The sequence below is a fragment of the Cavia porcellus genome, unplaced genomic scaffold (genome assembly GCF_034190915.1).
Source record: "Cavia porcellus strain 051 isolate PalLab524CR breed Dunkin Hartley unplaced genomic scaffold, mCavPor4.1 scaffold_5, whole genome shotgun sequence".
In the NCBI taxonomy this organism is placed as follows: Eukaryota; Metazoa; Chordata; class Mammalia; order Rodentia; family Caviidae; genus Cavia; species Cavia porcellus.
Window position 1 is genome coordinate 17,540,399 of NW_026947488.1, and position 70,817 is coordinate 17,611,215.

A 70,817-nucleotide genomic window follows, 5' to 3' on the forward strand; every position below is an offset into this window, starting at 1 on the left:
TAGTAACCCACTTTGATTTCCTATTAACTTGATTTGAAACCCTGTATTGCTCTCACCATCTTGTTTTGGCTGATTTTCCTCTTCTGTTATGCTTGATAGTACCGAGTTTGAAATTATAGGCAACAACTATGAAGTCAATAAGATTTATTATGATTTATTAGTCTGGTTGACTATTATCTTCTTTTGAAGTCCTCTAATGTCTCCAATGTTTTGGTTTTATTGGTCTCATTCTTTACTGTTTTGTTCAATTTTATTATAACTGATGATATAGGCAATTCTTTTTAAGACAACAAGAGGCATTATGGTAACCATTGTTGATCATCTTGTATTTTGTTTTTATATTATGTATTATGTCCATCCTTTTGATTTGACTGACTCTGTCCTGTTAAGTCACATTTGATTTTACTTTCTTCAAAAAAAAAAAAAGTAATAAGAACCGTGAGAGTAATAAAACCCAAAATGTGTAATTGTCATTGTACAAAAGAAAGAAAAAGAAAGTGCTCTAAAGGTTATAACTGCGTATATATTTAAGTGTATAAGGTAGACAACCATATTACCGAGTTTTGTTGGATCATTGAACAGAACTGTTTCCAGTCTCACTGTTTGAAAGTCCCCTCTATATGCTTTAATTTTGTAACTTGAACTATTTCTAAGATGACAATATGTAATTAATGATTTCCTACTGTTTATTTTTTCTGAAATTGTGTATAACTTATACATTTTTTCTGTTTTTTTTCCTTTTTTCTCCTTAAATAAAAAAAAAAAAAAACAAAAACAAAAAAAACAAAACCTAAAATGTAACGGCAGAGCCAGGCATGGTAGCCCATGCCTATCAGGCCAGCACTCTGGGAGGCTAAGTCAAAAGGACTGCAAGTTCCAGCTGGGGATGTAGCTCAGTGTGGACCACTGGACAGCTCTCCCTGAATACAGAACAGTCACCCCCACTTTGGCTAACCCTGGCCCTTTCTCCGTGTACTGTTATGTACAGAGCTGGCTAAACCATTTCGTTCTCTAAGCGGTATAAATAGGGCTGGCTGAGGTGCTGATGTGTAATCTCTGAAGCCAAACGACAATCACTGTTTTCCTGCTTCAGTGTTTCCCTAAATGGTTGAGCACAGCGGATACAGAGCCAACACTCTAAGCTGTCAGCTGGGTTCGATCCTCCTCGAGATAAGAGGCTATGACTCCCCAGGGCAGAAGAGGTTTGCACATCAGAAATGGAAGCACCAGCCTCCTTAACATTAAATGCTACCTCGACTGTGTAATGCAGATTGGTCTTTCTGCACATCCTCTGCATGTTGCAGAGCTGCCTTCTGGCCTCCTAGCTGGCCCAGCTCTCAGTACGTATGTAATCCCCACCATCCTCACAGCCTCTCATCCTGTAGCCGCTCCCTTCTTCATGAACTAATAAAATCCGGGTTACGACCTGGGTTGAGGCCTTTGTCCCAATAAACCTTCAACCAGGTAGGTCAGATCCAGGAATATATATATATATATATAATGCCCATAATTATAAATACGTCTTGGTGTTTTTATTCTCGCCATGGGTTGCATTGGAATGGTAGATTGGAATTAACTCGAAATTCTAATAACGTTTCCATGAGATTACAAACATAAGCTGCCTGAACTATAAACTCAGCGTGAAGGCTTTGGATTCAAACACACACACACACACACACACACACACACACACACACACACACACACAGAATATGAAAGCATTTTTTACAATGTAAAGATAGGATTATCTTTATTACTAACACCTAGAAAAAAGACACTCATACAAAGGCTTAGAAAACATATGCACCATTTATTTTATTGTAGTATGAACTTTTGTTTTTTGTTAAAACACATGAGTATGAAATATTTTTGCTTCTTTGCCGCATTGGGCAGCAGTGATGGGAGTTGGGGGGTCAGTGTGGGACCTAATGACATCTCTGTTCTCACAGGAAGATGCAGGTCATGAGAGGATGCAGTCCATTTCTAGGGTTGCTCGATGTGAATTTCACAATTTATCCTACGATGGATCACAGAAAAATCTGGCAAAGGCAACAATAGGCTTGGCCTTTGTAAGAAATTGAGGAGCATCCAGCTGCAGCCCTCTCCTCTGCTGAGAGCTACCTGGATTCTGATGTTCCTGAGAACTTCTTGAAGAGTAGTCCCGGTGAAGGAATTACTATAATTTCCACACTTGCCTTTCACCAACCCCATTTAGTACATCGGATGTAATGTTTTAGGATCACAATGTGGGTTAAAAAAAAAATTCCAGTGTAGTATCCTCAGCTTAGAACCACGAAAGTAAACTGTTCTTTATTTTGTGTTTCTTGCATTGGAATAAAGTTATTGATGTAAAATGGATTTCTCCTCCAGAAAAGGTGGACTAGGGGCAGAGAAATGACCTGCTGCCCCAGAAGATTGCTACTGTTAAAGGCCACCATTACCCCACTCCATGGGCAGTTCTCTCAACTTTGCTCCCAGAGAGGCCTGAGTGACATTAGTGGCAGGGGGACTGGATGAAGAGCCAGAATGACCAGAATGATTCCAGCTTCTCTGCTTCATGCAGACTGGACTGAGCCATTTGGCTGGGAATTCTGGAGCACTGGGGTGAGGGTGGCTGGGGGAAGCTTGAGAGCTCTGAGCAGGTTGTGGTTGTTCCTACAATCTGAGAGTTGGCTTGCTGGAGTGGGGAGGCCAGTCTTGACAGCTTCAGAATACAGATCCCTCTGAAATATGGCCCCAGTAAGTCTCCATACCTGTCTTGCCACAAGAAACAATCACCAATGGTGGAATATCTGGCTCCTGGGTACAGCTCCCCATCTGCTCAGAAGGGTCAACCTTGGGCAGAGCGTAGGTAACCAGTCTAACAGCTCACTCTCCTACCTAATCACAGCTATAGTCTTAGGACACATTCCTTTTAGTCCCACTGGTCAGTAGCATTTTTCAGAATCCCCCCCAAAGCCATCAAGTTCTACAGGGATCAGGATATAGCTCAGCAGCATGGTGCCTGCCTGGTAAGCACAAGGTCTTGAATTCAATGGCTGGTACCAAAACAAAAAAAAGATTCTTAGAGGGATGATTGGCTGGTTGCCCTATCCTGGGGTTTAATGTTTCCAGAATGTACTTTGAGTGATGCTCGCTAGAGCAAGCCTCAAAGTCAGACTTTATAATCCTCCCCTGCCCTTCATCCATCTATAGACTGACAGACCAGATTGGTTTGTCTCCCAGGAACAAGATCCTTATTGCCCCTCTGCCAGAGTTTAAGAGTGAAAAGCAGTCAAGAATCATGAATTTGCCTTCATATTTATCAGCAAACAGGACTCTGAACCTTCAGTGGACCTGAGTGTTGGCAGGTCTTCTAAAAAGATGAGCCTCTGGGTTCTGAGGCTGGTGAAGGACCAGAGAGTCCCTCAATGGGATCACAGTGAAAACAGGGGTTCATACTGTGATCTGGGGAGACCTGGGTTCATGACCTGTCTCAGTCACTCACTATCTGTACGAGCTTTAGACTTAAAAATCCCTTAACTTCTTAGAACTCAGCTGTACCTTCAGAAATAGTCTCTAGGTAATAGAGAGGGTTCCATGAGACACTGGATGTCTGATGCTTAACGCAGAGTCTGGACAGGAGGATGCGCTTGAGACAGGCCTAGGAATAATCAACTTCAGTCTCATCTGCAGATCATCCACCCCCTGCTTGACTCTCAAACCTCTCATTTTCATTACATCTTGAGCCCCATCCGACTTGCTGCTCCCTCCCAATCTTGCACCCTTTGAAGGATGCTGTATTAATCTTCTGACAGCCTGGGCCCTCCCTCAACACCACTCCTGGCCTCAGGATGGCATTCAAGGCCCCATGCTCCCACACTCTCCCAAGTCCCATTGCAGCTGTTAACCTTGGATTGTTTGCTTATTGTTCGAAGCCCACAGGGACCATCACTCCAAGAGCTCACCCCAGTGCTTGAAGAAGGGAAGCGAGGCAGGGCCAGAGGAGGAGGGATGGTGTCATGCTGCCGGCAGTCTCCTGCCTTGATGAGCCCCAGTCAGCGCTTATAGAGTGTTCCAAGATGCCTGGGGAATGGCTTAAAAGTCCTCCTCGGCCTCCAGAGAGAGGAAAGCTGGCCAAGGAAGGTGACAGCAGAAGGCAGAGAGGGAATTTGAGGTGAAGGCCAGTAGAAGAGGGAGCAGTAAGGTGCCACGACCTGACCCAACCTCACAGGGCTGTGACTGGACACCATAACCAGGAGGAGAGAGCAGGGTCCCAGCTGCGGGGAGAGGGAGCTGTGGCTAAGCAAGGCCCCATGCCGCTCCAGTCAGCTGTCCTTAGTGGGTGAAGAAGCTGGGCTTTGGATGAAGGTGGAGGTGGTGGCTTCAACACGAGGCAAGTTGTCCCAGGCAGCAGAGGGCTTTCCAGCTGGTGTCTCCCCCAGTCAAAGCCCTATCGTCCGGAGCACGGGCTCAAGGGTGGCAATAGGATATGGCCCTCGGCCCATGTTCCTGGGCTCTTTCCCCTTTCCATTCCTGCTCTGGAACTGGCCCTCTTGTCACGCCTCCTGTGGCTGTGACCAAGCAGTCACTGGGCATTCTGTGAGGGGGCTGGGGTGAGCTGGCAGAGCCCCGGCCCCAGGCAGCTAGCTAGATGACTTCCTGCTTGGTGATGGTCGTCTGGGGTATGGCAGAAGGGGGCTTGACGATCGTGGCAATGGCTCCTGGCAGGAGTTTGTAGGGCTCGGACCCTGAGCCACCAGGCGGTGAGGGTTGTGGAGTCTCAGGCGTGGCTGAAGGGACAAAGAAACAGAAGCTGCTTAAAATTCCAGGCTCTGAGGAAGTAAATGAAGAGCTCTAGGAAAGTTCTTCCTTTTCTGTGAGACTTAATTTCCTCTTTCATAAAATGAAGTAATTAAACTAGATAATCTCGAAGGTCTCTAATGGCTTGATCATTCTACAAATTCCAAGTCATAAAATTTAAGTTCTGTGAGGCCTGGTAGGTCCGACCACCCATCTCCTCCATCCTTTTGTATGGACACTTAGGTGACTTCTCCCAAAACCAGAGTCCAGGTTGGACTGTCCTGTGACATCCCCAGTGATACATTTAATAGGGATGGTCTTTCTTGGGACAAGGAGTAGCAGTTGGTGGAATCTGGGGTTAACTGGCATCAAAAGTACCATTTCTTTGATATTTAGGAAATGAATAACAGAACCAATTGGTTCCATTCCCTCCAGTGCATGGCTAACTCCATTCAATGGACAGTTTTCCCAAAGAACAACTTTGATGAAATACCATTTCATCTGAGTGAACCACTGCACCCCAGGGATAATCTTATTCTCTGGAGATCTGTGTCCAATGAGAGATTTCACCTCGGAGGTCTAGTCCAGTGGACATCCCTACCTAAATGACAGTCTCCTCCAATGGTTTAACAGACAGCCTCACCCAGTTGGGCAGCCTTCCTTCAGTGAACACTTTGACCTAACAGATAATGTCCCCTAATGGACTTCTCACCCAATGGTAACTATCCAGCGGATTGGCTCATCCCAAGTACAGTTACATTTAGTAGAGGTTGTCAGTCACCCTACTGAAGACACATCCTCACCGAATGAACAGCTCTGACAAACCTCACCCCCATTCCCTACCCCAGAACACAGAGAACAGTTGTACCCCATTTTCACCTCTAGACTCAACCTCCTCCCCTGCCCCTCCCATCCGCACCCCGGTAGGGGAGAACCCATGTTGCCCACCTGCCTGCCCCCTGGGTTGGGGCCACTCACACATCTGTCCGTTGCTGAGGTGAGTGGGCATTGTGTTGGCAACAATGACATTGGTGCCCATGTGCTCCTGCATCAGGTGAGGGTGCAGCGGGTGGTGAGCATGAGGTGCATCACTGGAGGACCCTGCAGATGGAGGAGAGGTTGATCAAGAAAGAGAATCAAGGATAAGGACCAGGGGCCTGGAGTCACCATCTTCCTCAGGCACGACTAGGCTGCCTCAGCCCTGCCAGAGCCTACGTGACTCTTGGTCCTGCATTAGTAAACCAGAGCTACCATTCAAGTCCATAGGTTTCCTGGGGATACTGAGAGGATGCAAGAGACCCAGAGAACAAGTGTGATTTCAAAGAAACTAGGAGCACAAGAGGAGCTCTAACTATAATAATTAGTGTGTTGGCCGCACAGTGATACAATGGATTTAATCAGTGTTTCTCAAAGTCCTTTCCAGGTGAGTCCTCTGACCTCAGGTCCTCTCTCTGCTTCACCCTTCACATCTCTGCTTCGGCCAAGCTGCCCACCTGGCGCATCTACTTTTCCTAGTATTTTCTGATCTTTGTGTCTTCATTCACATTGCTTCATCCACCAGAGATGCCTTCTCTGTCCTCTGCCAGGTCTGTAGACCCAAATCCCACTCAGATATTTCATCATTTTGGAAATCACTTTTATTCTATTTCTTCTCCTTCACCAGAATTCCCATTGTAATTTATCTGAAATGCACCTTTTGGAAACAAACACTTCTGTCTATGATTTTTACAATTATAGCCACATTTTACTTTTCTTTGAGGGCCTAGAAAGTGCCTGGAGTACGGTAAACGATTCAACAGGATTCAGGGAGTGATAGAAACAGACAGTGTGTGTAATAGGCTGTGGTCATTAATATGCTATTGATGGAACTTTAAGCCTTGTAACAAATAGTCTTCTATCCTTTGTTTTAAGGTTAACTAACAATTATTGAGTATCTAACATATGCCAGGTACTAGTTTATAGCTCTTCTCATGTTTTATACAATTAATCCTTGAGGGTGGATACCATTATTATCTCATTAGATAAGATAATGTATCTAGAGAGATTAATTTACCCAAATTTATATGGCAACAGATCACAAGATACTAATGCCAATCCCAATGAAACCTGATTCATAACAACCCCATATTCACAGAGTCAATATGAAAGTGAAATAAACTGCTGGCTGGGCCTGGTGGTACATGATTGAAATCTGAGCTCTCTGGGAGGCTGAGGTAGGAGGACTGCAAGTTTGAGCCCCACTCTGGGCAACTTAGGGATTTAGCAAGATTCTGTCTCAAAATAAAAACTAAGAATAAAGAAGGCTGAGAATGTAGTTCAGTGCAAAGGCCTTGGGTTCAATCCCTTGCACTGAAGGATTAAAAAATGCCACTGGTGGTTGACAGCAGTTGGAGATAATTGGGGATAATTTTGAACCCCTTGGGAGACATGTGACAATATCTGTGGACATTTCTGGCTGTCATCACAACAGAAGTGCTACAGATGTCTCACAGGCAGAGGTTAGCGATGTAGCTAAACAATGCACAAAAAGTCTCTCAGCAAAGAAGCATCAGTCGTGCTCACAGACCCTTCCTTAGCACCACGTACTTCTCCTCCGAAGCCTTCACTGCAATCCTCCACACTTGGTTTCTCCTCCCGTCCTTCCAGCTCACTCCGTCCAGGACCATCCCTGAGAAAGGCCTTCAGGCCTACTGAGGTGATCCTTTGCCCACTCCCACTTCTCACCATCTATCTCCCCATCTTTATGTTTCATTTAATTTAAATGGGCAGCAGCAGCCAGGACTCCAGGGCCCGTCATTGTGATTCCCCCCTTGAGGTCATCCTTGGCTCCCTCACAGGACATTTTCAGAGGATTGTCTGCTAAGACTCCACTTGTCTCCTTCCCCACTGACTCGCTCTGTAACACCCCCGTCTGGCTTGTATTCTCATAATCCTCTAACACTGCTCTCAACACAGGTGCTGAGAGCCGCCATGTTGCCATCCAATGGACACCTGCTTCCCTCTCCCTGTCTGTCTCCTATCTCAGTTGAATTCAACACCATTAATGTTCTTTCTTCCTGAAAATACACCTTCTCTTGTGTTCTGGAATTTTCTGGTTTTCTCCCACCTCTCTGGCTAAACAGCTTTCCATGGCCTCCTTCTTCCTTGTGACTCCTAAATGCTGGAAAGCCACAGTGCTGCTTTCACTTCAAGTTTGAGCTTGAGACTTGGACATTTAGCTGCCACCTTGATGGCTCAGCATGGAGTCCTAATAGTCCCTTCAGGTTCCACTTAAATCCACTTAATGGATCTCCTGGGGACACGCTGGCCGCCATCCCCAACCCCAACCCCAAGCTGGTTTACTCAGTGTTCCATAGCTCAGGAAATTACTGCATCATCATTTCTGCCACCGAAAGCAAAAATGTAGACTTCGCCCTTGACTCTCCTCTCCCCGTCACTCCCCACCTGTGATCCGTCAGCACATTCTGGGAGTTTTCCTTGGAATATTGTAGATGGCCAAGTTTGTCTCCACAACTCTGCTTCCATGATCCAAGCCTCCCCTGCGCTTCCCATGAGTGGAGATAGTACCATTCCCAGGCCTCTCTGGCCTCTCCCTTCTGCCCCCAAAATTTACTCCCTACCCAACAGTCAGAGTGGTTTGTTTGAAACATTTGTCTGATTGTTTTTACAATAGGTGCCATGCGAATAAAATCTGAATTTTTGACCATGGCCTATGAAGTCATACGTTCGCAATTTTGTTTTTCCCTAATCTGTTTTCATCTCATACAACTCTACCACTTCACAACTTTGCCCTTCCTTCTCAGACACACAACCTTTTCCTGCTGCAGGGCCTGGAACTAATTACTTCTGCTTGGAATGCTCCTCTCTTGGCCTTTAAAGCTTCCATTTCCTTTTGGCCATCAGGTCACAGCACAAAAGTCACCCCTTTCGTGAGGTCTCCTTTGGCCAACTCATCTAATGACTTTTCTTGCTTAAACTCTATACACTACGTGTTTATTTAAAAATCTAGAGTTACCTTCTTTATTGTGTACTTGTTATCATCTGTTCCTGATAAACCTTTTGCACGCACACGCGCACACACACACACACCTGTACACACACTCTGAAGGAAGGCGGAGATCTTGTTCTCCGCTGGGCCTCCAGCACTTTCAACAGTGATGGCATATTCTAGATTCTCAGCCTAAACTAATGGACTTCTGTCCTTGTTCCTATTCTTTTGATGAGGAAACCGAAAGCCAGGCAGATTAAGCAACGTGCCCAGAGCCACACAGTGAAGCGGTAACAGAGGTAAGCTCAGGTTTGCACAAGGACTTTCCTGGACAGGGGCCCCCAGCACTGCTCCGGGGCCATACGGACCTCCCAGCAGCATCTCCTGCAGCAGGTTGTCGATCTTGGCCATGCCAAAGAGCTTGATGAACTGGATCTGCTCAATCATCTGCCAGGTGATACTCTGCAGCGTGGGAAGCAGCAGCAGCAGCTCGCCAAAGCGGCCGCGTGAGTCATACTGGCGGTCATTGATGTAGTCCTCCAAGCTCACCTGGACCTGGGAGCGCAGCCGCTTGATCTTGCCTGGGTCGCTCAGCCCCTTGGCATCTGCAGCGGGAGGGAATGGCAGGGAGATAAGTGGGACCCAGATGTCCCCCACGTGTGGGGTCCAGGTTGGAGAGTGGAGTGACCCAATGCTGCATGGAGAGTCCACAACAGTGCTGAAACAAAGATTTGGGGTGTTCAACAACTACAGCACCCTAGCGCAGATGGTGCCTCCCCAGATCTGGGTAAACATATATATATATATTTCCTCCTAAGACACCAAGTGCAGGAGTGACAGAGAGATGGGGTACAGAAGGTGTGATCTCAGGAAGAGGCTCAGTAGGGCACACTCATTATACACATAGGCACACTGAGGCATGGGACAAGGAAAGGACTTGCCTCAGGTCACACAGCCAGGTGTTGGCAAAGCCACGAGGTTGACTCTGGGTTCCTGACCCACAGCTGAAGTCCCATGAGCCAGACCCCAGCACACGCTGCCTCTGCTGCACTGAGCCCTTCCCCACCTGCTGTTCCTGCCGTCTGTGACTCAGCGGAGGCTTCACCGGCTCCAGGGAGTCCTCTCCACCCTACCCTCCTAGGTCCCGTTACACATCCGTCAGGCCCCTAAGTTTCCTCCTCACTGTTCACCGCACGGGCTGGAATCATGTCGTGGTTAGGCCACGAGCAGTGCATGAGTAGGCACGGGTCCTTTATTGCCATTTTAAACTGAGTATCACACCACACACTACTTCATAGTTAGTACTTACAGACAGATAACTGGAGGAAGGAGAGAGGAAGAAACGATGATGTAAAAAAAAATGAGTAAATTCTATATCCTTAATTCAATACATTATTTTTTGTACTTTAATCTCATCTTCCATGAAAATAATTATGAGCAAAGGAAGCAGCAATAAAAGAGTTTGCCCTGGTTTTTAGTGGGCTTTCTTCACTGCATATTCAGTCAACAAACTTTCCTTGAGCACCTCCTACACACCGGGCCTGCATGACGTCCCCTGCCTTCCCAAGCAGGCTGTGGTCTCTGTCTCGGCACCATAATCCCACGCTAGCCCCACATGTGTTACTGAGCGCTTTCTTCCTTCCCAGCTTTGTGTCAAGCACTGCACAACATAGAGCCTAGGCCAGACTCTCGGCAAAACCAGAACCAGAAATCTCGCCCTCCAGACACTGGGGAATAGTGTGTAGAAGGTAAGAACATGGGCTTGAGAGATAGCTAGGTGTAGACTGATGAGCATTTGCTGTTACTACCAGAAGTGATCTGTATGCTGACAGTGCCTGGCACACAGTAGGTCCTCTCTGACATGTTAGAGGGGAGGGAGGCGTATGCGCCTCTGGCACTGTGGCACCACGACACTGGGGAGAGAAAGCAGGCTTGGCACAAAGATGTGACTATAAAGATGTTTTGTTTAAAAAAAAAAAAAGGTAAGTATAAGAGTCAATAGGTGGAATGGAGACGGGAGAGCAGAGCAAAGGCTGGTGAAGTATCTTCTCTTGCTGTGTTCAAGGTTAGGAGACACTGTCCCCAGGTGACAGGACCAGAAATAAAGTGTGACAACGTAACTGAGAGCCGCAGAGGTGACCAGGCGGGCATGAACAGTAATAAAATTCCATGGGGAGTATGGGGGGGAGATGGGAATAGTGGTGGGTGAGAGTGAACCCCATAGCCAGAACAGGTGGAAATGCATGACCTAAAATGGATAAACCAAGCACCATGGGGCTGGGGTTGCAGCTCAGTGGCCGAGGGCTTGCTAGCATGTGCTATCCCTCGCTCCACAAATACAAAACAAAACAAAATGAGAAATACAATGCTTAGCAGTTTTTCAAACTGTGAAAATAACAGCAAAAGAAATAGTTGAAAGACTCAGATATGTATCCTGGAGCATAGGCTTTAGGCTGGAAAAGTCAGGTGTGTTGAAGAGAACGACTTGCACTGTCAGTTTGTAGAGACTATCTTGATGAAGTTTTTTGAGGAAAAGAAACAAGGGTTAAATAAAAGGAAGATAGAGTTCAGGAGAAAGGGGAAAAGGGGGAGGAGGGAAAAAACTGTCTAGGCCTTTGGAGTCAGGGCCTTGACAAGTTCCATCACCTCTTTGAACCTCGATTTGCCTCATCTATACAATGGGGCTGATGAAACAACCGATCCTGATGTCATGACAATAAGATAGGCTGTGAATCCAGCAGAAGTCTAACAGAAGGTCTAGGGCATCAGGGATGGGTTAGGACAGTGGTGGCGAACCTACGGCGTGCATGCCACAGTGGGCTGCTTGCATCGCTGATAGCTCTGAAAGTTTTGCCATCACTGGGACAGGAGGTGAGAATAGTACCTGGGTCAAAGAAGATGATGGCTTTGAGGCAGGCATACTCATTGTCATCGATCTGCAGCTCCTGGAAGGGTAGCACCAGCTCGTCCAGGATGCGAACGGACACTCGGCTCATCTCGGCCAGCTCTGGGCAGTGCCGGGGGACAATGTAGTCATTGCCTGGGTGGGGTTGGGAGGGAGAGAGAATGGGCAGTCACATTGGGCTGGGGATTGCAGATGGTAATGAGCTGATACCATGGAAGGAGGATCATCACACCCACTGACAAATCAGAGACTCAGATAACAAAGGTGCTTAGAATTGGGTTATAATTCAAACTTAAGTTTTTTTTAGGGCTCCTTTCATGTCAGCCAGGCTTCTTTTACCAATCTGACTCAACACTGGGACATTTGAGAGGACACTTGAGAGGGAGAAAAACACCAAATTTAAGGGGCCAGATTCTGGAGCTGGAAACTATTTGTTTAGTACTTGGATTTATCTCAGGACCTTTGCACATCTCCAGCCCTTTCTTTATTTTTTATTTAGGACAGGGTCTCATTAAGTATTTAAGTTGCTCAGGCTGAGCTGGAATTTGCAGCCCTCCTGCCTCAGCCTCCCAGAGCACTGGGATTGTAGGTGTGCACCACCACAGTAGCACTGTTGTATTAAAAGAATACAGCATAGCTTCTGGCATACAGGGTGTGTCCCCAGCCTCCCCTTGGTCCTACTCCAAAGAGAATGGTAAGCACAGATGATTCCAGGAATAACTGTCTATGCTCTAACTTGAAGGCTGGGGAAATTTCATTCCTCGTATCCTTGATTCCTGGTTGAGGAGTTGAGAACCAAGTCCTGGCAGGCTCTGTTGGTAAGCCTGAGCGAGGACAGGGCCACCCTCGATCTGTTCCCGCCACCCTGTGTGCCACCACAGAGGCAGCCTTTGCTCGAGTGTGCTCCACACAGGGCATCCCTCCATGGAGACCCATCTGGGACCGGCAGCCTCCTCACCCAGGAGCAGCACGTCCTTGAACACCATGGATCGCTTGGTGGCTCCCAGCAGAAGGTGCTCACCGGCGTGGGCTCTGAGCAGGGCCACCTGGAAGACAGAAGGGATAGAGTCTGGCCTCTGCACCCCTGGGGAAGGCAGCTTAATGCTCCCTGCTGCTCCTATTGACTGAACTATGAAATGAACATCATAAAACTGCTGTCTTCCTCCCATGACTGATAAAATTAGGGACCCGGAAAGCAATGAGCAGAACAGAGGCCTCAGAGCTGGGATGGCTCTCGTTGACTCTGCCCTTGAACTCCTGTGACCTTGGGCCTCATCTGTGTGTCTGGAGCATCTATGCACTCTGAGAACTCTTTTGAGCAGCTCTGATTCTCAAAATACCCTGTTAACCTAAGCATCCTAAAACTGTGGATCCCAGATTCCTACCCCTGGACCAGCCACAGAGACTCCAGAAAGATACTTTATGGAAACAGATTTTTAGACCCAACTACCAGAGATTCTGCTTCTGGATGTGTCAGGAGAACCCAGGAATTGGCATTCAACAAGCTCCTCAGTTGACTTGGGGGAAATCACTGGTCCAGAAAATCTCCAGGGCATTTGTCTGCTTGGCATTGCAGGATTCTAGTATTCTGAGAGAACATTACAGAAATTTGGATGTGGATATAGGTTCTCAGAACTGGCTTGTCCTAAGGCACAGGTTCAGCAGAGACAGCAGCCAGCCCTCTTCCCCACGGGGAGGAGCAGTAGCCCACGGAGACTGAAGCCTGAGGCTGGGGCCCGGCAGGCACAGGAGACACTGCCCTGCCTGTGAAGCCATCTGCCCAGCACTTGGGTGGGGACCACCGCTGGGCTAGACTAGAGGATTTAGTCTGCGAGGTGGGGCTGGGAGTTTGGAGGTTCTTTGGCAACCCCAAGGAGTAAGGTTAAAATTCTGCTTTTCTGTCCTTGATTTGATAAATGTTACACATCTATAAGTGCCAGACACTTCTAGACAATGGGGCACAAAGGTGAAAACAGAGGGACAAGGACTCTAACCTTACAGAACTCATGTAGGATGGGTGACAGTATGTGAAGTAGGAAAGAAGGGACTAGGACAGGGGCGACAGTGCTTTGAGGAGGAGGGAGGGGAGAAAGGAAGCAGGAGAGGAAGAAGGGAGGAAAGGAGGGAGGGAGGAGGAGGGGAAGGCTGTGTGGCAGAGAGCAAAGGGGCAGGGGTAGCTGCGTGACGTGGCAGGTCAGGGAGGGCCTTTCTACGAAGGCAAAGAAGTTGTAAGGCCTGCAATAACCCTGGCATATACTAAGTTTCGGTATGTATTTGTTGGATGGATGGATGGATGAGTGGATGGACAGAAGGGAGGGAGGAAAGAAAAGGAATGGATGCCTGAGTCAACATCTTGTCTTCCTTTCCAGGTCTATTCCCGCCTGGCCAGTCCCATGTCTTCGCCCCTCCCGTCACCCCATTGCCAGAATCTTATGAGCAAGACTTAAAAAGAAAAAATGGGAATACTTGGAGATGCAGACCTAATTTCCATGAGCAGCACACAGGGAAGCAAGGGTGATAATGACCAAGCACCTCAAATCATTCAGGGGCTTGTGCAGAGTTCCAGCCAAACCAGTGGCTCCCAAACTGTAAGACGAAGGGCCCATATTCAATCCCAGCTCTGAGGCCATCTTGCTCTGTGTTTTGAGCTGTCACTTTGTCTCCCTGGTCTCAGTCCCTTCCAGCTGTACCCAGCCTTCTAGGTCTCAGTGAGCTTATGTCCACAAACCAAGATGCACACAAACTTGGAAGCCTGTTTCTGTGACAACATTGATTTAAGAATGATGTCCTTTGGAGGACGGTGTCCCCCAGATCTCCAAGGCTGGGAAAGATGGCCTCCTTATGCAGCTATGAATGAGTTTCCAGGTCCACCCTGACATGGCAGCTGTGCTGGGGAGTGGGCAGGCAGGGGGTGGTGGCGTTAATGATTGTCCTGTGTTACTGGCTACCCATCACTGCCCTCTGAGAATGCTCTGAGCCCCAGCCAGGGAGGTTTGGGTGGGAAATCGAGGTTAACAATTGCTCAGCTTGGGGGTATCTTGTCCTGCTAAGCCCCTGGGAAGGAACAGAGGGGATTAAACATTAATGCAGACTCTCCAGCAGAGGGACTGGGGCCAGAGCACAAGTGGCTGGGAAGAAGGCAGGGGCAGTTTAGACAAGATCCTTGGCACATCAATTTTCCTAACACAACGAGGAATCCAGGGAAGAGGTCTCTGGTCCAGCTACTAAGGAGCAGCCAAGCCAGGATTCTCCTAGGGCAACCACTGGCCAACCTCACAGTGGCCCAAAAGGCTCCAGCCAAAGGAATTGGGGAAACACTGGTTTCACGGAGAGGCAGCTGCCTGGCTGCAAGTCTTCTGGAAGCTTTCAGAGGCAGGCATGCATTGTCAGTGTCCCATGCTTCCTTCAAAGCTGGACAGGTACTCCAGTGTAGCTGTCCTTTCTCAGGTAAGGACATTTTCAAAGAGGCCACGGGCTGCTCTGGCCAGAGCTGTCACATATAATATCTCAGAGGTTCCCCTGTCCTCAGACACAGTATCCTTCTCCAGCCCTTTCCCCAGAGACATTTACAGTACTCCAGAGAACGCATGTTAGGAAAGGAAATGCTGGGTTAAGTCATCTTTGTGGATATAAGGGAGAAACCAGCACAGGGGAGGCCAGCTGTGGTCAACTACGTGTGCTCCATGATCCTGTGCTTTTCAAACAGACTCACTACGCTTCCCCTGCAGAAGGAGTTGTCACTTTTCATCTGTAAATGAAATGCCCTTCTTCCAAAGAGTCTACAGATTTCCACCCCCAAATTTGCTATGCATACACCCAGCTTCAGACTACGATACTCCTCTCTTTTTGAGGGCCTGTGCTCTATTTCTTTTGGTTTACTTTTAAAGTTTTGCCTTAAGAAAAAGAAATCTTTTTATGCTTCTTCAAAAAAGAAGTAAAAGAAAAGATACCAAGTCCATCCTCAGTCCTCCCGATAGCACTTTGGGGTGAATAATTCCCACTTGGCAGATAAGAGGACAGAGATTCAGAGAGAGGGAGTGACTTGGTCGAGGATGACCCAGGAAACGCAGAGCTTCAGGCCGATCCCCACGTCCCTGGGCCTGAGTCCCTGTCACTACCTCCCCACCCCCACCTCCCGGCCAGGAGAGCTATGCAGCGCTGGGGTGAGGAGCCCGAACTTTGCACTTTGGAGCTTCCCTGGCTAAGTTCTAATCCCAGCTGTGCTGGATACCAGTTATATGACCTTGAGCAAGTTACTTAACCTCTCTCTGTCCTTGTTTCCTCACCTCTAAGATGGGAAGAAGAGAAGCATCTATCCATAGACACCCGGAGGATTCTGTGAGCTAATATTTACAACTCAAATGTGAGTGCTATGTGTGTTTTGTTGAATAAGCCAAATCCATCCATTTCCATGTTACATCCCAGGAGGGCCAGCAGGACCCTGGCAGCCCAGTGCCCAGCGTTGTCCACCGAGCCTTTCTGCCCTCACCTGGTCGTCCAGCGGGAGCTCACAGAAAGCCGGGATGTACTTGGCCCACTCCACCAGTACCAGCAGCTGCTCCTTCATGGACTCACACACGTCTGCAATGTTGGCAATCTTCTTGGCCCGAATGTCACCATTGATTCCGGAGACAGGGGAAGTGATCTGCAGGAGACAAGAAGTGCTGTGGCTGGCAGCTCCCCATCTCCTGTCTCTTGCATGAGGCCTGCTCCCCAGAAAGTTTCCCTGTGTGTACTTCTAGCTCTGGAAGGAAGCTCATTGGAAACAAGGGAGGACCCCAAGATGAGGGAAGGGGTTCCCTATGGACTGTTGCTGCCCCTGCCTTCTCCTCCAGCCCCTAAGAACCCAGGAGCCCTTGTCCCTAGTGAGGCAAAAATCACCACCCCCATCTTGTAGATGAGACACTGTCACCAGAGAGGTGCCATGACTTGCCTAAGGTCATGCAGCGAAGGATGGGGGCAGATCCCCTTTTGGTAACCGGATCCAGTGATCCTGTTTCCCTGGAGCTCATCTCAGGTTCTCATAGCCCCGCTTGGTCTGTGAGCGAGCTGCCAGATGAACTGTCCAGTGCTGAGAACCCCAGACCTAGGGTGAGTTCTGTCTTGGCTACTGAACTAACTATGGCATTGGACTCAGTTTCCCTGTGCTCCAGGGCCTGGCTAGGAAGGACAGAGATAGAGGAAGTGAGACTCTGCAGTGTGGGATGTGGATGGGAGCGTGGCCCATACCTGCTGGGACAGGACCTCTGCCTGCAGGAGCGCGTTGATGGAGGGCAGGCTGCTGTCCTCATAGCTGGACCTCCGTGTGCTGATGCGGTCCCGCTCGTTCTGGACAGCTAGGAGGGGCAAAGAGAGAACTGAGGGGGGAAGCAAATGGGTAGGGGAGGTGTGGGGGAGAGAGCTCTATCCAGGGGGTGCCAGGTAAGGGGGACACTAGTGGGGATGGCAGGGCAAGGGGACACCCACAGCAGGGAACCCAGCTTAGTATGCAGGAGATGCAGAGATGCAATCTAACTCAGCTCACAGGAGAACTTTCCAGACACCAGAGCAGCCCCCCTCATGGTGGGGAGTTCCTGCGGGATTTACTGGCCCATGCCCAGGGGCATAGAATATAGCAAAAGGCTGAGGCAGGGTCTGGAGCACTGATGGGGGCTCTCTTTTTTTTTTTTTTTTTTTTTTTTTTTTTTTTTGGTCTTTTTCATTTTTATCAGTACCAGGGATCAAACTCACGACTGCCTGCTTGCAAGGCAGGCGCTTATGCTGCTGAGCTAAATCCCCAGCCTCTAAGTGGGGGGGCTCTCTTGAGATCACAGATCTTCAGGCTCTATTTAGGAGACTGTATCTCTCTAAGTGAAAGTATATAGGAGAAAAGCAAAAGAAATTGCTCCATACGACACAGCTGACCCAGGGATTCCTGAACACCAGGCAGAAGCTGTGGACAGGACACTTGGAGACCCCACCTGCCTGGCAGCCTGTCCTCCATGCCCAGTCTACAAGATGAGACCACCTCCCTCTTGCCCCATGCTGACCACTCTTTTAGAACACAGGAACCAGGACATCTGTCCCCACAGTCCCCAGGCCCACCATCCGCCCCAATCTGAGTCCAGGCTCAAGATACCAGATGGCCTTTCCACCATCTGGGCCACCCCTTGGCATCCACAGTGCCTCACTGGGGAACCAGGATTTGCTGAGGGGAAGCAGGGCAGAGGAGGATGTGGAAGGCTTGAGCTCCTGCCAACGATTTGCCTCTTGCTCTGTGCTCCTGGGAATAGCATCTTCTTGGAGCCTCAGTTTCCCTGCCCAAAGCTTTCCTTCTCCTCAGCCTCTTCTATCTCTTCCCTCTCATCTCAGGACCTGTAAGTGGACTCTCCCAGTCCCCCTGGCCAACCTTGTCAGGCACCTTCTTCTCCCCTAAACTGCCAGAACAGCCCCTTTTTCAGACTATACCCCTTTATTCTAGTTTTTTTTCAAGGTACCTATGACAGAGCGACTTATTAATTTCTTTATTGTTTTTATCCCCCACCACGCAGGAAATTCCAGAAAATCATAATTCTCTGGCTTGCTGCTGCCACCTCTGGACCCCAGGGTAGGGCGTGCGCAGCAGGCACTGGATGAGATGCGGCTCACTCTCACCAGCACCCTGTTTCTCCCTGGAATGCTGACACCCAGCTGTTCAACTTCCTGTTGACTCTATACATTGTTAAAAGCCAAGTATAAAAGTCAACGGGGTACAGTAGAGATGCCAGGTAGGGAAGCTCCCCTCGCCGCTCCCCTGCCCAGCCCACCACACCCCTCCCTGGCAGCAGCCGCACCCAGCAGGGCGCCGGGGGAGGCAGGGAATGAAAGGGCCACAGTCAGCAGCTGCGGATAGGGCTCCTCAAGGTTAGCTGGCCTTATCAGTGCCCAGCTCGAGCTCAGTCACGGAATGATGTTTTCCAAGTGTTTGCTCAGTATTAGCAGGGTCGGGGACCTAATGTAACTTCCATTGAATATTAACCGACGTGGCCAGAGGCAGAGAGGAGATGGGCTCATCTTTCTAGAGGACCCCAGTGGGGTCTGGGGTGCTCAGCCAGGTTTCTGAGGAAGGGCTCATTAGATGGTCCTGGCCTGGCACCATCCCCTGAGCTTCTGATGCCACAATCTGGATATTCGTCATGAGCTTAACAGCAAGACCAGGCAAGTGTCCATCTCTCTGGTCTCAATTATAGGACACAGTTTTCCACCAGTTGTAGCTTTCTAGCCTCTCAAGTTCTCTCTCAGGAATCTTTGCTCCTCCAGGGAAGGCCCTTCCAGCCACAGAGGGATATCCTCTGACTAGGACAGACTGGCCACTGGGATTTGAAGCCCTCACAGAAGTACAGAGGAAGCTTCAGAATCCTGACCAGAATATGCCTGCCACAGGGATCACTCCAAGTTTCATTCCAGTGAGCTTGATATCTGCTCACCTCTGAGGGGTCCGAGTTCTAGACCTGACTCCACTCCACTCCTACCTGTGAAGTGGGGCGGGGGTTAGACCTGATGACTGCTAGATCCCGCTAGTCTAGAGACACTACATTTCCAGCTCACCCTTTCTGATCTCTGACAACCACTGTTAGGTTTCGGTCCTCAAATCTTCTGGTGGGATTTGCCATTAAGGAAAATCAGTGAAAATATTGTTTCAACTCGCCTAGACTGTGAGGCTTCTACTGACCTCACTTGGCTTTGGGAACTTCCCTTCAGGCTGAGGAGGGATGTTGGAGACTGGCAGACTTCACTAGTAAAGTTAGCAAAAGCCAACTTTCCAGGGATTGGCTGCAGGGCTGTGGAACACTGTGCTACTATGACCCGGTTTCCAAGCTATCTTGTACTATGGTCTTCTGTTAACCCAGGCATGCAAATAAGCACCAGCGTGTACTAGCCCACTCTACTTGCCACAGCAAATCTGCTATTCTCCTGGCATTATGCCCATTTTCCTGGCTTTAGAGACAGGAGGCTGTTTTTCAAGGTTGAGCTAGGGCTGAATGGACTAGGGCTCCCCACCACTGCACCCTAGGAGCTGGGACCTAGGGTCTGTGGACCTGTGAATCATTATATACCTCCCTCACTTTGTAGATGGGAAAACTGGAGCACAGAAGGTATGGACACTACCCTCTGGATATTTAACAAAGACTGACCACATATAGGACAAGGCCACAGGTAGCCTAGGAGTTAGCCACCCACTGCTAACTCCCTTCCACATGCTGGTATTTCTACATAGAAGATTGATTCTGTCAAACAGTGCCTCTTAACACCCTTTCTGGACAGTCATAGCCCCTAAAGTCTTAGGTTACTGGGATAATAGAATCATGGACATTAGAACCTCAGACTGTAGTTCTCAGTCTGGTCTCCAGTATTCACAAAAGTGCACCACATTCTCACAGCACTTCTTAGGCCACAAAGTGGTCCTCAGCTTGGAGGTGAGAGAGGGTGAGGGAATCTCATTCCCATGGAAACTTGGATAAGGGGAGGGGGAATTGCAAAAGCCCTCCTTCATTGGAAAACCACTGAGGTCTGTTTAGAGCAAAGTCTTCAGGTACTGAATTTCCAGCAAAACTCTCCAGCTCAACCTAAGGCCTGCAGGGATGAGACACAGAGGTTTCTGAGAGAGGGAATGTAGAATTCTTGGGCTCAGGGACAGGGACGGGTGATAGGGAGGCTGCTGGGGTCGAGTTCCCCCTCCTCAGGTGGCCTGGGTGGGGCTGAGCTTCCATTGGGCTGGAGTATTTGTGTGTCTGTGTTCTGTGTGTCTGTGCTCAGCACTAGAGCGAGGGCTTGGCTTGTAAGGCATAACCGTGATTTGGAAGTAAAGGTTGGATGTTATCCCAGAGCTGGAGGAGAGTTAAGAAAATAAAGAGATTGACAAATGAACTCAGATAACTTTGAAAAGCATGTAAAAGAGTTTTGCTTTCTGAGCTTGGGCTGAAAACAATTTCTAAACTTTCTCAGGGTCCGGAGGGCACAAGATCTGCAGTGTTGAAACCTCAGCTCTTGCACTAATAGAACGTGAGGCCTTCAGCAAGGTGTTTACTTCTGTGGGCCTCATTTGCTCACACATGGAAGGCAGAGACCCAGTCAAGGTTCCAGCCTCACAGGGTGGTCATGAGACCCAAAGGTGGGAAGAGTCCAACCCAGTGACTGGTATCTGCTGGCAGTAAGAGTCCTTAATGGACAATGTGCTCTGCCATCCCTGTCCCCTGCATCCAGGGTAAGTCTCTGGTCTTGTTCCCACTGTCTACACTGGGGAAACCCTGGAGGGCACCCAGTACCCAAGGAGAGCTAAGTGGCCAAGGCGCTTGTCTCTGGACAAGAAACTCGGGACAGAGCCCTCCCTGTGGGCCACTGTGAAGTCTGGGTGTCATGTTTTCCATTTTCCCTGATGTTAGCAACACTAGATTAAGGGGAAGCACACACCTTGGCTGCCCTGGGTGGCACCAGCAGGCCGGGTGGCAGTTGCTGGGAGCCTGAGTGGCTCAGTGGGAGCTTATCTCTGCATCTTTCTCAAGACCAAGCCCAGCCGCTCCCTGTGGTCAGATCCCCAGGCCCTCCCTCCTTTCAGCCATTAGCCAGTCGCCCTGGGGCCTGTCACCCAGCCATAAAGTGTGGCTACAGTTGTAAATGACGGTAGATCTCCCAGTTGGCGCAGGTGGGGCAGCGGGGTTCCAGGGGAGGGCCGAGCTCACCTTCCTTCTTCATGCCAGCCCGGAAGCACTTCTTGAGCCTGCAGTAGCGGCACTGGTTCCTCTTGTCTTTGTCCACCACGCACTGCCGGCTGAATCTGGGGAGGGCTTTAGATGGTTGGGTGGAGAAGACACAGCCTTCTCTCTTAAGACAAATGAGGTCAATCCCTAGCCTCCTTGCTCCATCTCTGCACCCCACGAATTCCCATGCAAACTGGTCAGGAGCTGCAGGATCCTAGGGACTCTCTGAGAGTCTGGTCTACCCTGCCAAACATAGGGAAAGCGACATACAGCCCTGGGTCACTCAGTCGGTTGGCAGCAGAGCTGAGTCGGGAATTTCAGTCTTCTAAGTGCCAGAGGTGTTCTGTCATATCCCATGAGAGTGCAGGGACCACAACCACCCCTGGGCCTGGCTTCAAGTCAGTCCTTGGTCCACAGAGACTCCAGGGCAGGGGTAGGGTTCGAGGTAGAGATGGTGATGCAGGGTGATCTTGGAAGAGCTTGGAAAACACCTTAGCCCTCCAACAACAACTTTCTCATCTATTAATTAGGAATGATAGTAGTGATCAACCCTCAGGGGTACTGGCAGGTGACAATGAGATAATGCACAGGTGAGACGTGGCATGGAATCTGTATACCCCGAGTGCTCACAGCTGACAGCTGCTAAGATCTTATCACTGTTCTTATCCCAAAATGGCAGATGCTTTTGAAAGAGGGATCTCCAAGCCTTAGAAAGCCTTTGGGGTAGGAAGAAAGGCCAGCGCCCAGGTCTCTATTTGTCTAGGAACAAGTGCCCGGTTGGAAGACAGTTCCACGGCTCTTTAGAGTCAGAAAATAGGGCTGCCTGAGCAGATGTTCACAAGGCCTAAGAAACCAGAAGAATCTGGAAGACTGTGAAGGGCAGATGCCTCCAGGACCCACCCAGGGAGAAGAGAGCCCAAGTGCACCCATTTTCCAGCTGAAGAAATCAAGGCTCGAGTGCGGCTCCTCACCTGCAGGAGTACATGTGGTTCTTCCTCACGCTCCTCCGGAAGAAGCCTTTGCAGCCGTCACAGCTCGAGGCACCATAGTGCTTGCCTGTGGCTCGGTCCCCACAGATGGCACAGAGGGCACTGACACCCAGGCCGTTGGGCGCATTAAGGTTGGCACCCTCCGATGGAGATGCATCTGTGCCAGAAGGGAAAGGGGTTAGGACCCGAGAAAGGTGGGAAGTCAGAAACCAGCTTGAGCCTATGGGGATCAGCAGGGGACCAGGGGACTATTTCTGCCCCGTGACCTTGGGAAAGTCACTTGGCCTTTTGGAACCTCAGTTTCACATTTATAAAGGGCCTGCTCCTCCCTCAGGAGGATGTTTGCTCTGCCCTGACTCTCTCAGAGAAACAAACCCCTGGCCATTTCTAGGTGCATTCGGCTGTTCTAGACTCCTAGTTGGGCAGAGGGCGTGGTGGGATAATAAATGCTCGCCAGTGTCCCCCAAACCAGGAGCCATCCTTCTTCCTCACTGAGTGACAGAACTGGGAGAGCCTCAGCTTGTGCCTGTGCCCTGCTGACAGGGCTTGGGGAAGACATGCTCTGAACGTTCACTCCTTTCTTCCAGCACAGAGGGGCATGGCAAGGGCCTGGGCACCTCTCCAATGCCTCCCAGCCCAGGGAAGAGTGACCACACCTTGGTAAATGTGAAGAGGGGAGATTGGTGGCCACCTGCAAAGGAGAGCTTGGCTTGGGTGCCAGGAGTCTTGGGTTCTTGTGCTGATGCTGTCACTAAGCCACCTGTGACCTTGGACAAGTTCCCTTTCCTTACTTCCTTTTTGCCTAAGTCAATTGATCAGTTTGCAGATTAAAAAAAAAAAAAATCAGCAGCTGAGTCCCCTTTTCTGTAAGCAAACTGTCCACCAAGGATAGATTCTTCCCCCCTGCTGAAAAGTAGATATGTGTGCACACCAGAGACCACGCACTTGTGTTTCCATAGAAACTTTGCATCCGGCCTTGGACTCCTAAGGGGATGTCCAGTTAAGAAAGAGATTGTAGCACTGTTATTAAGAGCACATTCTGAAGCTCTTTAGGTCAGGATCAAACCCTAGCTGGCCCCACTTGGTCACATGACATTGGTCAGATTAGTTTATTTCTCATGCCTTTGTGTCCCTGACTGTAAACAGGGTGCATCGGAATCTCTTAGGGAGTTCTGAGGACTCAGTGAATCAATGGTGTGTGTAGTGCTTGGCACAGAGTAAGCTCTAGACCCACATTCAGGGAAGGGACACATCTCTGCAGAAGAAAACTCTCGAAGCAGGAGACTGGCAGCCACACCTCGCTCCTGTTGCCCAGCTGAACATCTCCTAGGCCTCCCGAGTGTGCCCAGGACTGCAGCCCCTCTGCCTGGTGAATTATTCCTGGAGGCAGAGATAATTGTTAAGCTGCCTCAGTGCCCTTTCTCCCCAAGCCTCTCCTCCCCCACCCTCGGGGAAGAGCTGACCCTACACCTTCCTGCCACTCAATGAGAGGCTGGGGAAGGACAGGCTGGGTACTGGGGCCAGATCATCTTCCCCCTGAGGTCAGTCAGCCACCCTCAATCTCCGGGTGAGGACAGTGAGGCTCAGCGAGGGCAATGAATGACCTGTCCAGCATTGCCACACTGCTGCTAAGTAGAGGGCTTGGGTTGCTCGCGGGGGACTGCTCCTGCCACACGGCCCAGGCAGGCTGAAGAAGCTGGGACTTGGGGCTGGAGGTTTAGCTCAGCGGCATAAGCACCTGCCTTGCAAGCAGGCGGTCGTGAGTTCGATCCCCGGTACCGATAAAAATGAAAAAGACAAAAAAAAAAAAAAAAAAAAAAAAGAAAAAAGAAGCTGGGACTTGCCGCTGTATCCCCAGCACCCCAATCACTGTGAATTCCAGTGGAGGACACAGACCCTGCTTAGAGTCCTTGAGGCAACCCAAGTGGGGCTGGGCCAGTCCCCTGGATGCAGCACTAAGGAATCTTATCTTATTTGTCCTCTGGTTAGCCCTGGGAGCCAGATGCTACTACTTATCCCCACTTTATAGATAAGGAAACTGAGGCTCGGGGAGGAAAGTGGCTTGCCAGATTCACACAGACAAGAAAGATCCTTCTGGCTTTAGAGTCCGGGGGCATCTAGCCAAGGGGTCTGGCTTTTGCCCCAGGAAGCCATGATTCCTGGGCTCTTGAGTGGCTGTGCAGTGGCCAGGAGTGTGACAGTACATACTGTCCCTGTGGGGTCACAGGACTCCCTGCCAGTGCAGCAGAAACTTGTCTGTCATTTCCAGTGTGTTTTCCCTTGAGCCGCTCACATGATCCTAGATCTTCTAAAAGCCGATTGGCCAACAGCTCCAGCAGAGCTGTTTTTTTTTTTTAGAAGATACAGAGGCCAAGAGAGGAGGTGATAGGCCAAGGTCACATGGTACATGGATGGTAGGCACAGGTGAGCACCTGGTGAGACTGACAGAGGCAGTGCCCAGCTGACCATTAGCTTTCCAGACCTCAGCCAGGCCACAGCCTGAGGTCACTGAGCCACAGAGCCACAGCAGGAAAGCAGGTGGCCAGCTGGCCTGGAATGCATTAGTCCCTTTTCTAGGATATCCCTGGCTCCCAGGCCTCTTCCTTTCCTCTGCTTCCTTGCAGAGGAAATTTATAGAAATCCATCTGCCACAGAGATGCCCTTGATGTTGGAGTGACTGTATGAATGGGGAGATCCACAAAGTAACAAAGTCTGTTCAGAGACAGATATGTTCCTGACTTGAATCTCGATTGGCAAATGGCAATACCAAAGCTTCCCACTCCGAGTGCACACAAGACATGCACGCTGGCCTGACAATGGGCACACACATCATTCGACAGAGGACATACACATAGAAAGCAAAGGGTACACAAATGTGTCCACATCCACCATCATTTCTGGTCAGCGGCCCACCTAAGTAGCTCACATGTACAAATATCCACTGACACACTGTACATCACCTGCAGACACAAGCTGAACAAACACAGACAGCCCTGGAGACACAAGCACAGGCCTGTTCCATGGAGAAGTACAAATGGGAATGGACACAGAACACAAATATACAAGTACTGTTCCCCAGGTACATGTCTGCCCATGCAGTGTACCACCCCATTCACACACAACACAAACTCAGGATCACACACCCAGCCTCACACACATCTCCTCCATTAGCAAATCTGCCCTGAGAAGTCCATTTTCCTCAACCTCCAGTTCCCCATGAGAGTCCCAGCGACACTCTGAGATGCAGTTATGCCTGTAGCACTGTCGTCACCAGGGACAGGATGTACCTTCCCAGCTCTCTGACCCACACCCAAGAGGGGACCATGTTGGGTTGAGTCACTGGAGCCTGGTGCCCAGAGGGTGCTCCCCATCATGTCTCTGTTGCCAGTGACACATCGAGCGGACAGCTGTGAGGTTACAGGGACCTCAGGGAGACATAGGATCTACTTTTGCTGGAAACTTGTCCCTGGAGGCTCCCCCTCACCCAGCATGCCGCTGGCGGCTGTCTCTGGCCACATTTGCTTCACCTGGCAACACCTGTACTCGCCTACAGAACCAAACTACCATTTTCGGTCATTCTCCTCCCGCCCCAAAGTCAAGGGCCAAAGATCTGCTCCAACACCTGGGCACACCTGTTCCCACTGGCACACCTGCCCCCACCTACCATTGCCCATCGCCAACACCTGCACGTTCTCGAACTCCAGGGTGGTGTAGGCCGGGTCCAGAGCAGCACTGTAGTCAGCCATGTCCATGTCGACCAGGGTTTTGGAGAGGCGCATTCTCCCCGGCCTGCACTCCTCAGGCCCCCACCTTGTACTCGAAGCCCACCCTGATTCCTCTGGGCCGAGCCCCAGCCCCCGCCCTCCGCCCTCCCCCTACCTCCTCCTGGGTCCCTTCTCTGCCTCCCTTCCTTTCAAAGTGTCTTCTGGGAGCCTCTGCACAGGGGTGGAGGCTCTGCAGGGAGGGTGGGGGTTAATGGTTAATCGTCCCGCCACTGGGTAGGCTGGGCGCGGCTGCAGGGATCTGGCTGTTGGTCAGCTCTGACTGACACCCGGGGTGCTAATTACAACTGGGGGGGCCCTAACTCACTAATATTCACTTAGCAATCTTACAAGGTGGGCAGTGAGTCGCCAGCATTCATTTGATCCCTGATTCGGCCACTCCAAGCCATTTCTGTCCCTCACTCTGACACCTACCCGACATGCTGGGCACTGATGTCCACCTCCACGCGCCCTAATTCAGTCACTTCCTAAATCATTGACTTCCACTCTCAGCGCTGTTATAATGATAAAGTTGCCCTGCGGTCCATGAATGGGAAACCTAATCTCAAGCTCAGATACTGCTCGGGTGGATCCTTGAACAGGAGACCTCTCTTCTAGTCTCCCACTGGGCAGGCAGCAGCGCCTCTGGGAGGGCCCCCACTCACCTCGAGCTCCCATCCTGGCTCCCTGCGACCTGCCAGCAGCCTCTGTTGTTCCCAGCTGCTCTGGCTGGGCCAAAGCTCCTCGCCAACTCTGTCCCTTCCTCTTGCTTCGCTAGGCTCCTGTCCCCTCCCCAAACAGCTGAGACAAGGTCTGAAGCCCCACGGGCCTGGGTTTGCATTCTGGCGCCTACCACCTGTGACTCTGGGTCAATGATTTGTCTCCCTGAGCCTCAGTTTGCTTCTCTGTAAAATGTACAATCGCTTTCAAAGGGTGGTTTGAGCATTCAGAAGAAAAACACCTCGCCATGCCTGCCCCCTCCCCTCCTCACTCTCCCCCCTTGCTGCCGGTGTCTGTCCCTGCCATGGGGTGGGATGCATGGATGTGTCCCTGTGCCATCTTGAGGCGTCTCATGCTCAGAATGTCCCCAGGTGTACCTTACTGATCTGCTGCTGCTCTTGACTTCCTCAACAGTGTAGGGAACAAGGGACCTTGCAGTTTGCTTTCAGATGAGGCTTAGAAACTGCACGGCTGTCCCCGCCCCCCCCCATCTTTGGCCTTTGGGTCATGGCTCCTCCTGTTCTCAAGCCCTCCAGCCCCTGCTCTACGGATGCTGCTGAAAGCTCCTGATCCAGCAGAGGAGGAGGTAGGAGAGGAGGATGAAGGTGGAGGCTCGGGAGCCTGGACACCTGTCACATTCTGCTAGTTGCAAGGGCAGGTCAGAGAATGTGGTAACAACAAGCGTGACGGTGAGAGAATGAGAGTCCACTCACCGAGAGGGTGGTGGGTGAACTGGTGAGCCAGTGCTTTGGAGACAAGGAGAATTAATGTGTGAGGTGAGTGAACCCTATTAGCCAGTGGGTGGATTAGTGAGTGAGCGAATGGGTGGGTGAATTGTAAGCAGACTAGAGGGGCTGTGGGTTGAGTGGTGGAAGAAGGCATCCTTACCATCTTCCTCCAACCACTGGATGCCCTTTCCTGGCCTGCTCGGCTTTCCTCTCTTCTCCCCTCCTCCTAGGGCCCAGATGCTGGAGGGAGGAGAGCCATGAAGAGAAAAGCAGCTGGATTTGGTGCCAGGAATCCTAGGTTTAGAAACCGGCTCCCTCACTATTTAGATAGCTTTGTTTAAATTGCATCTCTTCTCAGGGCCTCTGTGTCTCCATCTGTAAAGTGGGGAGATGATCCTGGCACAGATATTTCTTGGCTAGGATAAGATTCTAAGGAAGGGAAGAAGGAAAGCCTCCCCATCAACACCTCAAGATGAATTATTGAAATGAGATCCTGAAGGGAACTTAGATGCTGGTGGGTTCTTCCCATGCTCCGCCCTGGCAACGTTTGGTCATGGCTCCAGCACCCATGGTGGGGATGCAGGGCTGGATGGAAAGGAAAGACTCAACCAAAGAGTGAACACCAAAGTGGCGAGGAGTTCTGGCCAGGCCCTGGCACCTTCGAGGAGCCATGAACAGCTGTTCCCTGCACAACCCAACAATGTTCATCCTACGTATTTGGCAATTCATCAAATGTAAGCGACACACTTCCACATTTTTGCAAGTGGACTGTGATCGCTGGCAAGGCAGCGTTTAATTAGGTCATAAAAACAACAATGCATCTTTCTATAAATGACAGCTTCAATTCGATTCAATCAGGTCTGATCTGCAGGGTCCCCAGGCCATGTGTGAGATACGCAAGGACTACCAGGTGGCAGCTGTCTCCCTGCGATGAGCCGCTGACTGCACAGACTACGACATACATGACTTGCCAAAGGCTCCACGTGCATGACTGCTTAAGGGGCGCATTCCAAACACATGTCCTACCCCATGACCACTTCCCCATAAGCCAGTCCACCCTCGGCAGCTACAGATTGCATCACCCATCACATGCACGACCTGCTCCACCTTTGGCCAACTCCAGACATATTTCCCACATACATGCTTCTCATATAAATGACATCACTGTAGGATCTACTGCTTCTGTGACTTCGGGGGAATGATTCTGAATCACCAGTCTCTCCTACCAAATGGATCTCACCTGCAGTTTTCCAGAAGTATGAAATGAGATAAGGCTGCAAATCCTCAACTGTCCCTCCACTCTCTCTCCTTTATGGGCATAAGTTATGGCTCTTAGATCACAGGCACGATATTTTACCAAGCTGTGACCTCACGTGCTGTTTCTCACACCAGAAAAATGAGGAAAGAAGGCAAATCTGCATCAAGTGTGATGCATGTGTAAAAATACACACCAGTCTCTTTAAGTATGAAAAAATAATGTAAAACATACAGGAACTCTGAAATGTTGATTACAATTTGAAATGACAATTTTTAAATATCAAAATCAATGAAACCAATTATTAAAAGAAAAAGGCTGGGCAGAGTGGTGCACGCCATTATCCCAGCACTCAGGAGGCCGAGGCAGGAAGATCACTACAAATTTGAGTACAGCCTGAGCTGCCAAAGTGAGTTCAAGATCAGCCTGGACTATATAGCAAGATCCTGTCTCAAAAAATAAGAATGGGGTTAAGGCAGCCCATTTGGGACCCCTCTGTCTCTCAGGAGGTATTCCTAGTTCTGAGTCTTTTTCCAAATAAATTTTCCTACTCTTAGACACACGGCCAGTCCTTGGTACTGGTTTTTGCATTCAAGAGTTTGGATCAAAAATAGTAGGAAAAATTGTGTCAGTTCTGAATATGGACAGAATTTTTGCTTTGTTCTTTGTTTATGAGACATGGTCTTGCCATGCTGCCCAGTTGGCCTCAGACTGTTGGGCTCAAATGATCCTCCTGCCTCAGCCTCCTGAGTAGCTAAGACTTCATGGGCACATATGACCATGCTCAGGCTACTGTTCAGATGTCACATTATTCTTTTTCCTCAACAATATAGTATATAATTATTTACATAAAATGCACATGGAATTAATGTAAGTAACTTAGAGATGATTTCAAATAGACGGGAGTATGTCCAGAAGTCATCTGCAAGTGTTACATGATTTTCAAGTAGATCCAGGACTTGAGTCACCGTGCATTTTGGTGCCCAGGCAGGGTTCTGGCACCAGCCCCCCAGGTAACCGTAGAGGGCAGCCATCGTGTTACTGCCATTGGTTGTGGACTCCTTGAGCCACATAAGCTTGGGAATCTGGACCCCTCCTCTGGAGAGCTCTGAGTGTGGGCCTACCCAGCTATGCACAGTCTCTGTCCTCAGTGCCATCTTGAAGCCATCCATTGAGGGCCATCTTTATCCTTGTCCCTTCTCCTTGGCCTTTCAGGCCACAGCTCCAGGGATGGTGGCTCCTAGAGGGTACCAGGACCTCAGAGCTGGCCAGGAGGCCCAGCTCCTCCACTCTGTAGGTGGGGAAGCAGAGGTCTGGCAGAGGGAAGCCGCGAATTCTGGGGCAGCCAACAGGGCGAGGTCACAGCAAAGCCAGCCGCAGGCCGGAAGGAGTGTGGGGCTCTGCAATGGACAGAAGGAAGGGCACTGCCACTGGAGACTGCGCCATTTTTCTTTGAAATGATAATAATGGTAGATATTTACAGAGACATGTTGTGCCAGGCCCGGTGCTGAGAACCTTCAACTTTTCTCATTGTTTCGGATGCCCCAAACACCCTCATGTTACAGATGGTAAAACTGAGGCTCAGAGAGGTGGACAGACTTTCCCAGCCCCGAGGGGCTGCCATCTAGAGTCTGACTCTAAGGCTCAAGGGTTTCACCTCCCCACCAACCCCATTCCCGGAATCCCAGGAGGACATGAGCTCCGGACTGGCTCTTTCTGGTTTAAGCTTCACTGGACTGCTGAGGGACCCAAGGGCCTGAGAAGCCAAGGCCACATTCCTGGGCAGGTGCAAGTCTAGAGACCCCCTCCAGACATCCAGTCACCCCAGGGTGCTGATGCCTCCGCTCCCCTCTTGATGCTATTTCCTATCTGTCCTCCCCACCCGCCACCTGGGCATGGTGCAGGGGAAACCAGGACTTATCAAGACAAAGAACAAAAGTCGTGGGGGAAAGAAGCCAAGAGCCATGTCTACTCTGGGGTAGGGCCCTTCAGTTTCGCCCCTTTGAAATTTCAAATTCCAGTTTGTGGACAAAGTCCTAACTATCTCACAATATAGGTCCCCAACAGCTGACCAAACTCCAGTCCAGGCAGCCACCTGGCCCGAGACTGGCCTGGCCTCCCTTGCTGCCTTTGGCAACTCCCAAGACCCCAGACAGGAGTTCCAGGAGAGCTGGGGTCTCACAAGGCATCCCTGTGCCCCCAGGCAGCCAGTGGGACCCCTGGTTTCCAACCAAGAGGATGGTTTCTGCCTGGAGCTGGGATCTGGCGCCTCCTGATATCCATGGCAGGTAGGTGTCTGCAATTTGGGCCTCTGCTGTCTCTCGGGCTCCTGAACCCTGCTCTGACCACCATGGCTTGTCCCTTTGGTGATGTTCAGAACCTCAAAACCGACGCCCTAACCTGGAAGACAACACTGAAGTCTTTAGAAAGTAGTAGTTGCTGTAGCTTGGGTTGTGGGGCTAGGCTTTATTCCTGGGCCCCTCACAGAGCCCCAGAGGGCAAGAGGGACTTTCTCCAGCCTGCTCAGCGGTGGGGGGAAGCTTGGTCTTCACAAGAAAGACCCCGTCCCTCCCTCAGAAACCATGGGTGACCATGCATTTGTGCACTTGGTGGCTGATGGCCACTGGATTGCCACAAAGTATTTCCGAGAGGAAGACGAGGGAGCTGGGGCTGAAGGCCAGTGGGTTTGGAAGGAAACAACATTCACGTAGTTAACTGATAACTGGCCCCATCCCTGGGCCTCCACTGGCCTCCTTCTCCCTCCCTGTCCTCGGCATGATTAAGATGAACTTACCTGCTTGCTAATCATTGCTCAGACTGTTGATTTTGCCTTAAAAAATTAACTGGGCATGAGTTTGCGGTTTGCCTCACCCCTAACCCTGAAAAGGCTGGGGTGAGCAGAAGGCCGCCTGGGTTATGCAAGAGGCCGCTGGCCTCCCCATGGACATCCAGTGGCCTCCTCTACCGCTCTCCAAAGGGGAGGTTTTGCTCGAGTCAACAGTCTGCCTATGCCCTGCTCTGTGTCCTGAGCAAATTTGCTCTGTTACCAAAGAGAGATAAAGGGAGCAGGGTTGGGGGTGGGGGGAGTTTTCCAAACAGGGATGCGAAGCTGTGGCTTTGAGTTTGGGATAGTAGAACCCTCCTTGAAGCCAGGAGAACTTTTGGGGGATGTGAGCTGGGGCTTTCCAAACTCAACTCTGGAGGTCTCCAGGGCTCAGAGCATGTACCAGGTGAAGTCCCCTGGGATGTGACCTTTCTTAATATTTTCCCCAAACCACTGTCCAGCCTCATCACCTCAGGGTGCAGGAGGCAAGCTGGAGGCCAGAGGTAAAAAAGACTAATCCAAGGACATATGTCACCCTGGGCATCCTGGTCTCCAGCTGGGACAGGGTGATGGGCTCTTGCTGGTGGTCTCGGTGATGTGTTTCAGGATGTCAGGGAGCAGATGGTTCTGCAGATGCCCTTGGCTGCCATTTCTCTCTCCCTCTCAGGGTTGTCTGAGAGCTACTAGAAGGCCCAAGTCAGGGGACATCAGCTGGCCTTGTGTCCTGTGGCCCTGTGAAGAGCAGGACCAGCAGCATGAGCTTGGACCAGGCACTACATATCACAGCTTGGCTTGGTCCTGTCTCTGAAGACATCAGGCCCTTCAGAAAGAGCAGAGTTCTGCCCTGACTCTCTCAGCCCTTATGAGCCTCAGTTTCTTCCCTCGTAAACTGAGAACGACATCTTACTCCTGATGTCATCACAAGAATGAAATGGAGACGTCCGCTGACAGTCATGGCCAATGTGTACAGGCTGTCTGGAGTGCTATGTGCTGAAGAGCTCTCATGTTGCTCAGAAAGGAAAGACGTGGTCTTATCAGCATTTTATGGACCACAGGCATCGAGGGTTTGATAGAGACAGAAATGAGAAGTAGGATTCAGATGTAAGCTGGCCCCATAATCTATGCTCCTAAGCCAAGGTCACGCTGCCTGTTCGGGGCTGAGCACACTAACTCCGACAGATGGTGGCCAGTAAAGGGCCATGGAAGCTGCTCTGGCCAGAGAGCAGGGCATTGTGCGAGATGCTGCTGCCCAGACCCAAGAGGCTAGACAGAGAGGGTGAGCTGGAGAGGGAAGGTCTGTGTGGGTGGGGTGTCCATCTGGGTTGGCTGCTCGCCACCAGGTGGCTTGTGTCATCTGGGTGAGGGTGTTACTGTTCTCTTGTTGATGTTCCTGACCTTATCTGCAGGAGTGACCTTGGTAGTTGGATGGGGCCTGTCCTGTTCATCTGAACCTTAAGGGTCTGCCTTTTCCAAACACTAGTCTTGGGTATGAGGACTGAATTTACAACCTAGAAGTAGCCCTCAACCTTCCTACATTCTGGTTCTGAGGGGCTCCCAGGATTTTCCCGGAGGTCACCGAGGTGGAGTGTTTGGAAGTTCTAAGACTGAGGTCAGGATCATTGTGTACACTTACACAGGCTGCTCACTGCACAAATGTTTTCCACCCAGGAGGGCTGAGTGGGGGTGAAATCCAGCCCTAGTTCTAAAGCCCAGGAGCTCTGCCCGCTAGGGTAGGGAGGATGTTTTCTTCTTATTTACACAAAAGCTGTATGTAAGCAACTGGAAGCCTTGGTCCACCTCCGGTTCCAGCCGCCATCTAACTCTGGGCAAAGTTGTTTCCAACCCCTCCCTTATTCTGCATAAAGCAGGGAGACAATCTAGATAGTGAAACAGAATCATTTTAGATCTTTAAAAATACAGATGATAGCCAGGTGTGTTGGCACACCTACAATATCAGCACTCTGGGAGGGTGAGGCAAGAGGATTTCAAGTTCCCTGGGCAACTCAGTGATTTAATGAGACCCTGTTTCAAAATAAAAAGGGCTGGGGATATAGCTCAGTGGCAAGGCCTTGGGTTCAACCCTTTATACTAAACACAGAGACACAAAAATACAGATGCTTGGGCTGGGGGTGCAGCACAGTGGCATGACATTTGCCCAGCACGTGCAAGACCCTGGGTGGGATCTCCAGCTTGGTGGCACCCAAAACAACAATGAAACTCAGGCCTCAGCACAAACCAAGGGCCAAATCTTGGAGAAGGGTGAGCGGTACGGTATTTTTTTACATTCCCTGATGATTGTGAGGTTCGAGACCCTCCACGGAGGACTTGGCACCCAGAGCTAGAAAGGCCTTGCTATGGGGTCCCAGGTTTTATAGCTTGCTGTAATTTCATAGTGGAAACTTCTGTGAGGTTCAGTTGCCCCATCTGTAAGATGGCACTGGTGACAACCCCCCTCATAAGATCAGGGGTCTTAAATCAATGGGTAGCCGGAGATATAGGCACAGCGCCTGCCTGGAAAGCGCAAAGACCTGAGTTCAATTCCTGGTACTAAAAAATAAATAAAATAAAATCAATAGGTGGCATCCACACAGCACATGGCACCACGTGCATCACAGCAATGACTCTTGGTTCTTGGTGCCAATGACTGCCATCGTTGTTACTGGCAATAAGACACTGACTTAAAATAAAAGGCTCTCTTAGGTCAAGGATTCAGTGACATGGACCCAATTCCTGGAAGATGGGTGGCAATCTTGGCTGTGCATCTCTTGGATTATTAAAGTATGTGGGGCCAGGGGTGGTGGCACACACCTGTAATCCCAGCATTCAAGAGGCTGAGGCAGGCGGATCGCAGTGAGTTGGAGGCCAGCCTGGGCTGCCTAATGAGTTCAAGAGTTCAAGGCCGGATTATTATCAACTCTTTCACCTAATTTGTCAAAATTTTTACATTCATTTTTGAGTCATTATTACATTCCCACGGCTCAAGATCACAGTATAAAAAGGCGCCTGTCAGGAAACTCACTTCCCCGCCTCCTGCCCATCTGCTCACCCAACTCCCTCACAAATCAGTTCCGGGGCTCTTATGCATCTCCTGAGCTTTCTCCAACACCGCACAGATGTCTCAGAAGCTCTAAGAGTGCGCATCACCGCCCCCACTCTCCTGCTGGAGATTTCTCCACAGCGCTTGAGAGCAGCTTTGTGTGACAGTTGAGGAAACAGGCTCCGAGGGGAATGCAGTTTTCTCAGTAAGCCGAGGCCACTGTGTGATCCGCTGTCCCCGGCTCCAGGGCAGCATTTGTCCATGCACTGACGTGGCCTTCCTGGAAGCCGGAACCAGAGAGCTTTCCAGCCAGGCCTAATCCTCTCTGGTACAGGCCTGGCCTTCCTAGGCAAGAGGGTGGGTGGGTCGGATAGGCTGCAGGGGCCCCCTGTGTCTCAGCACTGAACAAATCATTCAAGTATGGGCTTAGCGGGTGGGTGTCCCCTGGGTGGGGCGAGGGGCCTCTGTGTCCTCCCGCAGAAGCCTCCCAGGACGCTCAGTGTTGGACTGTGTGGGTGACAGGGAGGAAAGGAGGGGAGGTGGGGATGGGAGCCCAGAAGACAGGTCCTAGGGAACAGGTATCAGGGGGAGCCCTTCCTGGGGCGGCTTCAGAATTCAAAATGGAAGTGGCGAAGAGATTTTTAACCACTATTTCTACCCAGGTGCCCTCAAGGTTCCCTCTGGATTCTCCACCTGCTTCAGTTCACTGACTTTGGGCAAGTCACCTTCTCACCTGTGCCTCAGTTTCCCCAAATGCAAAATGATTAGACAGGTGCTCTTTGGTGGCCTTGGAGCACCCTTAAAGGACTCTCTAGGGGCCCCCCTCATTTTACTGGGAAGGTCTGAATCCTGTTTTGACCGGATATAATTCACCCAGCAGAGCCCTCGTACTTTGTGGGTTGGGGCTGTGAACCAAGCCCAGACTCCTGCCCTGGGTTCCTATCTCTCCTGCTACCCGTGCTTGCTTCCCTCTATGTGGCAGTAGAGAGGGGGCCCTACCTGGCGCTTCCTGGGGGAAGCCCCGGCCCCTGTGTGACATCCTCCTCCTGGTGCTCCGGGGCCCTGCACACGGGGCAGCCTCTTCATCCTTGAGCTGGCTTCTCTTCCCACCCTAGCACTCAAGGCCCTGTGAGGGCTGCCGGACAGTTAATCCCTTAATGCTGGTCACAATGGGATTTTGGGGGTAGTGGGAGGTGGTCTCCATGGAAACTACCGCCCAGCCTAGGACCCATGCAAGGACTTAGCCTCAGGACTCAGCTGAAGTTTGCAGAGACCCAACCCGGCCACCTGCTGTCTCCAGGTTTTCAGCTAAACTTGAGGGTGACAGTTACAAGCATGGTCCTGTCCAGTTCTGAGCTCAAGGTCTTCGTTCTTGATTTGTGGGGCCAGTCCTCAGCCCAGCAGCTTTGCTAGAAGAGTGCAAGCTTCGGTGTCCACCAGAACTGAGTCTGAAGCTGGGCTTTCCCTCTCCAACCGCCCTAGCCCCTGCATTTCACTTTTCTGAATCTCAGTTTCTCCACCTGTAGGACGGGCACAATAATGCCACTTGGCAAGACTTTTGGGTCTACCTTCTGGGTAGTGACAGTAAACCCTCCAGACTACACCGCATACTCTTCTTGACCACCTGCAAAACTCCTGGCCTTGCTCGTCTCCAGCAGAGCTGTCCCCCTCTCTGCAAGACCTAGCTCGTCATCTTCCTCCATCCACACCAGGCCCCAGAGCTCTATAGCATCATGGATTGACCCAAAGGTGACAGCTTCCCCTCTGGACTGTGTCCCACTGACCCTGCTACACCCAGGTCCCAGGTGGCATTTAGTGTAAATGCATCGACTGAATATGTGAGTGGATGAAGGAATTTGTCCACACAAACATTCACCACCCATTTACCACCTACGTGGGCATCATTTTGAGTGTTGGCTATGCAGCAATAAAAGCAGTGGGCAAGACCCCTCCCTCCCAGCACTGCAGGCCAGCGAATCAAACACAGGCTGAGCTGGGCAAGACTGTGCATGCCTGTTATCCCAGCACCGTGGGAGGCTGAAGCAGGAGAATCTCCAGTTTAAACTCAGCCTGGTCAATTTAGCAACTCTGTCAGACTCTTACTCAAAAAAAAAAAGTTTTTAAATGCTGGAAATGTAGCTCAGTGTGAAGGCCCTGGGTTCACTCTCCCAGTACTGGGGAAGGGAGAGAGGAGACAAGACTGTTAAATTGGTATTTCGGTTAACTAGTGACTGATTTTTAAAAGCATAAGTATGTCCCTAACAATGCATGATTCCACTTAAAAAGTTTGTGCTTTATCTCACATCAAATGGAACTGAGGTTCGATTCCCTGGGCAAGGATTCCCTAGATCACTTGGCTTATATTTTGGTGGGAAGGTGAAGCAAAGACAGGCAATGCGCAAGTTCAAGAAAAACAAGTAAATTTCAAGACACGGTTAAGTGTAGCAGAAACTAGGCAACAGCACCGCGTGCCAGCACAGGGACAAGCAGGGGGCATCTTTAAACAGGGTGATCTGAGCCGGTGGCCCCTGGCTGCAGTTCAAGGCGCTGCCCTGGAAAGGTTCTCTGCGGCGGAGTCAGCCCCGTCTTGTGGGCTATGAGCCACCGAGGGCGCTGCTGAGGCGAAGGGGTGATGATCTTGGCTGTGGGCTTTGCAAATCTTCGAGAACACGCAGCCCCACCCCTGGGACCATCCAATGTCCTCTGTGGGGCAGAGGGCCAAAGGAAGGGGCCAAAGGAGCTGTGCAGGGAAGCGTGACCACCTGGCCAGAGCCTGGAGCCCCTGACACACTTTGCCCTGTAGCACCCGAGAGTCGGTGCGCCGGCTACGAGAGTCGAAGGGCGGCTGCGAGGAAGCGCTTCTCGGACTCCCTCTCGTGGCCAGTTCGGACACTAGCGCTCAGAAACTTGTAGAGAGCTACGCGGTTTTCACCAATCAGAGCGCAGGCCGCGATACAATCCCACCAATCACAGACCCAGACGACGTCACTCTAGTTCCCGCCCAATCTCGCAGGCAAGATCATCACCAATCAGTACGCTCGATTTACAAACCGGCTCCTAGGTTGTTCTCAGCGCGGGCTTCGGCTTCTCTGAAACCTCTGTGGCCAATGTCGGGTGCCTGCATGTAGGCGCCTTAGAGCCGGGTCCGAGGCTTTGTGCGGGCTCCACAGGGAAGCCCACGCTTGCACTCAGGGGGTATTGATAAAGATATTACCATCATTAAACACCACCCCTCCTCCATTATGAAAATTGATGTATGGGTGGGAGGGCTTGGCAAAAGTGTGACCCCGGGAGAGAGACGCTGGAGTAGGACAAGACCCTTCTCTGGTGGTTAAAATAACAGTTACCCCACCTGTTATAACCCGCAGCCCATCTCAGTTATCCAGGCCCCAATCCTGGAAGTCACTATCTTTGTGTCCTCCCTCCTGCCCCACCCAAACCATCTGAAAACCCAGTGCTTGTGTCTCCGACAGTATCACGAATTTTCATCTTTCTGTCTCCATCACCTCCATCGCTGGAATCTGCTAAAGGCTCTTCCCTTCCTTCCCTTCCCTCCCTCCACTGCACCAGGCCCTCTCCAGCCAGGGCCCAGGTGGTGACCTCGTACAAACAAGCAGAGAATCGCAGCCCTCTCCTACTTAAATGTTTATGGCTTCCTGTGCACTCATCATACAGCTCATGAAACCCTGCAGGGCTGTGAGGTGGGGCAGTCTCCTCACTGTGTCCCCACATCTTTGAGTTCCTTTCATCCCACTTGGCCCCATCTAGGGCAGCCACTACTGCCCTGACCTTTCCTGCCCCTTCTTTGGTCTCAGGGCCTTGGCATGTCCTTTCCATTTCCTTCTACCTGGACTATAATTTCTTGCATGACTGACAAAAAATCCTCCAGACTGGGGACTCGTTTGTCCTCTGGGAGGACTTTCTTACATGATTAACTAGGTTCTCTGCGTCCCTGTGCTCTTTATTTATTCTCTCTCTCTCTCTCTCTCTCTCTCTCTCTCTCTCTCTCTCTCTCTCTCTACTTTCCCAGAAACTTCAATTTATTTTAGAAGGAAAGATTATTATTGCTACATAGTGAATCACTGGTATCCTAAGTAGAAGATAATGGAAAATAAATAATGAAATAAACCAGTTACAGTATATTTTGATTCAACACTGTTTGCTTGTCAAAGTTTCTGCGCAAACTTTTGTTAAAAAGCAAAGACCACATAAAGCTGTGAAATGGCCAGAATGTTTGGAAGCAGCACAATGTTGAGGCTGAAGATACAAATTCCAGAAATTGACCTACTGGGCTTGAGTTCTGGTTCTGCCAAGGACTAGCTGTGTGGCCCTGAAAAAGTTACTTAACTACACGGATTCTGTTTTCTTTTTCTATCATTCTTTTCTTTTTGCAGGGAGGTGCTGAGGTTCAAACCCAGGCTAAGTTCAAACACACGCTAAGTATTTGCTCGCTCACTGAGCCACTCAGCCAACCCTGTGTCTGTTTTCTTATCTGCAAAATAGGGATGCAAAATGTGTGTGTCATTGGATGGTTGTGGGAATTATTGGTGTTCATGCCTCTAAGGGGCTTAGAACCAGGGCTGGCACATGGCGAGCTCTGGAGGGTGTTAGCTGTCTATCAAGGCGGGATGCAGACCCCAATAATTTTGGAGATGTTTAAACTCAGTGGAAGGGAAGAAAAACTTTTCCACATCGGTAAGACTAAATCACTTGGATGGTGCAGATGGGGAGATCCACCTTAGGAGCAACTGACCTGACAAAGTCCTGGAGGGTTTGCTTAGTGCTGCTGACCATACCTAGCGGTGTCTTGAGTGAGAACACAGAGCACAGGCCATGTGTGGACAACTGCATGTGCTTTTGATTTTAACAGGGATACTTACAATTCTCCCAGCATGGGATGAGGTGAGGAAACTATGTACTCTGAAGAATAACTGAAAGTGAAGGAGGTTTGGGCTGGGTTCTGGGGAAGAGGAGAGAGCCCTTGGAGTGGAGTGTTCAGGGCGCAGCCCTTGAAATATATCAATGGGTCTTTTATGTAGCCGCATTTGGCCTTGTGAAAGTTATAAGTCCATCAAGACTTATTGCTTCATTTATAAGATAGGAATCAGTAATAGGGCTTCTTTATTGATTGCTTTGCAGAATAAGTGTGATAAACCATCTACACCTGGCAGGTAACTGCCCAGCACGTAGTTACGTTATTTACTGGATTCAAAGTTCTTTTCCCTGGAAAAGAAGCCTACTGATTCCGACAGCCCCAGAGGAGGAGCCAGGACCAGCAGAGAGGTGCTATAGGGAGGAAAACCTGGGCTCAGAATGAAGAAAAGAACTTTCTGTTGCGTACAGTTGTTCTGCTACCTAGGAGTCCACATCTTGTCACTGCAGGAACCAAGCAAAGCTTAGTGTCACCTGTCAGTGAGTGTAAGGAGAAAATCCAGCAAGTCATGGAACAAAAGTCCTAAATAAAATGCTATCAAAACCAAATTTGCATCAAGAATATTGGATATCCACATGCAAAGGAATGGGTTTGGAGTCTTACATTATTATGCAAAAGTTAACCAGAAATGGATTAAAGACCTAAAACCATTAAAATATAGAGGGGAAAGCTTCATGACATTATTTGGCAATGGTTTCTTGGATATGGCACAAAAAGCACAAGCCACAAAAGAAAAGATAGAAATTTGGGTTCCATCAAATATAGAACTTTTGTTTACCAAAAGACACTGTCAACAGAGAAAGGAACAAAAATATTAACAAATCATGCACCTGATAAGGCATTAATATCCAGAATATTTAAAGAACATCTACAACTTAAAGATGGACAATAGGTCCAAATAGACAATGCTTTGAGGAAATTATACAGATGACTAGTAAGCACATGAAAGAAATGCTTAACATGACCAACCACTAGGAAAGCGCAGATCAAAACACAGAGACACCATTGCACACCCATTTGTGTGGATGTTGTGAAACAACATTAGAACAGAAAATTACAGGTGTTGCCAGGGATGTAGACAGCTAGGGAAGGAACCTGTGCACCACCGTCGGGGATATAAAACAGTGTAGCTTCTGTGGAAAGCGAGTGTGGTGATTCTTCAAAAAAATTAAAAGTAGTAGCATGACCCAATTGTTCTGCTCCTCATTGTACGCCCAAAAGAGCTGAAAACAAGTCTGCTATGAACGTGGACACTCCTGTTTCACAGCAGTATCATTCTCGATAGTATCCAACAGAGGACAAAGATAAATAAAATGGAATATTATTCAACGTTAAATAAGAAGGGAAATCTGACCCATGCTACCACATGAATGAACTTCTCATACATTATTCTAAGAAAAATAAGCAGGTCCCCAAAGGACAGACACTGTGTGATCCCACTAGTGTGAGGTGGGGTTGCTGAATTCATTGATGTGACACTTTGCAGAGGTAGAAAATAGGAGGGTGACTACAGAAGCAGCGGAGGCAGGGCTGGGGATTTGTTTCTAATAGAGTTGACTTCAATAAGAGAAGATGAAAAGCACTCAGGAGAGGGGAGGGGAGGCTGTCCAATGCCCCTGGGATTGTACATTTTAAAATGGTTACAGTGGTCAATTTTGTGATGTGTGTTTTCCCACAAATTTTAAAAATTGTAACATTGTATGAGATACATATACTGCATGATGACAGGGTTAGTCCTATTCCAGGAAAGCAAGGATGGTTTAACACTGTAAAATTGATGAATAAATTAGAAGATTAAAGGAGAAAAATTGTGATCATCTCAGTAGATGCACAAAGAGCAATTAAGATAAATTAGTGTCGTAATTAACAAAGGAACAAACAAGGCAAGCATGGTGGTGTACGCCTGTAATCTCAGTGCTTGGGAAGCTGAAGCAGGAGGATCATGGGGAGGTCAAGGCCAAACTGGACTACACAGTGAGACCCAGTCAAAGGAGAAAGAGAAAGTGATGGCAGGGAGGTAAACGTCTAACTTAGAATAAACTGTGATAGCCCAATAAACATTACCCAGCAGTATTCCAACTCAGATGTTATACTTCAGAGAACAGAAAACGTCACCCGCAGAGGGTGTGAACTGTGCTGCACTGTGTACTCGTCCTACAATAGAACCTCGTATTGGGCAAATGGGTGGATCCCCAAAAGACCTATCCTGAGAACCTCAATGTGTATTCTGCCTAAAAATATCAGAAATGTGGTGTGGCAGTATCCATGAATTTTTAAAGAGAGATAGTATTTTTTTTCCTTTTGAGATAATCTCACTATGTAGCCCAAACTGGCCTTGAACTGGCAGCAATCCTGCCTCAGCCTCCCATGTGCTGTGTGCACCACCAGGCCTTGCAAACTTACTGTTTTGTTTTGATTTGGGGGTTTGTGTTTGTTTGTTTTGAAGAAAACCAGTTTCTGGTCAGCCTGGGCTACATTGTAAATTCAAGCGCAGCCTGAATTATATAGCGAGACCAAAAACAAAAAAACAAAAAAAGAAAGAAAATCATGACTTATTTTGAGCTTGTGGGAGCCACTGTACTGTTAAGACATTGAATTCAGGGCTTGGTGCATGCTAAATAAGCAGCTCTACCACTGAGTCACAGCGCCCAGACTTCCTCTTTTTATTAGAGCAGGTTCATAGTAAGAGTTCCCAGCAGACAAGCAAAATAAAAAAGAATTCAATTTGTTCCCAATGCCACTTTGGCTCTTTCTCCCATTTGATGACAGCAAGCCTTTACAGAACCTTCTGAGCACAGCAGGAGGAGGCTCACTTAACACCTAGCAGAGGGAGAAAGGGTCAGGGGGGCTTCCACCTTCACTTTACAGACAGAGCAAGGACTCAGGGATCCCCAGCTCTGCAGCACAGGGTCTCAGCCCCCCACTGGAAGGGATCCTCACTGCCCAAAGCTCCCTGAACTTCTCGCATCTCTGCCCGGCAACATTGGCACTGCCTTCTCCAGTAACAAACTCTACCGCTGTAGCAGGACCCATCCTCCAAAGTCACTCCATTTTATCTCCAGACAAACTCCCATCTGCCCTAGGAAGAGCAAAAACTAAGCCTCTCTCTCTCCATCCCAGCTCCACCCCTTCCACGGACTAGAGATAAAAGAATGGTTGTGTAATTAAGTTTTAAATTGACCATTGTTTTATGTGAGTGTCTGATTAAGGGCACACAATGGCTGTCAGATGGGGAGAGGAAGTGGGGACTCCTACCATGGACTATGCTGGAGGATGTATTTGGAGCTCTGGAGCCTGGGTCCTGCAGAGATAGGTGGCCAGGCAGCAAGAATGAGGACCCCAGAGATAACTGAGGGCTGAGGAGCAGACTCAGGCAGGGAGGGCACAAGCCCAGCAGCTTCAGGCATGGGAAATGGAGGCAGAAGGGTTAGCAATGAATTTCATCACTGGCGTGGAGTACAAGAAATTAGAGTACCACTTTCTAAAACCCATGTGAGCCACAGGTAGAAGTTTAAATGCTCTAACAGCCAAATAAAAAAGCAGCGAATTGCTGGGTGTGGTGACACACACTTATAATCTCAGCATTTGGAAAGCTGAGGCAGGAAGATTGCTTCAAGTTAGAGGCCAGGCTGGGCTACAGAGTGAGTTCAAGGTCAGCCTGAACTGCAGAGTGAGAAGACAAAAAAATAAAATTAAATAAATAAGTAGCAAGCCTATGAAATAGGAGATTGCTTTTACAAGTAATGAGTTTCTCCATAGTCGTAGCAACCAGGGATCCCAAACTCAACAGCCCTCAATGCACAGAGATAACTAAAAATGTACGGAACAGGGGAGTGTAAGCCAATTTCACACTCATTAAAAAGTGCCACATGAATAATGCTTTATGTTTATTAGTAGAGCTTCAATGTCTGCACACTAAGAAACAGTAGGGACTGGAGTAAATTAAGAGAAAATACAGGGAACCTAAATTACTTCTGACAGACCCTTCCTCACGGGTATGGGAAATCAGCCAACAAGAGCATAAGAGCTTCTGTTTGTTTGGTTGGTTTTTAAAGAAGATGTAAGTTGTAGTTTTTAAAGGTTAACAATTCAAGTTTTATGAAATAAAAACATATTGGTCCTTTAAACTCTGCATCATATCCTGCAGAAGAGGAAACTGAGGCTGAGCACTCAAAGATTTCCCCAGTTCACAGCAAAGGCCAATAATTAGCTCGGTGGCTTCTCAGTCCGGGTCATTTCTGCTAGGAAGCTAATGCAGACACTGATTGTTCGCTTCTATTACTGAGGGTTTGTTAGGTGTCTCGTTCCGTGCTAAATGTACTGGGGTGACACCACAAAGGAGCACTGCTCAGGGTGCCAGATGTAAGAGGGGGCAACTATCGCTCAGAGAGGTGGAAAAAATCGCTCAAAATCATGTTGTGGGTCTTGAATGTGGGTTTATGTTTCTTGTTTGTTCCTTTGTTTTGTGGTACTGAGGAATAAGCCCAGGGCCTCCCACAGAGCTATATCCCAGCAATCTGTTTATTTTGAGACAGGTCTAAGTCACTGTATAACCCAGGCTTGGCTTGATCCAGCTTGCAATCCTCCTGCCTCAGCCTCCCGAAGTGCTGGGATTACAAGCCTATACCACCCCGTCTAACTCTGGGTCTGTGTTTGATTATAAAATTCTAGATGCTTGTTCCTGCTACACTGCCTTTCACCCTATCAAGCAGAAGAATCCCAGACACCAGGTAACTGGTGGTTTTCACCTGCAGCTGTCCTGCAGGACAAGGGGCTCAGGAGGGTGCAGCCTCCTGCTCTCTGACACTTTTATAACCTAGTAGACTCCATTTCATTGTTCCTGTGTATTGGTTTCTAGGGAGGATTTCATTTGGGGATAGAATCCAACATCTTTTTGGCTTTGTTTTAATATTAAAAACCACTGATGTATCTGTGGTATCTGAATTTATAGGTGAGGAAATGAAGGCCCAGGGGACCCCAAATGCCCAGGACTCCTCTGCAGGTGCTGAGTCCTACTTCTAGCACTGAGTCTGACTGGGGAGCTGCCCCAGCCATCAGGGGCTCCTTCCTGGAAGGACACCTGCCCCAGGTTGTCTCTGTCTCCTCTGCCCTTTCTCTGCCTATTTGAGTAACTTTTTGACCTGTTCCTCCACGGGCACTTCCTGAGGTGTGGCTGCCTCTGCTGTTGGACCCAGGGAATCCTGGGGCCTTGGGAGTGCAGCAGCCAGGGTCAGCCAGTCCCACGGCAGACAGTTGTCAAACAGTGGCTGTCTGGGCAGAGGGAGGCCTGTTTACCCAGGGAAGGGCCTGGACAGGGGCTGCCACTTCCTCCCCAGACCACTAGGCTGTCCAGCTGCTCGGCAGCCTGACTCAACTGTCCCCATCTGTGTGTGCTCAGTCTGCAAATATTGGACTACTGTGTGCCCAGCACTGTTCTTCACTCGGGGATACGGCAGACAGCAAGGCAGTCATGTCCCCTGCTCTCCTGGAACCTGCACGGCATCGTAGTAAAGTAGCCCAGGGATAAACAGATTGTCAGAGCTTAATTTCTGCAACCCCAGGCTTAATTTGGGCAATCAAAGAAGGCCTCTGAGTGGAAGGCAGCTGGGCTAAGATCCAAAGCATGAGAAGCAATCAACTATGGGAAGAACTGCGGGGGTTGAAGACCCTGGACTAAAGGGTAACAGAAACACGGGCGGTAGCCTTGGAGAAAGCAAAAGGGAGAAACTCAAGTGAAAGCAGGAAAGAAGGATCAGAGCCCAGGGACAAAAAAACAGTACTCAGGTTTGATGTCCAAATCAAAGTCCTAGAGGGTTGTCAGCAGGCTCTGAAACCAGAATACCCAGAACTCCACTGGCTCTGCTCTTTCTCCCCATGATTTCCTGTCCCAACTCTGGCTGTCAGGTAGATTCAAAAGTATTTAAAGTAGTATTTTATTCCCTTCTCATTTTTAATGCAATTGTAAGTCAAAACTATTTACATACAGTTCAAAACCTCAGATGTGGGGCTGGGGATTTAGCTCAGCGGCATAAGCGCCCGCCTTGCAAGCGTGTGGTCATGAGTTTGATCCTCCATACTAATAAAAAACAAACAAACAAACAAAAAACTCAGATCCTACAAGGCTCATGGTAACAGAGGCTGTCACCCACTCTTCCGGAAGCTGATCTCCCCCAGTCCAGAGGCAACTGCCAGGGGGTATAACTGGGCTTCTCTCTCTGAGTTTTGGTCCGTATGTCTAAGTGTCACGGTCATATGGCTACTTCTTGGTTTTTCTCTTCTGGATGCATTGCATTAACTTGGTAGTAGAAATGATTTTATACAACTGCATCCCGATTTGGAAATCAATCAGGACTCTTGGTTTCATTTGTGGAACCATGTGACTGTCATTACTAGGCTACACTGCTGTCATGACTGTCATCCAATGCTGTCATCATTTCTTTGTGATCCTGAAACTTTCCTTTCTTTTTGGGGGTGGGGAGTGGGGAGGGGCTTTTGGTTTTTTGTGACAGGGTCTCTCTATGTAGTTGGGCTGGGCACACAATGGTGATTCTCCTGCTTCAGCCTCCTGAGTGCTGGGATTACAGGAGTGGGTGCACCACCACACTCGGCTCCGAGCCTATTTGCTGCCTCCCAATGCTCACCATGACATCAAAATAGCATGAACATCACAGCCAACAACTCTCGCAGCTGTGGAAGACAGTCGCATCCATTCTTTCCATCAGCGGCGCTGGAGGGCTACGCAGAATCAGCAATATTAATCCCATTTTGGGGGGAGGCTATGGAGTCCAAAATAAAAAATAATTTCCACCTACTACAGTGGGGTGCAGGGGTTAAAACAAAATGCATCTTCCACTAGGAAGGAAGGAGTTGGGTGGGTGCCTAGACGACTGGGTTTGTTTGGGTTTGTTTGGGTTGTTTGGGTTTGTTTGTTACGTCAGTTGGCATTTCTCTTACTAACACAAATCCTGGGTTTGAGTCCAACTTCTGTCTCCTAGGGGCTGTGTGATTTGGGGCAAGCTATGTAACCTCTCTGTGCCTTGTTACATCTCCTAAGAAGGGCCCAGATGACAGCAGCTATCTCTATGAATTCATTTTTGTTAAGTGCTGAGAACGGTGTCTGGCTCATAGTAAATACTATAGAAGTAAAATAAAATAAAATAAACTGGAGCTGGAAAGTGGGTAAGGCGGGACCCAGACCTGTGCCTCCATGTGCAGTTCAGTGCCTGGCCCCAAGCTCCAGCGTGAGTCTCTCCTCACAGTTTCTTCCATATCTTACCTATCTGTAAGAATACAATGTTCAAGAACTAAGAACAGTGGGCCAGGGGTATAGCTCTGCGGCACAAATGCCTGCCTGGCAAGGGCAAGGCCCCGAGTTCGATTCCCGGTACCAAGAAAGAAAGTTGGTCAGTGAATTAGGTAAAGGGCAAATACACTGAAATTTGTTATTCAGCACTAGAAAGCTACAGTGTTCTACGTTGATTGGTTTCGAGTCCTATAAACTTGAGACAATGCTATTTGATAACTTTTAATGAAGACCAGTGACTTGTACTCTAAGAATAATATATATCTTTGAAAAAAATTGTTTTCAGGGCCCACTGCTTTTTCGTAAATAAAGTTTTATTGGCAAACAGCCACATCGTTACTTCTGGCTGTGTTTACTACAATCTCAGGGCTGAGTAGTTGTCACAGATCTCATCTGGCCTGCAAAATCTAAAATAGTTACTCTGTAGTTTTCTACAGAAAAAAAAAAGTTACTAACCTTTGTACTGAAGTTATAATTCAAAATCCATAAGGTTAAGTTAAATATCATCCTATTTATAGTTCAATTTGCTTCACATATGGGTATAACAAATTTTAACAATTTCAAAAAAAAATTTGTATTTCCCAACTTTTTACTCTAAACAATTTCAAGCCTATTAAAGGTTGAAAAAAGAGAACAATGAACAACGATGTATCTGTTAACCTAAGTTCACAAATTGGTACCATTCTGTCACATTTGCTTCTTCACTACACCTGTTATCTATGTACTTTTCATTAAAGCATTTGGTCTAAAAATCTGTATATGTATAATTTGCATATTCAGATATATGTAAATCTATATGTAAATTAGCACTCTCTCTCTATGTATATATGTATATATGGGTTTTGTGTGTGTGTGTGTGTGCGTGTGTGTATGACTTGTTGGCAAAGGTGGCCAATTATGCACCAAAAACCCCATGATCCTCCTTCCATTGTGAAAGTTATTCCTAGAAAGCAGCTGCCTGGCAAGGGACCACGAAGCTCAGACTCCTGGGGCCACGTGACTGGATCTCACCAGGGAAGGAGGTAGAAATGTTAAGTGTCTCTCCAGGTGAGGGCCACTTCCAGGGTTCCTGGATGAATGGATCACAGAAGTAAATCATGTTCAACACGTCTCTGGGGTTTGCTGTGACATTAGCTAGTACTGCCAGAGCTAATGGACTCAAATAAATTGTGTGAAATATGATGGAATCAGATCAGTTTGAAGCACACTGGTCTGGTCCTCCAGTTCTTCCAACACTTTGGAACCATCATGGAGTCCTTTCCTGAAACTATTTCATTTATAAACAGAGAGGCTCTGATTGGACCAGATGCTGTGGGGTAAGTGGAGACTACAAGCCTGACCAGGGAATCCCTCCCGATCCTCCTCAAAATGAGCCTCAGGCATCCCTCCTGCCTCCTCTGTGCACGTCATGTGACAAAGTCTGAGCCAGCCACTGTCACACCCACTGCTTTTTTCTAAATAAAGTTTTATTGGCAAACAGCCACGTCATTGCTTCTGTCTGTGTTTACTACAATCTCATGGCTTTCTTAAAGGAAGAGATGGAGCAAGGAGCAGAAGGACTGAGTAAGGTCACCGCTAGCCACCCAGAGCCAAACCCATCACCCTGGTCTCCAGCCAACGTATGTCTGTCCCCTCCTTATGAACTCATCACCGGTTCTTTTTCTTTTCAGGGACTATTCAGGCCACATCCTACACTACCTCCAGACACAGACATGAGAACAGGCCCTGGGCGTTGGAGGGCATCTGAAGGCTTGGGGATAAGCCCTGTCTTAACCCACAGTCAGATAGGTAAATCCAAGAATGAGGTATCTCTCTCTCTTTTACTTTTTTTTTTTTTTTTTTTTTTTGAGGGGGAGGGAGGTGCTAGGAATTGAACTCGGGACCTCAGGCTTGCCAGGCAGATGCTATGGCAATGAGCTAAAAATATACTCAGCATATAGCAGGACATAGTGCCTTTGCACACAGTAGGCGGAGACTCTACAGGTGTACTAATAACAATGATAGTTCAAATGTACATAGCCAGGCTAAGGACTTGACTCAGCAGCATAAGCACCTGCCTGGCAAGTGAATGTCTGGCAAGTGTAAGGTCATGAGTTCGATCCCTGATAACAAAACAAAAACAAAAACAAAATGCAAATGTACACAGCCAATATCCATTCATGATAAAACCTTGAAGAAAATAGGTATAAAAGACCTTATCGCAATCGATACAAGTCATTTATGATATACCTACTGTATCACTCACAATAGCTTGAAAACAACTGAATACTTAGAAATAAACCTAACAAAGGAAATAAAAGAGCTGCACAACAAAGAAATGCTAAATTGTTTGCAGGTCAATGAAAAAGGAGATGGAAGAGGACATCAGGAAATGGAACAATATCTGTTTCTGAATAGGCAGAAACACTATTTCAAGTTGGCCAAACTACCAACACTGGTATATAGATGTGGCACAGTCCTAATCAAAATACCAGCAGCATTCCTCACAGAACCAGAAGAAACAAGTCCAAAATTCATACAGAACCAGATGGGTCCCAGAAGAACAAGAGCAATCCTGGGCAACAGGAACAAAGCAGGCTGCATCATCCAGAGTTCAAGTTATATTACAAAGCTACAGCGATTAAGGAAAAAAAACAAGAAAACAGTGGTACCAGTACAAAAACAGACATGTAGACCAGCATGTCTGAACAGAATAGAGGATTTGAAACAACCCCGGGCACACTCAGCCAGCTGATGTCTGACAAAGGAGCCAAAAACATACGCTAAGAAAAGCCGGCCGCCGTAACAACACTGCCAGGAAAACTGGCTTTCTGGGCACAGAAGACTGAATCCAGACCCACAGCTCTCACCACGTACTCAAAATCAAAAGGGATCAGAGCTCTAAATATTGCAACACTTAATCTGCTGGTGGTAAAATAGGGAAAACTGGTCAAGGCATAGGCATAGGCACGGGCCTTCAGAACAGAGCCCCATTACCACAAGAAATAGCGTCAAGAGTCTACACATGGAGGTATAATCAAGTTAAAAACCTCTGCACAGCAAAGGAGACAACTAACAGAATGAAGAGGAAATTCTCAACAAAATGAGAAAAGTATCTGCCAGCTACTCCTTTGACTAAAGACTGATATCTAGAACATACAAAGAACTCAAGGAAAAAAACCCTGAACCTCCCCAAAATAAAAGATCCAATCAAGAAATGGGCAACAAAAATGAACAGACAGAAGAAGAAATGGCCAATAAATACATGAAAAAAATATTCACTGTTTCTGGCCATTAGAGAAATGCAAATTAAAACAACACCAAGATTCTATCTCTGGGATTTAGCTCAGCGGCATAAGAGCCCGCCTGCGCCTGGTAAGCGTGAGATCATGAGTTCAATCCCCAGTACCAAAAAAGAAGAAAAAAAAATCCTTTTGGAGATTCTGTCTCATTCCAGGAAGAATGACCATCATCAGGAAATCAAATAACAAATGCTGGCAAGGCTGTTTTTACTTTGTTGATGAGAAAATAGAACAGTTCAACTCTGTGAAAATAAGTATACACAGTGCTCAAAAACAAACAAACAACAAACAAAAAACCACCAGAGACTCCAACCCACCTATTCCTCTTCTAATCTCTTCCTACAAGTTAAAGACATCCTACTTCAGTGATCCACAGCCCCAGAGCTCAGAGCAGCTATGCAGCTATGTCCTCTTCCCTGTCTTTTATTTTCTCTTTATCTAATTTTAGTTTCTGAGTTGTTTCACTGAACATTGTGGTCTCTGGGTGTGTCCCTTTGCCTCCAGAAGACAAGGCAGGGTAGTAGCCCATTATGTGTAAATACCACCTTATCTTTATCCATTCACCTGCTGATGGACATGCAGGAAATTCCAAAATTCCCAAAATTTAACTACTGTGAATTGTGCTGCTACAAACACAGGGATGCGTGTATCCCTGTCACAGAATGTCTTTCAGGCTTTCTGGAAGATACCCAGAAGGAGAAGAGCTGGGACAAATGGAATTTCTACTTTTATGTTTTTGGGGAACCTCCGTAGTGATTTCATAGTAGCTGTACTAGTTTACATTTCCACCGACCATGTAGGAAGGAAAGGGACAAAGGGGTGGGAATTTCAGACATGGTTGTGTACATGCACCAACTCCCCACTATGTGCTACAAACAAGAACTAATAAAGAACAGCAAATACATGACCTTTCACATGCGCCAGACCCTCTGCAGCGTTAAGTCCTCATCACAATCCGCTGTGTCCTCCCCTGCCCAGCAGGTGAGGAACTTGAGGCATCGACTACTAAGGAACTGACACAAGGTCCCAGACTCCAGAGGCTGAGCTGTGAGCCCCTGTGCCCAACTGCCCTGCATGTGCAGCCTGGAGGGGACCTGTTTAGCTGGAAGAGTGAAAAGTGGGTGTCAGACTATATTTAAATCACTCTTTTGCTAAGTGACGCAGGAAAGTCACCTAGCAACTGTGAGTCTTAGCTTCCTTGGATAAAGCACCCCACCTTGCGGCTCATGGCAAGAATTAAAAGAGACAAAGCATAGGAAGCAGCCAGCATCCTGTGAGTGGCATAGAAGGGGCTTTGTTGGAAACACATTTCACTCCTCTTCCTGCCCATTCTTAAGCCAAAGGTAGTGAGTTCAGAGCAGTTCCTATATTTGGGCCTCTCAGCATGTTTTTAAGACCAAGATAAATCAATCAAGAAACATCCTGGACAATCCCAAAATACAGGATGGAGGAGCATGCCTGTCATTCCAGCACTAAGGAGGCTGAGGCAGGAGGATCGCCGTTAGTTTAAGGCCAGCATGGGCCACAAAGGGAGTTCAAAGATGGCCTGGACCAAAAAGCAAGACGCTGCCTCAAATAAAGGGGGGTGGAGAGGAATGAACTGCAGTCCAGTAGCTAAAGTCAGCACAGTGTGTGGCCAGGCCCCAGGCCTTTGCATGTGGTCTTCCTGACCAGGTGAGCTCTTTGCCCTTCCTGTGCTCCTGGCTGAGTCTACCCAACCTTCAGTTTGACTTAGCTGTCAGTCATCACCCTAGGGATGGAAGGTCTCTCTGTGTTCCCACACACTCCTGTCCGTCCATACTAAGCCGTCTGTCTTTGATCGCTGCTGGCTTGTCTGTGGGGCGACAAACTGCACCACTTGTGATGTGAAGCCAAGTTTTCTTTCGCTGTGTTCCCCGAGTGCTTAGCAAAATGTCACGCAAACTGTAACCCCCAGTGGACATTTGCTGAAGAAATGAACAAGTAAACGATGAATTAATGAAAGCAGGAGCTTCTGGGTAGAGACAGGATGCATTGTGGGGATCTACTCTTCCTTTTACTAAATGGACAAGGTGAGACAATAGTTTCCACATTTCAGCTGACCTGGATGCCCAAAATCACATTTGACACTCAGGAAAAAAATAATAATCTATTTAAAACTTATTGAATAGTAACACAAGTGCTTGGAAATCACCCTAGGATATTCCAATTCATCATATCTCGAGTATAACCCCCAAATAGTTTGGCTTAAGAAAGTTCTCCTGGCTGGGCATGCTGTCAATTGCCTGTAATCCCAGTTCTTGGGAGGCTGAAGCAGGAGGATGGACATGAGTTTGAGGCTAGCCTGGACTACACAGGAAGACCCTGTCTCAGAGAGATAGATGATAGATAGATAGATAGATAGATAGATAGATAGATAGAGAAAGAGAGAGAGAGAGGGAATTTTCCTATGCTGCCAGATGTGGTAGTCATACCTATAATCCCAGAAGTCTGGGAGGCTGAGGCAGGAGAATCATGGCCTAGATAACAGCAAATGAGGGAGACCTCATTTCAAAATAGCAAATGAAAAAGGACTGGGGATGCACCTTAGAATGAAGGTCCTGAGTTCAACCCCTAGAACCACAAAAACAAGTGAAATGAAACAAAAACAAAATCAAAGGTACTGTGATCTGGTCCTAATGGAAGCTGGTTATCCAGTGACCTACTCATGGTGTATTGCCTATGTCTTGCTTCTGGACACTTGAAGGTGCTGCTCTTCCAGGTCGTCTCATCCATCCAGCCATCTATCTACCCGCCTGCTATCCCTTCACCCATCGGTCCAGCTACTTATGCATTTATCACATGCATCCACATCTCTCCATCCCTCCCATCCATCTCCTCATTCCATGCCTTCATCCATCTTGTTCCCTACCTACCCATCCCTCTATCTATTCATTAGCGCATCTACCTACCTACCCACCCACTCATCTTCCTGGCTACTTACTCATCCATTTGTCGTATCCAATCATCTGCCTGCCCATACAGTCCATCTCTCTATTTATTTACCTGTTTATCAGATCTATTGATCAACCCACCTGCCTATCCACCCACCTGACATCCATTCACTCATTCATCTCCCCCATTCGTTCACCCATTTGATTAATCTCCATCAAAGGCCATGTAGAGCCAAATCCTATAAAAAGCCTGTAACATAGCAAAAAGGCTATGATGAATATAAACCTTCCCTCAAGGAGATTTGAGGTACTTACGAAAACTACCAAAGAACCAAAGTAAATAATCAAGTGTAAAAACCAATAAGCCGGGAATCAGGCTAGCACACAGAATGGACATCACGGCGTCCTATCCACTTGGTTGGTCAGGGCAGCCCCCAGACAAAACCAACACACAAATCACAGCATATTCCACTGCAGCAGACGGTGCCCTGCAATTAAATTATTCCTGCTCGCCTGCAACACACTGGGGTCATGTTTTTGAAGACATTTGGCTATCTGGGGAAATACAGATTTGGGTTTTGGGGGCTAGTTTTGTTTTTTAAGACAAAGTCTCACTGTATAGTTCAGGCTGGCGTTGAACTTAAGATGTAGTCCAGGCTGAATTTACAGGGATCCTGCTTCAGCTTCTTGAGTGCTGGGCCTACAGCTGTGCGCCACCGTGCTTGACTTATCTGGGGATTCTGGCTGACACTGCTGCAGAGAAGTGTTATTGGCAGGCCAGGGTTGCTGCTTTAGACCCTACAATGCACAACACAGCCCCCCTCCGTGATAAGGAATTACCCCAGATGTCAGCAGTGCTGGGACTGAGAAGTCCACTCTGACAGCCTCAGCATGTCAGACCCCAAGAGAGGAGCATCGCTGGTCTCACTCAGCCCTGGCTTTCCCCTCTTTCCTCTACATACTTGTAACTTCTAGCTTCTTAATCCAGGCAGGTCTGCCGCTACGAGGTGTCCGAGGAAAATGCACTTTACCAAATCTGTCATTAGTGTAAGTCTGTGGTCTGTAATAAACTCACTCCTCTTGGGGAAGCAATACAGGTACACATCGCATCTGGATCCCTTTTACTTCCTCCTTCCTCCCCCTCCTCCCCGTCTTCCCTCATCCCAACTCTGTCCCGTCTCCTTATAGTCTATCTCCCTGCTTACTAGTGTCTGGCTTTTATTTTGCTCTTTATTTATACTTTGGGTCCTTCATAAAAAGAAACCATGTGATATCTAAGCTTCTGTAGGAAATACATTTTCTCATTATAAAAAAAAACAAGTATTTTATTTATTTAGAATCTACCACCACCGGATTCAGATTCAGACATTTATAATGCCAACATAAGAAAGCCACCTTGGAGGGGCTGGGGATTTAGCTCAGTGGCATTAGTGCCTGTTTGACAAGCACAAGGTCATGAGTTCAATCCTTGGTACAAAAAAAAAAAAAAAAATTAGAAGTATTTTGCTGGGGATTTAGCTCAGCGGCATAAGCTCCTGCCTGGTAAGTACGAGATCATGAGTTCGATTCCCGGTACCAAAAAAAAAAAAAAAAAAAGAAGAGAGAAAGCCATCTTGGGTTCAGAATGGGACAAATGCAAAGTCTGCATGTTGACACAATGATGGCAGAGAGGAAGGGCAGAGCCTGGGCCTGGCCACACTGGTGACCACTGTCGAAGGTCTAGTTAGGAAACTTCCCTCGAGGCATTCACCCAACAAATGTGCAGTGATGATGCTGCCAGTTTCCTTGCTGCCAGTCACCATGTGATCTTTTCAAAACCAGCCAGGCCAGAGAAGCCACCAATGTCCCTGACCTCATGAATGCGTAGTGTGAAGAGGGGACATAGATACCAAAATTCACAGACAACTATCTGATCGGAGCGGTGGGGAGAACTGCAAAGCAGAACTGGATCAGGGGAAGGTGATGGCCACCCAGTGTCACTGAACAAAAACACAAGGTCAGAGTCATTGAGGGTCTGTGCAGCACGATCCTCTGACCCAATGCCCCGCATGCTAGAGTCACTTCAGCAGATGGGTGCTGGTCTCCCCAGCAGAGAGTTTGGCTTTTTCCTCCAATCACTTTGATCAGAAAGTACATTTCCCCCAGAACCTCTTAGCAGAATCCCCTTCATCACACTGATGAAACATCTCAGGTTTACAAGGAGCCACTGATTTAGAAGTTCACAAAGCTTGAAAAGAGGAGCAAACAGCAGACTCAGGATGCTAACTCGGATGCATCTTATGAGAAAAGCAGAGTCACGTAGGCACAATCACACACAAACACACAAGCTGCCACCAGCACCCCACTGTCCTGAGACAAAGACAGGTGCTGTGAACCTGGCCACCAGAGCCTTCCTTTCCATTCTCGGCCATATCTGCAGCCAGGACAAGAGGGCCATCAACAATTGGCTGGGTCAGATCTCAGGTCAGATGATTTTTCCCCCCCATAATCCTGAGCCTCAATTTTTTCTTCTGTCCTTGGAGATAACAATCTTATTTATTTCAAACAGTTGTAAAAATTAAATGAGATGAACGTGTAGAACATCCATCCAACTATCCATCCAATTATTTGCTCATCCATCTGTCCATCCACTAATCAGTCCAGCCAGCCAGCAAACCAGCAATTGGCCTGCTGAATGCTGCCTGTGGTGAGAGCTTCACAGGGGCTGGGGACATTCAGACAACTTCCAGAATAGACAGACCTGTCTATTGGCAGCGACAGACTGTCCAGTGATGTGATGGGTGGATCACTCTTTGGGAGGGACCCTTGCGGGGTGTTCTGTTCACCCCCAGCCTAAGTTGATGATCTGGGATGCCCTCTCAGGAGCTGATGGTCTTTGCCTTTGGGAGCCAATGAGGCTTCCTCTGGCCACAGGTTCAACCAAATTTTGTAACTGTATGGACTATCTACATCTTTATGTTAACTCTTCTATTGCCCTCCCACTGTGAAATTAGCTCCGTATAACACGTGAAATAGATTGAGAGGGGAAACAGCTTGCCCAAGGTCACGTGGCTGATGGGTGGGAGATCTCTTGGTCATTTCATTCCTTAGCTTCTGTTATTTTCATTGTACCACATACTAAGGAGGAGCTTAGTGGGGGGGGGGAGGTGAAATCAACACCCCAGATTATCAGGAGACTAGTCTCTGATTTCTGTCCCTCACTAGCCACCCATCCTCAGCTAACAGTGGTATTAAGTAATATTTACAGAGTCCTTGCAATTCGGGTGGTGTCAAGGGCTTTACACCCTTATTACAGGATGATCATAAGATTCTAGAAATCTGTCTCCACTTCAGAGAAAGCAATAGTGGCCCAGAACTGTTGAGTAATTTGAGTAATATCGCACAACTAGAACTGAGACCCACTGCATTCCAGAGGCCAAGCCCTGTGTGTGGTGTGTGTGTGCGCGCAATCTAAGTATGTTTATAAAATGCACTGTTTTTTAAAAACCCAAAATGTGTCCAAAAAGAAAATCACAAAACATTCTGTTGGATCTCCCTCACAGAAACCAAACTGTCACCAGTTTCTTTGTGTCCCGCCATGGAATTTTCTATGCAAATACAAATGTGTGTACATACATTCATCTGTATCCGTTTTGTTATCAGAAACTGTACACAAGTCTTCAGCTTGCTGTTTTCACCTACTGCAGCTTGGAGGTTCTTCCCCATCTGCAGACAGATCAGCTCATTTTCCTCCAACAATGGCACATCATTCCTCCACAGATATCCCTGTCCTCCCTTAACTGAGGGGCAGTAAGCTTCTTCCAGCATGGGGGTCGCCACAAGTGGCAGACACCCCCAGCAGGGAGACCATCCTATTTCCAAGGACCCCCGCTGGGCGGTGCTTTGTACCTCTTCTCCTTGAATCATCCAGAGGCAATGGAGATTCAAAGGGACCAAGCTGGATCTCGGCAGGGCTTCTCCGCTCCAGTCCAACCCCAGCTAGGCAGAACCCTGCTAGATGACCTGGGCCCAGAACGCTTTGGTAGGCCTTGGATTGTCTGCAGCAGAGATTTCTACAACTGGATCCCCACCTTCTGTGGAATTTTGGAAAGACCCCTGGGCTGCATTTTCAGGAAAGCCCTTTTGAAAGAACCAAGGCCCTGCCCCGGAGCTTCTGCAGCCTCTCTCCGCACTTTCTACCTTAAACAGGCCATGACTTTGTAGCAGACCTTAGCGAAGCAGTCAAATGCCTCCTACGGGCTTCCTGTCCTTTTAGAGGAGCCCTTGGAGAGTCTTTGAGCCCCTCAGAAATACACTGGGGGTGTCCTATGGCCTTCGAAACCGGACCATGGTCCCACCCTGTCCAGTTCCTCTCATCCCGGTTGCTTCCCCACTCACCATAAGGACCCTCCACTGGGGCTCCGAGGGGTGCGTTCACACTGACCATGGCCAAGGGAGACCAGCTGGACACCGGGGGGCATGGAGGAGCCAGAGCCCACAGCCTGCAGCAGCGGCGCCACCAGAAGCCAGTTCACCAGGAAGGCAGTGAGCAAGGCCAGCTGCCACCACCCGGTTATCTTATTGATTCTTCTAATCACCCAAGGTGGGTGGATACGTTAAAGAGTAACCAGTCACTTAGGGAACCTGTGGCTGGGGACTGTCGCTATTGTCATGGCAACTACGCCTTGGTTATATCTGAGGTCCACTCAGGCCCCAGTCCTGCCTCCTGAGGTTGGGGGTACCTGGAGCTGGATGTAAATGACATTAGCCCCCCAGTTTGAGGAAAGGAACTGTGCAGGAGGGGCTGCGGAGGTGAGAGTCCAAGTTGGGTGGGGTTTTATGGCTCCCGAGTATGGGTGGGGCACCATGCTGGGGAAGCCGAGGGCGGGGCAGCGGAGAAGCAGGGAGAAGAACTGAGTCTACCCAGCGCCTCCTGATGCTGGCAGGGGCCTATGGGCATCGTTACCTTTCAATTAAACCTAGAGGTGAGAAAGTTGAGGCACAAAGAGGAATTAGCTCTGCAGAGTCTCCTAGTGATTTCCGAGTGGAACCAGAATCACAGCACCTGGTCTTTCTCTCACTTAACAAGTTTATTGTACACCTTCTATATGCCAGGCCCTGTGCTATACTCCAGAGACAGAAATAAAGCAGATGTCGGAACCCTCGGCACCCTTGGAACTTGTAGACTAATGGGAGAGATGGACTTAATCAGATCATCAAAGAGATTATTATTATGGGCCTGAGGATGTAGCTCAGTGGTAGACGTCCAATGCCTGATGTGGATCCTTGGTATCACAAAGACACACACGCATATGCACACGCATGCCCGTGGTGGGAGCAGCACAGTGGCAGACTCCAGGACCGTGGATGTCTGGCCCCTCTCCATTCTCCACGCAGCCCTGCTGACACTACACTCTGGCCTTGGAGACCTCCTGTGCTTTCTCTTGCATGTTACACACCTGTCACCTGGACTTTTCAGTGCCTGCCCATTCTCCTCATCCCAGGGCTGGATCTCACAGCGTGTTTGAGGATTCTAAAAGCAAACTCCTCAACACGTGCAAGATTGCACAGATGAGAGCAATGGAACAAACTTGGAACTCAGAGGAACCAGCCCCTAACTCTAAAGCAGCTACTGGTTAGATTCCTCTCTGCTCAGTCTCCTTCCGGGGCACTTGTTCAATCACTTCCGGTCCCTACTGATGGACGGACACGGGCTGTTTCCGGCCCTTTGCTCTTATCCCTCCTGCTTCTGACTCTTCCTGATTTCCCTTGTCTTCCTGTCCAGTTTAAAGCCCCCACCCCATTCTTTTGGTCTCTCTCTGTCTTGCTTCCCTCTCGGTTCCTTTGCTGACAAAACACCAAGCTGGAAGGAACAAAAGAGTCTTTCTTTCTTCATGTCTACACCCAGACAGCCAGTCAATGCTAGACAGAAACAGCAAGTCACTTAGAGGGACTCCTGGGGCCATCATAATTCATGATCACTGGCTTTCAACTGCCCAGAACTGCTACCCTCAGTTTCCCTGCTCCTTGCTTCCTTAGTCTTTACCCCTATCTCAACTCTTTTTCTCCCCTTGAAATTTTTCCACGGTTATCTTTAGTAGGATAAGACTTCACCTTCCTCACAGAGAAAGCCAGGAACCTTAAGCAGACCCCCGAGTCCCCATCAAAGGTCTCACTTCACCTGCATCTGCACTGTGGCACCTCCCTCTGCCCCAGATACACCCTTGAAGCCTAACCTCCCCAACAAAAGTTGGTCCCTCTCTCTGTTTCCAGTGCCACCAATGAAGTTCAAGCCACTGATTTTTTCCCCCTAGTACTGGGGATTGAATCTGGCCTTCACACTGACTGAGCTACATTCTCTAGCCCATTTATATTTTTTATTTAGAAACCAGGTCTCACTCTATTCATCTGCCACTGTCTTCTCACATGCTAGATTACAGATGTGTACCCATTCTAATCTCTGACCTGAGATTAGATTACTGCTGAGATAGTCTTTTGGCTGCTCCCAGCGGCCGCTCTGGTCCTTGCTATGATGTGGTCAGAATGATTTCTCCAGTGGAAACCTGACCTGTCATTCCAATGCTAGGATCTCACCATGACTCCATTTTTCTCCCCAAGTGAAGCCCATGACTGTTTGTGGTTCACCCCTCCTAGCTCCCCACAATAAATCATCCTGCTCTTCTCTCCTACACCTAGGTCTTCTCTCAGTCCCTCGCTCTACCATGCACACTCTCTCTAGCTCTTGACCCACATAGCCCTTACTTCCCCTGAACCTGTGCAGCTTCTCACCTTCAACAAAACACCTACTTCTAAGCCAGGGGTGATGGGGCAAGTCTTGTAATAGCAGACAGGTCCTCGCTAACTCCCAAGTGGCTGCTATTACAAGACTTGTGATCCTTACAAGCTCAAGGTCTTATCTCCAAATCGGAAATAAGAAGAGCTGAGGATGTAGTCTAGTTTCTTCTTCATCTGCCTGGCACGCATGAAGCTCTGGTTTTAAAACCCCTCAGCAGGAAGATCTAGCAGACTGTGAGAGCCCTTTCTGGTTAGACTACGCTCTTCTATAGTAATTCCCTGTTCTTCTCCCAGGAACATTTATTTCAATTCGGATAAATTTGTGCTCATCTTCTGTTTATTGAATGATAAGCTTCAAGAATATGAGACTATTGCAGATCTCAGAGCATAACAAGCTTTTTCTATGACGGGCCAATAGTAAATATCGCGGGCTTTGTAAGTCATGCTTCTTGTCTGTTTCTACAGCATAAAGACAGCTGTAGACAACAAGGAGTGGATATGCATGGCTATGTTTCAATAAAACTTTATTTATAAAAACAGGTGGCAGGCTACCTTGAGTGTGAGCAGTCCTGTGCCCATACCCTGTTCCCAACCTCTATTAATGACCACCATGCTCAGAGCGGATGCTGTTTTCCATGTATCCCGTCGTATGTTTTGAGAGATTTCATGAAACCAAAACTACTCACTGAGGCACTGCAAGCACATGTAGCCAGAGTTAGACTTGTGGCCTCTTGGTGGTTGAAATGAGTGAGCCAGTGAGTATGGACATGAGAGCCTTCAGAAAGTATAACATCTTACAGAGTTCGAACATATCTCTGGAGACAAACGGACTTTTGTGTGTTATGATCTCTGGAGGCAATGGGGTGAGGTTGTTGTTGCTGTACTTTGTTTGTGGTGCTGGGGTTGGAACCCAGGGCCTTGCAAATGCCGGGTAAGAACGCTGCCCCTGACCTACAACCTTGGCCCTCAAATGTTAGGACAGAGACAAGAAACAGATGACTTGCACTGAAAGTTTCTCCTTCAGTGGAACTGCAGTGTAGCAAACCTAGACCCCAGTTATAACCCCGGGCCCAAATTCTCACTCTCCCCACCTCGGAGTGTCCCAGGCACAGCAGCCCGAGCAACTACAACTTGTTTCTTTCCACGTGGCAAGCCTGGGAGGTCACCTGGAATTCATTCCTGCCCTACAGAGGCATTTTTTGCTTACTCGTCTCTCCCTGTGTACAATCCCTGAGTGCCTAAGAGAAGCAGGAGAGTGAGAGGTTAAGGGTTGTTTGTTTGTTTGTTTGTTTGTTGGGACAGAATCTCCCTACATAGCTCAGGTTGGCCTTGAATCAGGTGCTCTTCCTGTTTCAGCCTCCTGAATGCCAGAATCGCAGGCCTGTGCTACCACACCTTGCTTCAAAAGAAACGTCCTGAGTCTCAATTTTTGCATCTATAAATGAGGATAAGAATAATACTTACCACTTAAAATTCTGTTCAACAAAATTAGGAGTGTAGGGTGCTCCCACACTAAGTAAGCAGCTAAAAAGCACCAGCTGTCATTCTCATTAGTCACTCAGACACAGGAAGGAGATGGGGGGCTGAAATAGCACAACTTTGGGGGCAGCTGAAAGGGGAATTTGAATTCTGTGTCTGTTCCTTACCAGCTTTACGGCACTGGTCCATGTGAGGACTTTGGTACCACTTATTTCTCCAGAACATGTGGGGAAATTGACATAGAGTTGGCAAGCCCCTAATGCCCAAAATAAGGGGATTAATAATTTTTTAAAAACTAACACTTACTATCACCATTTTTTTTTTTTTTTTTTTTTTTTTTTTTTGGTACCAGGGATCAAACTCACAACTGCACGCTTGCAAGGCAGGCGCTTATGCTGCTGAGCTAAATTCACCATTGTTTTGCAAAAGAAAGGACCCTGTATCCCTCTCCCCCCAGTAGGAATGATATCTCAAATAATGTCCCAACAGTGTCTTTGGTTCTCTGATTTCATTCCTTTCCAGCATTTAGGAATTAGCACTCACCCTAAGCCCCATTTTTCTCTTCTGCAGAGGTACAGTAATAACATGCAAATGCACCTGCGCAGGAATCCAGCCTTTGCATAACAGGGCTGGGCTGTGAGTCCCCTCCCTTGCTCTTCAGGTGACTTGCTTTCTCCTGGCCCTCACCTTTCCCACCCCACCCTCTGCCTTTGTCTTCTGATCCTCCTGGGAGCTGAGAGAAGAAGGCACCAGCAAGTGCCACTACGAAGGACTTTATTAGTGTTGACAGGGGAGCACAGGTCACGGTCTGCAGAAGTGGAAGAGACCAGAAGGGACACATTGCTCTTGGCCTAGGATGACTGTCTGTAGTGACTCTGCAGGAAGGGCCTGTTTTTCATCTTAGACGGAGCTCTCTCCAGCCAGGCAGGGAGTGGGCCCCAGCTGGAGGCCAAGGTCTGAGGGAGGAGATTTTACTATCTCTGAAACAAAAGGACTTTTGTGTGTTATGATCTCGGGGTGGGATGGAGCCAGGAGAGGGGAAATGGTTTATTGGAGTGAGAAAGAAATTGTATGGGAGAAAAAGAAAGAATCAGAGACTGGAGACTGAAATGGGCAGTGTAGACCGGAAGACAAAAAAGAGAGGATTATGGAAAAGACAAGAGTGATTCAGGAATTGGAAATGGGTGTTGGGGCCAGGAACTTGGTTAAGTGGCATAAGTATCTGCCTGATCAGTGTGAGGCAGTGAGTTCAATTCCCGGTACCAAAAAAAAGGACAGGTGCAGGAAGAGACAGTGCTCTCAGGTCAGCTTTGGCTTTTGCTTCTCAGTCCTGTGAGCTCAGAGTGTCAAGAGGCCTGAGGGAGATATGAGGGACCACTGTCTCCCAGACTGGACCCTGTGGTGGGTCCAAGTACACAATAAGGGTCAGAGCAGAGTATCCACAAGCTAACTGCAGTGTGTTTTAAAACGTAGGCACTGAAACATGTCCAGTTCAAGGTGGGAACCACAAGCCCTCAGAGGCTGCCCAGGTTGTCTAGAACTGGAGGGGAAGTGAAGGTGGATTTCTGATGAAAGACTGTGTCACTTTCATCGGATGGACGGCCTTAGGTTTGAAGCCTGAGAGCCACAAAACTGAGGAGCCAGCACTGATCCATGCAGCCATACCTCTCAGAGAATCAGGCCGATTAAGGATGTCAGTCTTTCCAAGAGGGTCACACAAAAGAAAGATGTCAGGAAGGAAAGCGGGCAGGCAGGGCAGTCCCGGACACACACCAGACACACAGAAAAAGGAATGTAGGAGGAGAAACCACATCCGTGCAGGAAACCCGACTGTTGTCTGAGAATCAAGTATTCCTTGATGCTATCTTCCAGGAGGGATTCTTAGAGGGCCAAACCCAGCTACAGGTGCCCCAAAGCGCTGGGAGGGTTCGGATCCCAGGAACTTATTGTAGTTGAACCCCTGGAAGCACATGTTGTTGTAGCAGTTGCCTCCATAGCTGGGGGGACAGGCGGAGCACGGCATCCCCATCTTGTAGGGCGCCTCACCCATCCAGTTGCCCCTGAAAAAGAAAAGACCCGGGGGAGTAAGGTTAGGAGATGGCAAAGTGTGAGGTGCGTGGCCTTCAGGCTGATTTTCACATCTCAGCACTGCCGTCCACTGGCTGTGTCACCTCATGCAAGTCAATATCCATAGGCCTTGGCTTCTTCAGCTGCAAAAGCAACAGATGTCCCCGCTCCCTCCACAGGGACACCAAGAATTAGAGACAGAATCATGTGTGGACAGGTGCTGCACTAAGCCTGGCAAATCGTCCTCTGGAGGAGGTGGATCTCGGGTCCTAGATTTTGGTCATGGTGATGAGCTAAGTCATTTCCTTTCTTGTCCTTCCACCACAGTACTCAGGATGGAGCCCAGGGCCTTGCAGATGTGAGGCAAATGCTGTTCTGCTAAGCTACATCCCCAACCTGCCACCTGATTTCTTGAAACTTGGTTTTATCCTCCAAACAAAACAAACAAATGTAATAGTATCTATGAAAGCTATATGAAATGACCTAAATCCCTTGTAATTTATGCATGCACAAGACAGCATAATTCAATCAAGGGGGTGAGTGTAGGAGACGATTTGAGCGTCTCTCCTTGAATGCAGAACAGTTGCTGCAACATTAGTTTAATTCCATATACTGGTATGTACAGAACTGGCTATGGCATTCCCTTCTCCCTTCAATTGGCTGTAAGCATTACAAATAACTCCAGCTGAAGTACTGATGGGTAAACTCTAAGGCCAGTCTGACAGTCTCCTGATTCCTCCCCTGCTACTTTCTGCAAAAGATCGGTGCACAGTGGGTTGGCAGAGCCACACACCTCCGGGAATGTCTGCTGGATAAAAGCCTCAAAGTGGGAAGCCATGACTCCCCAGGGCACAAAAGTTTACATATCAAAAACCGAAGCAATAGCCTCCTAAAACAATTCAGCTACTACCTTAATTGATCCTTCTGCAAGTCATTTTCCCTTCCTTTTGCAAAGATGTTTTTCACCCTACCTGGCTAACCAGTTCAAGTTACTCACATAGTTCCTTGCCTGTCACTCATGCTTGAACCATCTCCTTTTTCACAAGGTAATAAATTCTGGGAGAGGCCTTGGGTCATGGCCTTGGTCTATATATCCTCACTTGGGTCAGCTCTAGGACTGTCTATACTCTCACCATGGATTGTACTGGAGGTGGTAGATTGGGATTAACTTGCTGGGATTCCAATAAAGTTTCAATGGAATTATAAATATAACTTTCTGCATTGTGAGGAGGATTGGAAAAGGGATTACAATACTTGGATTGCAAGTATTCAATATTTGGGTTACACTGGACAAGTCCGTCCATTAAGCCATATAGCAGCTGCCACTGTCACCATCTTCAGGCTCCATCTGAAACCAATTCCCTGCTCTGGAATTAATACTCTCAGAAGACCACTACGTTTTGGGGAAGGAGGGATGGAGAGTTATTGCTTAATGGTTATGGAGTTTCTCTGTGGGCTGATGAAATTTTTGGAAATAGCAGCCATGGTTGTGCAACACTGTGTTTGTCATTAACAGCAGAGTTGTACACCTAAAGTGGTTAAAACATATAAAAATATTAATAATTTAATGTAACCCCTCAGTAGGCTGGGTAGTATGAGAATTATATCTATTTTTGTTGTTGTTTGTGAGACAGGGTCTTGCCATGCACTTGAGGCTGCCCTTGAACTCACTGCGAAGCATTCTCCTGCCTCAGCTTCCTGACAGTTGGGATTACAAGTGTGTGCCATCACACTGCATGTGAATTATACTTTTATTATTTTTTAAGAATGTACAGTTCTTTACACTGAAATACATCTCCAAGCCTTTATATTTGTTTTAAACTTTAGAGTCAGGGTCTCAATAAGTTGCTGAGTTGCCCAAACTGAGCTTCAACTTGCAACCCTCTTGCCTCAGCCTCCCAGAATGCTGGAATTACAGGCCTGGGCCACTGCGCCCAACTTGCAAACTTTTTATGTAAAGGCCAGATAGTAAATATTTTAGACTTTGCTGGCCCCATTGTCTCTATGTCATGAAGGCAGCTGTACAGAACATGTAAAAGAATGGTGTGGCTGTTTCACTAAACCTTTGTTTAAAAACAGACCACAGGCCACAGTTGACCATGGATTTGCAGACTCCTGGCTTTGAGAATCCCATCAACAGCTTCAAATCAGCCATTCGGCCCTTCCTGGCATCACGTGGGTCCGACTCACACACTTACCCTCCCCTGCTTGTTTCTCCTCTGAAAAAGTTCCACCTAGGACTTAACATGAGTCTTTGGGGGGACACCTAGACCTCGGCCATAACATCTGGTAGTCATGTTTCCTGTTTATTATGAGCCCAGGGGCGTTAGTGGGGTGACCTCATTTAACAGTTCCATAAGTACTGTTTCATTCCCATTTTGCAGGCAACAAGAAATTAAATTTTTTGTTTGTTTTTTGAGAAAAAGTATCATTCTGTATTTTACGCTGGTCTTAAACTCACTATGTAGCCTAAACTGGCCTTGAATTCTCACCATCCTGCCGCCCCGACCTTCCAAGTGCTGGGATTATGGGTGTGCACCACCATACCTGACAAAAATTGCATACTGTATTAAATTTCTGTATTTTAAGTTTCTGTTTTCTTACTTTCTTTTTCTTTCTTTTTTTTTTTTTTTTTTTTGGTACCAGGGATTGAACTCAGGACCTCGTGCTTGCCCACTGGGCTGTATCCCTGGCCCAACACTGGCAGTTGCAGTTTTAACTCCACAGCCTATAAATCTGAACAACTATGCTGTTTATAGCCAATTCTTCACAAATGTGCTATGGGCCCTTAAGTTACTTGGCTTCTTTGCTTTGCTGTGTACATTTTTCATCAGCGCACATTGGTCCTGCAGGTTACAGTCTCACCGTGACAGATTTGTACACGCACACAATGTGTCTTAACCATTTCCCCAATGACCCCTACCCTCCTCCAGTTTCATGCTTTTTGAGGGTTTCAGTGCGTATAATGTATCTTGTTCATATGGATGCCCCTATTCCCTGCCCTGGCACTGTCTCCTGCTCCCCCTTTTCTTAAGCTGTTTGTAATGGAATTTGGCTTCTTGTATATATCTGTTTTGGATAAAGCTGGACCATAACACAACACTTTGTCACTTGATGACAAAATCTAATAAATAATGTATATCCTAGATTTAGAACTTGTGGTCTGGCTACAAGCAATTTTAAGAACCTCAGGATAATGTTAACAGAAAGAAATTGGCAACTCTATTTTTAAAAACCTTGTATTTGAAACAGCTCTCTTACTTACTGGCTTTGTAACTTTTAATAAATTACTTAACGTCTCTGAGATTTTTTTTCTTAATCTACAAAAAGAGTCAATATTTTCCCAGGCTCACTGTCCCTTTTTTGTTGTTGTTGTTGGGTTTGTTTATTTTTTGAGAGAGAGTCTCGCTGTGTATTCCAGGATGGCCTTGAACTCAGAGAGATCCCCCTACCTCAGCCTCCTGAGTGCTGGGATTACAGGTGTGCACCGCTGCACCCAGCTCTTTCCCTCTTTCTTTCTTTCTCAGTATCGGGGATTGAATCCCTTTTTCTTTACTTCTTTCATTTCTTTAGAGCCAACAAGCTGGAAGTATCTTTTTTTTTTTTTTTTTTTGTCTTTTTCCTTTTTATCAGTACCAGGAATCGAACTCACGACTCCCTGCTGCAAGGCAGGTGCTTATGCTGCTGAGCTAAATCCCCAGCCCCTGAAAGTATCTTGTAAACAATCAAGGGCTGTGTGTGAGAGTAAAATGTGGTTCTTACTGTATGACTTGAAATTTTAAACTTCAAGCTGATTTAGAAATTATTCTTATTTTGTTTGAGAATCTGTGACGATCACAAATTTGTAGACCACACTGATCTGGAACTTCCCTACTCTTCTTCCCCAGGTTTCCAAGAGACTTGTAAGAAGACTGTGCCTGGCCTCCCTCTCATCAAGCTGATTGGCTACTTTGGGAGGAGGAGCTGAGCATGCTCAGTCTATCCTTCCCATCTGAGATCTCCTTGCCTGGGAACCAGGTATTCTTGGCTAAACAGTTGAATGATTTTTATCAGTAGTAGGCGATTGAACCCAGGACATTGTACTGAGTTACATCCCAACCCTTCTTTGTATTTTTTTGAGACAAACGTTTTACTAAACCACTAAATTGCATAGGCTGGGTTTGAACTTGTGATCCTCCTGCCTCGGCCTCCCAGAGTGCTAGGATTATACCTGTGTGCCACCACATCCATCTTGGTTATTTATTTCTCCAGCTGAGCCTACAGGGGCTGCCCTGCACTTGTGGAGAAGAGGCCCAGTGCTGCCTGGCCCTGGTGCACGGGTCTGATTCAATGGTGAGCCCTCTTGGCGGAGGGGCCAGGTAAGCTCCATTCTGCGCTCTCCACCTCCTCAGTGATGCCGCCTTCCCTCCCGCCTCAGTCCTCTTCCTCCCCACCAACTCTGAAATTGGGTAAAGAAAAAAAAGAGAAAGAAAGGCTATTGATTGACTCCCTATAATTACCCAAATCCTATGCTACTGGGGTTACGCGGCAGGAAGAAGCAGGGGTACTGTGTGGTAGAACTGTGGAGGGGGGAAGAGGAGGAGGAGGACTGGCGGCGGCTGAAAAGATAAGAAGTATAAAATATAAGTAACCTTTATTTTGGGAATGTGGGGAGAGACACCCCCGACCCCCTGGGGCGTAGCATCTCCACCCCGGGGCCTGCGATCTCTCCCTCGGACACATGGCGTGGGGGAATATAAGTAGCCTAAGCTTAGGGCAGTGCCCTAAGGCCATTAGAGATGCACAGGTATTTCATTGGCACGCGTTTGGTGCCAGGGGCAGGTTTCGAAGGGTGGGGGGTATAGGGTTACAGGTAAATCTCTAGGGGCGGGGGAGGCAGGAGCTCCCTAGTTCCGGCTGAGGCTTTTCTGGCTACAGTGTCCGGTCTGGGCCAGCAACCCTTTCACTATGCTTGTCTTTCTTTCCTTGAATTTGCAGGCTCCCCCCAACCCCACCCCAGCTGGGCACTTACTTGGTGGCGTAGTTGCACACCAGGTACACAGCCTGGTACCAGATGCTGCCCCACACGTTGATGCGCTCACAGTTGTGGATGGCACAGCCCAGCCGGTTGGAGGAAGCCCACACCATCTGAGGAGGTACCACAGGGCAGCTGAGAAGGGGTAAGCTGGGTCCTCCTGGGGTCCCGTAACCCCGGGGCTCAGCTCCAGGAGGGAGGGGTCAGTGAGTTCTTGCGGGGCAGCAGTCTGCCCGAGAGAGAGTCATTTATGCTTCTCAAACTTGTTTTCAACTGCAGGCAACAATGAGGGACAAATAAATTTCAGATTGTCGCCCAATGCACACATGCACAAGCGTGTGCACCTATACACCCGGAACCAAAGTTTTATAAAGTAGGGCTGGAAGGTGGTGCTCAGTGGTAGAGCATGTGCATGTGTGAGGTCCGGGTTTCACCCCCGCTCCCACGCACAAAAAAAGTTTTATGAACCAAACTGAGCATGGTGGTGCATGCCTGTAATCCCAGCCCTCAGGAAGCTGAGGCAGGAGGATTGCTGTAAATTTAGGGCCAGCCTGGACTACAAGTTAAATGTCTCAAAAAACAAAGGCAAACAAAACAAAACGAAACAAAAGGTTTTAGAACCAATATTTAGCCACACACGAGTGATATATGCAATATTTTCTATAGTGTTTTATGCATTCTATTTGTTTTGTTTTGCCTTATTTTTCTTAGTGACTGTCCTTCCAAAATCTTTGTCATATCAAAGCAAACTTTGGAGTCAGACTTAAACTAGCATCTCGTTGTCACCTGCTGTGTGACTGTCTTTTATGCAACCTGCATCTTCATTAGTAAAGTGGATGAATAATGTATCCTGAAAAGATAGGAAAGATATTTGGCTTCAGTATCATATTTTGCAGTGAGTCACAGATGTAGATTTTTGACTTTATCTCCAAATGAGTCAGAGAGGCAGACTGGGCAGAAAGAAGAGGTTCATCCCACAAGGGAAGTCTGTGTCCAGAGCCTCACGGCGATGCCCAGGCCCCTTTGAATGCACAATCCTCCCGTGATCTGCTGCTTTGCAGTGTAGACCGTATCAGATTTTCACACATAATAAGTATTTACATACTTATTATAGCACTCAAAATGCACTAAAATTTTATAACTAAAACTTTTATATCATAAAGTCTGATTTTAGCATTTTTCACCTAAGATAGTGGAAGCCTTAGAAAGCAGAAAATACCCAAGATGAACAAAATAAAACAAGTTCTGGGGCTGGAGGTTTAGCTCAGCGGCATAAGCGCCTGCCTTGCAAGCAGGCAGTCGTGAGTTCGATCCCCGGTATCGATAAAAAGGAAAAAAGACCAAAATAAATAAATACATAAATAAATAAAACAAGTTCCACCTCAATTCAGTGTGCAGATACCTTTCCAGAAATATGATTCTTACACAAAACAAAGCCCACTGGGTCTCAACTTTCATTCTCTTATGTTGTAATTCTTTGCTCTCTCTGGCTTAGTGTGGCTTTTGTTTTTGTTTTTTGAGACAGGTTCTTGCTGTGTAGTCCAGGTTGCCCTTGAACTCACAGTGATCCTCCTGCCTCAGCCTCCCAAGTGCTGGCATTACAGACTGCATCACCATGTTGGTTAGGATGTTTTTGTTGCTGATTGTTGCTCCTTTGTTTGTTTTGAGACAGAGCCTCACTAAGTTGCCCAGGCTGACTCTGAATGTGCAATCCTCCTGTCTCAGCCTCCTAAATACTAAAATTTCAAGTGTGCGACACCATGCCTCGCCACATCCTTCCCTTTGGAGGTTTGTTCTGCATGCCCCTGAGCCTGAGCAAAGGAGTACCTGGGTGTAGTGGGTGCAGACAGGGCCAGTGCAGTACCAGGGACAGCGTGGGGCACAATCGCTCGGGACCGGGAACCCATAATTCCACTTCTCATTGGCCCAGATCTTCACAAGCTCCAATATGGAGGTGTACCTGGAGCGGTCAGGAACATGGAAGGGGCTGGAGGAAGGTGGAAAAGCAGCTCTGCCACCAACACTGCCAACCTTAGGCAGTGACCTTGGGCGAACTACTTCATTCCCCCTCCCTGGGATTCCTCCATGATAAGACGAGGATGAGGCCAGCAGCGCTCACCTTGCAGGTATGTTCTAAAGGCCAGGAGAGCGCGGTGTAGAGAGCTCACCCGTGCCTGGCACATAGTAAGTGCTCATTAAAGCACACGTCACTGCTGTCAGGCAGGGAGCGCTCTAGGCCATCTCTGAGACCTCTGAGATGGGAGGTTGGGGAGGGCAGAGGCTCAGGGTGTCCACTTGGAAACTCTTTACAGGCCAGAAAGCCAGCTGGTTGGACCTGAGAGGTGTTTT

At 48.3% G+C, this 70,817-nt stretch overlaps 2 protein-coding genes and 1 long non-coding RNA gene across 6 annotated transcripts in view; 1 reads left to right on the plus strand and 2 right to left on the minus strand.

Moving 5' to 3' along the window:
* Positions 1 to 1,790: 1,790 nt before the first annotated feature.
* Positions 1,791 to 57,651, minus strand: Hnf4a (hepatocyte nuclear factor 4 alpha). 4 transcript variants are annotated; one of them, XM_063248292.1, is made up of 10 exons: positions 57,512 to 57,651; positions 22,363 to 22,537; positions 21,374 to 21,468; positions 16,905 to 17,011; positions 16,165 to 16,320; positions 12,634 to 12,721; positions 11,655 to 11,810; positions 9,139 to 9,375; positions 5,731 to 5,883; positions 1,791 to 4,772 (listed from the first exon to the last, which is right to left on the minus strand). In XM_063248292.1, exons 1-10 carry the CDS (start codon positions 57,558 to 57,560, stop codon positions 4,630 to 4,632), a joined length of 1,359 nt encoding a protein of 452 aa, XP_063104362.1. In that variant the 5' UTR covers positions 57,561 to 57,651; the 3' UTR covers positions 1,791 to 4,629. The 4 variants fall into 4 exon arrangements, with proteins under 4 accessions (XP_063104362.1, XP_063104363.1, XP_003467719.1 ...); XM_063248293.1 differs by lacking the exon at positions 57,512 to 57,651 and adding an exon at positions 35,705 to 35,815; XM_003467671.4 differs by lacking the exon at positions 57,512 to 57,651 and adding an exon at positions 26,045 to 29,024 and having other exon boundaries at positions 5,761 to 5,883.
* On the plus strand, positions 30,861 to 40,186 carry LOC111756176 (uncharacterized). The gene is made up of 2 exons (XR_002790651.2): positions 30,861 to 31,132; positions 39,845 to 40,186. It is a non-coding gene; the product is annotated as an uncharacterized LOC111756176 (long non-coding RNA).
* Positions 57,652 to 63,248: 5,597 nt separating the features above from the next.
* Positions 63,249 to 70,817, minus strand: part of R3hdml (R3H domain containing like) — an 11,219-nt gene continuing 3,650 nt past the window's right edge. Inside the window, exons 3-5 of the mRNA XM_013150425.2 lie at positions 70,296 to 70,428; positions 68,466 to 68,581; positions 63,249 to 63,447 (exon numbers count right to left, since the gene is read on the minus strand). Of these exons, the coding sequence (XP_013005879.1) occupies positions 63,249 to 63,447; positions 68,466 to 68,581; positions 70,296 to 70,428 (448 nt within the window). The remainder of the gene's footprint in view (positions 63,448 to 68,465; positions 68,582 to 70,295; positions 70,429 to 70,817) is intronic.

Coding starts and splice junctions, on each gene's coding strand:
- Hnf4a (XM_003467670.4), bottom strand. CDS start 26,159: ATGCGCCTCTCCAAAACCCTGGTCGACATGGACATGGCTGACTACAGT. Junction 22,538..26,044: donor GGTGTTGGCGATGGGCAATG/GTAGGTGGGGGC, acceptor CTTCTGGCACAG/ATGCATCTCCATCGGAGGGT. Junction 9,376..11,654: donor CATCATCTTCTTTGACCCAG/GTACTATTCTCA, acceptor CTCCCGCTGCAG/ATGCCAAGGGGCTGAGCGAC.